The sequence below is a fragment of the Cibotium barometz genome, chromosome 1 (assembly GCF_041138505.1).
Source record: "Cibotium barometz isolate CiBa-2024 chromosome 1, ASM4113850v1, whole genome shotgun sequence".
NCBI classification, from domain to species: domain Eukaryota; kingdom Viridiplantae; phylum Streptophyta; class Polypodiopsida; order Cyatheales; family Cibotiaceae; genus Cibotium; species Cibotium barometz.
In genome coordinates, this window is record NC_141046.1 from 73,408,967 (window position 1) to 73,481,055 (window position 72,089).

General features: G+C 42.8%; 1 protein-coding gene across 2 annotated transcripts; it reads right to left on the bottom strand.

The window, feature by feature from the left end:
- Positions 1–15,440: 15,440 nt before the first annotated feature.
- Positions 15,441–59,513, bottom strand: HGPT (Hypoxanthine-guanine phosphoribosyltransferase). 2 transcript variants are annotated; one of them, XM_086805979.1, is made up of 5 exons: positions 59,272–59,513; positions 59,009–59,179; positions 25,871–26,035; positions 15,725–15,819; positions 15,441–15,597 (listed from the first exon to the last, which is right to left on the bottom strand). In XM_086805979.1, exons 1-5 carry the CDS (start codon positions 59,419–59,421, stop codon positions 15,579–15,581), a joined length of 600 nt encoding a protein of 199 aa, XP_086662105.1. In that variant the 5' UTR covers positions 59,422–59,513; the 3' UTR covers positions 15,441–15,578. The 2 variants fall into 2 exon arrangements, with proteins under 2 accessions (XP_086662105.1, XP_086662115.1); XM_086805989.1 differs by lacking the exon at positions 15,441–15,597 and having other exon boundaries at positions 15,721–15,819.
- Positions 59,514–72,089: the final 12,576 nt, after the last annotated feature.

The window sequence follows — 72,089 nt, forward strand, 5'->3', positions numbered from 1 at the left end:
CTGGACAGAACAAGAAAACACTACACATAGAGAATAGACCTACTTGGCTTCTGATGAATTCCTGGCTCAACTTCAGGCATACCTTATCTTTAACTTAATTACACAGATGTTGGTTAAGATAATCAGTGACACACTTTCTTTTGACGCAGCTCGCCTCAGCCTCCTCACTTCTTCGTTTCACCTCAGCCTTTGGATCCCAATCACCCCATCCAGTCGACCCTTCATCCTCACGAAGGAGCCAACTACAAGAAGCGACTGCCATGCAGGATGTGATACGCCGACCACCCGTCGACGTACACAAGACATGCAATCCCACGAGCTGATTAATACCACCACTTTCCCACTCGTGCTTCGCATGCGTGACACGTAGAAAATCTAATCGCACTTAAGCACCCCCCACCCCTCCCCCCCCCGGAACTACTTCTTTCTTAATTACTCTTTCTCTTAGCACACATTATGATTTCTTTTCCCAAAAGCAAAGGGAAAATGAATTGCGTGAACATTATATGTACAATAATGCCATCCTATGGCAAATAAAAAGATCTTCTTAATTCATTCATTTTCACAAAACCAATGAGAAAAATAGTACAATGATCCCTCTTGATCAAAATATTCATGGGGGAGTAAGAGGGCCTTATTCAAGGGAAATGTGCCCTTATGCCATACCATTCATAGTTGTATATCTTTTTGCATGGCTTGTTTATAGTTGTGCAATATTCAGAGTTAAGGTTGAATGTTACTACTACTATTGGAAGAAACACCATTGAAATTTCCCATCACTCTTGCTTTTTGACTTATTGAGAGTGCCTGATGTAAAAATTGCCATGGAAAGAATATTATCAACTGTACCTTTGGGTCAAAAAAGGTGCCCCATCTGGTATGGAGCTAAAAATGAAGACCAAGGTTATCAAGGGGAAGCTTGGCCATAGGAAGAAGAACATTTTGGTTAAGTCATCCATAGTCATTGGCCATAGGAAGGAGAATTGTGGATATCTTCTTATTCACAAGATTGCATTATCAAACCTCAAGAAAAGCTTGCTGTCCATGGGAGGTTTGTTAAATCCTAACAAGCTACAATAAATTTTTACTTTTGGTCAAGATACATTCGATCTCTACATTTGAAGAGCTCAGAAAGTTCCCCAAATGGTTATGTCTTTCCTATATAGCAAGTAATAATAGATGGGTTGCTTCATATATAAATGTAGAAACTTTACAAGTACACATGATAGAGCAAATGTAAGGTTTAAGTCAGTACAAGCAGGTTTGGATGGTGGAGAAGTCATTGATTGAAATGTTGAAATGATAGAGCAAATGTAAGGTTTGGGTTAGTAAAAGCAGGTTTGGATGGTGGAGAAGTCATTGATGAAATATTAGAGACTATTTGAGTTTGACTTGCATGATGAGAAGTTAATGGTTGCATGTGCATACACCTAAAGGTCACAATGTCAAGTTTCAAAATGGTGATGATAATGTTATTGAGGTTGTTCAAAGGAAAACTGTAGGGAAGACCACTTTCACTGAATAGTTTACATGCAATGCATGATATCCTAATGCAAATGACACACTATACACTAATTTCCCTCAACTTGATCATCCTTGAAGAAATGGACTAAAAGGAAGTGTGGAAACACCATTGGACGCATGTGTTTCGTAGTGCACTACTATGGATATCTAGTCCTATCTATGTGAAGGATGCAAGCCATCTGCAGATCTCCATTCATTAAGTGATTGTGTCTTCCCTACATTCAAGGTAGCATGTATTGCTAGAGAAATACGGGACATTTTTTTTGGCAAGCATTTTCAAGCGAGCGCTTTTTGGGAATCGGGCGAGCGGATTCCAAAAAGATTCCCCCCTCCACAAGATAGAGAGGGCCTACAAATGAGGTTATTGGTTTGAACTAAGAATAAAACCTAGTTTTTTAATGTACATCTTCCAATTACTGAAATTCGGCGAAGAAAGATAGAGAGAGGGGCGAAGCAAGTTAGAGAGAGCAACATGACATAATTACTTCGACGGCAGTGAACACATAAACACATGTCAACATCACATCCTCTACATTGGGGTTATTAGTTCAAACTGAAAATAAAACCAAGTTTGTTCACGTACACCTTCCAAATACAGAAATGCAAAAACCATTATCACATCCTCTACATTGGGGTTATTGGTTCAAACTGAAAATAAAACCAAGTTCATTCACATACACCATCTTTACTACTATGGGCCTCGCTTGTTCTCCGGGGTGTAGGCACAAAGTAAGCAAACGGTGTTCGTACCCTTCTGTACTTCCTCTAGCAAGACACACTCAGACGATTCATCAATAAAACCATGGACTTGCCAAATTGCAATTAAGCCCACCACTTTGCCCTTAACTTGAGAAAAATTTTCATCATTTTCAGGAAGTGGAAAGGATATGAGACCTTTCCATGCTTGTGCACCATCCATGGTCTTTTGCTTGATCTCCACATCGGCGGTGGCGTGCGCAGCAACAACTTCAATGCTAACATTTGATGAGGCCATCACAAACAAAAAGGAGGGATTGGGTTGTTTTACTCTTCTAAAAAGGCTTGGTGGCAATGCTATATAACAAATTGCTTTGGAGCTTGCCTTTATATTTATAGTAGTGGGAGAGGTTCAACACTCAAAATAAAAAACTATATTTATTTTTTTTTATCGTTATTTATAAAGGTTTCTTTCCTCGAATTTTGGCACCAAAATAAAAAATGCATATTTTGAACTTATTTACTACTATGGGCCTCGCTTGTTCTCCGGGGTGTAGGCACATACACCATCTTTACTACTATGGGCCTCGCTTGTTCTCCGGGGTGTAGGCACAAAGTAAGCAAACGGTGTTCGTACCCTTCCGTACTTCCTCTAGCAAGACACACTCAGACGATTCATCAATAAAACCATGGACTTGCCAAATTGCAATTAAGCCCACCACTTTGCCCTTAACTTGAGAAAAATTTTCATCATTTTCAGGAAGTGGAAAGGATATGAGACCTTTCCATGCTTGTGCACCATCCATGGTCTTTTGCTTGATCTCCACATCGGTGGCGTGCGCAGCAACAACTTCAATGCTAACATTTGATGAGGCCATCACAAACAAAAAGGAGGGATTGGGTTGTTTTACTCTTCTAACAAGGCTTGGTGGCAATGCTGTATAACAAATTGCTTTGGAGGTTGCCTTTATATTTATAGTAGTGGGAGAGGTTCAACACTCAAAATAAAAAACTATATTTATTTTTTTTTATCGTTATTTATAAAGGTTTCTTTCCTCGAATTTTGGCACCACAATAAAAAATGCATATTTTGAACTTATTTGGAAAAGAGCGAGCATGTATTTGAAGGAGATAGACATTGTACAATAGAACCCTCTACAATGAGGTGACATCCACAAAGGTTAAGCTCAACTCACTATCCTTGCATTCAAATTTCTAAACTAGGGTATGTTCTCTTACGAGACAAGGCATTGTAAAGCTCAAGGTCAGATAGGATAGGTTGGTGGATGAACATATTCTCACTCTGGCTTAAGCCTAGCACACGTAAATAAATGAAGTACAAGTTCTTGCATGCAAGGTATGGCTTCTTCTTGGCATCTCTATCTGCAAAATCTGGACATGTACAAGACGGTTCATCTTTCACATGCACATCATATTTTCCCACCTGTGCATCATCCCCATGCAATTCGATCTTGAAAACTTCATACTTGTGCTCCACTCTCTGCACTTCTTCTACCACCATAGCTTTCATTTTCAAAGCAGCCTTTATTTTCTTGGCTGCTTCCTCTGATATTGACGTGCGCGGTACTTGACTCTTATGCCATTTCGCATGCTTGACCCACCAACCTCTATGCTAGTAGTGGACCCATATGGTGGATCTTTTGAAGTTGTAGTTGTAAAGAACATTGAAGCCACGCGATGAGGTGGGCACAACAACTTCTGCATTCTTGCACTCCACCTGGTATCCACCTTCCCACAATGAATATACGTCCTCGTTTGTGAGGTTTGTTCCTATAGCAACTCGCCATATCTTGGGTGGTGGACTGGGCTTTGGGTCTATGTTGTTGTCCACTATATAGCAATGAAGCACGTGGTCAAGGCAGAACCACATCCATTGTTTAATGAGACCATTAGGGTGATTGCGATAGCCTTCAAAGGAAGGTACATCCACACCCTTAGCAGATCTAACTATGTGTTTCCCCCACCTCGTACCCCCACGAGGTGTTCGGCTGCATGTGACCTTGCTGCCAATGCATGTCCTTCGGATTGCCCACATTGCTTCATTCACCTTGCGCTCAATGACATTGCCCTCTGTGACTTTTATAGCTCTTTTTGGAGTTTTGCTTGTATCGTGTTCTTTGAAATTGATCTTCCGTGGCCTCCCAGAATACTTGCGATCTCTTACATGTGTGTTGTACTCTGGTCGATGCATGGCCTCATCATCAATATCAATTACCACCCTTGATGTTCTCTTGTGACGTGCACTCTCTTTGTCACCAGTGAGAGGGGTAGGCACCCTATACATGGGTGTTCCTTCAATTGCCTGATTAACTGTTTGGAGCACTTGGGGGCAGGGCTTGTAGAGCACCGTTCTTTTAGTTTCTCCATTGGGCCTCCCTATGTGCTTGCCTTGACTGTAAGAGACTGCCTTTGTGCTTTGTAAAATTGCATTCGCTAGCATGCTTCCAATAAAATGTGATGTATTTGACACCCTGTGGTTCCTTAAACCCGGGTAAAGTTCATTAACACACTTCAAACTACCTAGACAATGGCTTCGCCGATATACTCCAGGGAAGGCAATGTTAGAGGTTTGCTGCTTTGACCACCAGTGGGGATCATACTTATGCTCCATGGAGTCCATCATCCTGGGCGTGTTCCCATGGTTGCTGGGAACTCAAATGCAATATCACCATTGTATTGTTTAGGAATCTCCACAACCTTGATAACATCTTTAACATTTAGCTAAATCTTTGTTAATGTGTTTCCCTTCTTCATGCAAAAAAGGTATTGTGAAATTATATTACCTTGTAGATGAGCCTGATGCATCGGTATCCTCTGGGCGGCATAAATCTATCACATTCTTCAGAGTTGAAAAACCTTTGGGCGGCGGGCTGTCTAAGATGGCTATTGGTTCTGGGTTCGACGTTAATGAAGAATCAACTATTGCCGAGTAGTTGGCTGATAGAGAGTCCTCAAGTATGTAGAACTCCTCTCTCTCATGATTAGAGGTTGCCTTGAGAGGGATGTGCAACTCTTGGGTCCCAATACTTACTAAGACTGACTTGCAATATCCACAAAATGAGCGGGGAGCTACTTGCTCATGTAAAAACTTTGCAATGGTACAATAAGTAGGGAGTACATAAGTACTGAATGGTGATTAAAACCCTTAAGCAAGTTGATCGTTTTTAATCAGATCGTTATAATTTAATTATTTTTTTTATTATTTTAAAAAATATATTTTTTTTAAAAATCTAACAATAAATATATCTTAAATTTTTTTAATTTTTCCCAAAATTAGCATCCAATCATCTCTCTCTCGTCTCTCTCTTATTTCTCTCCGTACTCTCCTTCATCATGGTTTACAAGATGAGCATCAAAAAACATAACCATTTAAAAAACTCAACAAATACATTAAAAAAGTTGGCACTATGTTATGAAGTTTCTACATCAAAGAAGTTGCATTATGAAGTAATGCCAACATTATTACAAACCTCAAAACTTAGTAGGAAAGACACTCATAAGTTTCTACGACGGGCAACCATTGATTGGGCCGTATTCCTAATTAACTGCTCGTTCTCATCGTTAATAACTATGTATGTCCTCTAATAAGCAACTACACTTGATATTTTGAGCTCAAACATATCTATTGTTGCCAAGTCGTTCTCCTTTCCTTGGATTATTTGCTTCAATTCCAATAATAAACTCCCTGAAATCTCTCTAGCTTGTTATAAGTCGGGATTGATTGAGTCATTCTTGTACATATCATCAAGCGCCATGTATCCTTGCAAGATGATATACTTCATGGTAAGCTCCTCTAACGATGGTGCGGTCATGACACGTAAATAAACACTGAAGCTGAAGAGGCGCTTGAGAAAGAGGCGCTTGGGAGGAGCTGAAGAGGCGCTTGAGGAAGGCACTTGAGAAAGAGGCGCTCAAAAAGGGAACGCTTGATAGAGGTCCAAAGTGGAGGGGACACTGGGCGTGAGAGGAGGTGGAGTGCCAAGGAGGATGGCCCAATGCCATATTTACGAGTTGCTACTGCCCGCAGACCCAGAGTACCGGACTCTACTTCCTACATAGCAAAATGCATGTCCTCCACTATCCAACACCTACTTTCTGGAGTTGTCTACATCCTCTTCTTCGTCGAAGGCTTTGAGGTTGGCTTAGTTTGCAGGAGTCTTGGCTTTAACCCTCTTTGATCGAGGTCCAGTTTTAACCACCTTGGTCCTTGTTGAGGGTGCCATGTTCGTATATGTCCCAAAGAAACAAGAAATGAGTACATAAACAACAAGATTAGGGAACATAGCTATCCTGTATTAGGTGAGAGAAAGCATATGGAGCAAAGCTAGAGCAAATGGGCCTGATAACAAATGAGCAAATGGGCTTGATAACAAAGAACAAGGAACATAACTATCCTGGATTAGGGGAAAGAAAAAAAAAGGAGCAAAGCTAGAGCAAATGGGCTTGGATTAGGTGAAAGAAGCATACGGAGCAAAGCTAGAAGATGACTGTCTGCAAGAGAATGGGATGAGGGAAGAAAGTGGGATGAGTGACCCTACACAACACAGTTTAAGATACTCCACAACAGGAAGACGACCCTGCAAGAACAATGGGGAGGAAAAAGGAGCTGTGGTAGAGAAGGATGACAGCATGAGTGGAAGAGGTGTGTGGAGAAATAGGGGAGAAGTTGGACATATTTACTTGTGAAAGGAGGAACTCCCAAGCTCTGGCCAGAACATAGGATTTATGCACTGTGAAATGAGGTTTTTTATATCGTGGGTAGTCTGAGAGGGAGCTTCTCAAAAGTAGCGAGCCTTTTAAATTTGAAAAGCCCTCTAAATGTGGGGAAACATTCAAAATTTGGGGGGGGGGCTTTTGAAAAACAGGGCCTGTTTGAAATCATGCAGCACAGAATGCTGGTCCAACATCTATTTCTCACTTGATAGAAAGAAGTTGCTACACAAACAGCTTCCAGGGACTTGGCACCATGGGCCGAACAGCCAAGGGCAGTACACGAACACACCGGGCCATCACTCGAGCAGCAAGCCATGGATTCCCGAACAAGCACGCCTTGTAGACGAACAACTGCAACCCTTATCGAACATCCACAACCCGTAGACAAACAAAATTATCCAGAGCCCGTGCAGTTGGACACAAAACGCCCATCTACCCTGCCTGGACCTGATGTTGTTCCATTACCGCCTCTTGTGATCCGTTACACGTTCATGAAGCTCAAACATCTAGTTTCCTTCAGCTGGTAGTCGAACGCTTGGGCGCTAGAAGATAGCTCCATTCCTTTGATTTCGTCAAACTGTTTGTTTATTGGTTTCTTTTGTGCGGGAGAGTGTTCGGACCCAAAACCCTGTTCGACTATTGCACCCCCTACTCTTGCATGAAAATCATCTCTAATAAAAATGCAACGCTTGCAGAGGGCCCATCAAGAGACATAAATCCAACTCAAAGGGCATGCCACCAATCAATTGGCAAAAATGTGGAACCACCATGAGCACCAAGAGTCTCCTTTGAAATGATTGACCTAGAGTCGACTTCCTTTGAAATGACTGAATGTGCACAAAATCAAGAATTAGCTATAGATTTTCACTTGCAAGCACAAATTAATAAGCTCTTGGCCACTATGGGTCCCCCAAAGCATTGGATCCCCAGCACAAACTCATGAAAGTTTCTAGGTGCTCCATTTGTTGAACTTTGTCTTGACTCTTGCATTTGTTGAACTTTGTCTTGACTCTTGCATTTGGCGACTTTCATGAACTATTATTTATTAGCCATGAACAGATGATACATCTTCTTCAAGCCACAAGGACCTTGCTTGGAGCTTAATTAATTAGTCGTGAGATAATTATGCCTGCTTTGCTTGTGGGATGAGATGTGCATCAAAAATTGCTGCCACACGTGTGAACAATAAATATATTTATGAACTCCCTTCAAGGTTTTGTGCACCTTATTGTAGTGGTTTGATATATACTACTTCATTCTCCTTATATGTATATGTAATGCATCTTGACCTTTTTGATTGAGTCTTCATTCAAACTTCTTCCCCTCCAACTCCACTCAGTAGTGATGATTGTGAGCTTTGCACAAAACTACTATATTTTTATTGCAATCTTCTAGAGAGTAGACCACATAGAGGATTGAGGCTAGAGTTGGTCCGTAATGGCAAAAGCATTGTGAAATTCTTCCAAGAGTTGGTGCTCCTTATGAAGAGTTGTGAACTAGGTGTTGGAGAAAATATTTGTCAACTCCCTCCAAGAGTTTGTGCTCCTTATTTGCTACATACTTCTTCACTTCCCTTATATGTATATGTCATAAACCTTCTTTCAATCTTGTTTCCCTCCAATTCCACTAAGCAATGATGATTGCAAGCTTTGCATAAATCTAGTGCAATATTTATTGTGGTCTAGACCGAGCAGAGGATTGAGGCTGGACTTAGTTCATAATGGAAAAAGCATGATGATCTTCATCTTCAAAGTCCATAGAGTTAATGGGGTCCAAGAAATCTACGAGGACTTCTTGCCATGAAATTTGTTATTGGTGATAGCATTCAATAAGCCTAACTCAATGCCAAAGACCAATCAACTATGGAGTAATTCTTGCATAATAATTGGTTTAAGCATACTGGCATGCCTCCCTTGAGTCGTCATCATCATTATCAGACTATCATGGTGATGTGGGTGCATGATTATCATCACCTTCATTACCACCTTCCGTAAAATAAGTGAGCCTCCTCAATAATTAGGTGTATCCTCTATGGACCTATTGATCACTACATTGTAGAAGAGTGTCATTAGATATGGCTTGTGAGCATTGAGAAGTATGCTTGTGAGCACTTCCCACATTCACTTCATCTTTAGCCCCTCTTATGGCTTGACCCCAGTATTAAAAAGTATTTTTGTGAGCACTTCCCACATTCATTTGATCTTCAATCTCCTCCATAGTGTCCAAAGTTCCATGCTCATTCAACTCTTGGAAAAAAATCAAGAATCTTTACATAAACATGAAAATAATATTAAAATTGCTAGGATCAAAACCAAGAGCTCTGATACCAAATGAAATAGAGAATCACTTGTGCACATTAAAGCTAAGATAAGGGAAAATAGAGCAATCACCATGAAAGCTTGCATGTAATCAAGGTAGAAATCACATACAAATGCATGATGCCTAAGTGGTTTAGCCTCTCACACCAAGAGGATGGTAATAGCCTTCCATAGACTCCAAGATTGTCCAAAAGATACCTTTGATGGCCCATGAGCCCCCTTTTATACTTAAGCCCATGACCAGAATCCCTAGACCTAACTGATAAAATTGCTACTTCATTACAACCTCATAAACCATGCTATCAAATGTTCAATATCTACTCATATGGAGGGCCTTTTACTCGAGCTAATTTCTAACACAAACAACAATAGGCCTTAATTTCAGCTTGAAGTATTGTGGACTATATATCTTTGACCTTTTATCATAGAGACTCCTTGATCTAAAGGAAATTCCTTATTCTAAGCATGGAGCAAAATACGAAGGATAGAGTCTCAAATTCTTGAATTCTACCATTCTGTTGAAGAGCAACCACTCGAGTAGTTCTTGGCTAACCAAGATCAACAAGTGATCTCAAGATTTCCTTGAAAAGAAATTGAATTTTGTAGATGGGATCTTTCACCATGGTGAAAACCTTGTACATAATCAAAGCATCCAGTATCCTACACATATTGTGTTGCATGAGTACCAAGAGAGACAAGGGTTGTTCCTAAGATCATTAGCTTGCACCTACATAGGAAAGTTGGTTAAGTTCATTGGCTTGCAAGATCCAAAAATTTAAAATTTAAATTTCTTTATCTTTTTACCTTTAATTTCATAGATAAAAAACTATATTATTAGACACACGCTCCCTCCCTCCAAATATAGACAAGCCTTTCATTTAAATTTTGAGAGTGTCGCCATGCCCAACAGATTATTCAAAGCACAAAATAAAATTGGGCAACATGCAAGTTAAATCATTAATCTTGTACTTTTCCACGAGGCATTTTGATAATTAGAACCCAAAATGTTTTTTTTTTGCATTGATTAATTAATTTTCTTTTTTAGGGCTTGCTATACATGTGGCCGAGTTTTACTAACGTTGAGTTTTAGTAAGGCTCAACCATGCATTGCCGCGTGTTACTTGAATTGTTGTTGGCATTCGATACTCTTCCGTATATGCGATCGCTATGGCGGAGCCTGGCTGACGTCTGAGGCTTGTTTTCTATGTGCTCCATGTGTGTGTCCGATTACTGGGATTGAACGCTCGTCCGCGTGCGATTGCGATGGTGGAGGCTCGCACGTCTTCATGTGCTCCTCCATATCCATCTGTGAGTGCTATGGCGGATCGTGTTGTGTGGTTGAGCGATGTTGCTTTTCATTTCGTTTGTTGCAGAGGCACAAACGCAGCTTCTCCAAGCCTATCCATCCCATTCACGGGATGGATATCACGTGTTGAAAGGTGTCGTATATTTGCATGCGAGATTCTAGCACTTCCATGCAGTCGAACATTGAAGTTCCATGTAGAATCTATCCATCCCATGCAGGGGATGGGTATCACGTTTTCCGTGGCGGTTGTATGTTCACATGCTGGCGTCATTCCATGAATAACCTGGGAAGATGCATAAATTCATCTGCTAGAAGTGTGTTGGTTGACGTTACTGAGCATCAAGCGAGATAACAGGACATAGATAGGTATCACGTGCAAGATGGTCCTCTGAATGTATTTGCATGCGCTTGTAGTTTCTTATTCCGGTGTCAGATCATTTATAAATACTGGGTTCTTGTTTTTTTTTACGTACTATGCTTCTAAGCATGAAGCCTAAATAAATTCCACTATGAGATGTGATCAACTCGACGCCTGTTGGCTTAACCGCTGCTGCCCTTCTGTGTGACGAAGCACAAGCCACTGCTTCACCTCCAAATTCTATCCGAGGAAGGATTTTTACCCCACTCGAAGATCCCACTTGTGTTTGTAACGTTCTCTCAGTGAAAAGAAGAGCAAGATCGTAGGAAGGATTCTTACCCCACCCAAAGGTCCTACCTATGTTCGTAACGTTCTTGCAGTGAAAAGAAGAGCAAGATCACAAGGTTCGTTTTTTTTTTTTTGAACTTTGTTTGCAAGAAACATGCTTGTATGTTGATATTAAAAATAGTCCATATACACGCTTGCCATTCTTTGCACGGTGTTCACTAACAGTCTAGAAAAAAATTAGCTATTACGAATTTCCTGTTTAGAGGATCGATAGCTCTCTTCTTTGCTTTCGGATCCTTCGGTGTGTAACTGTCCAAAGTTCCCACTCCGAAAAAAATGAAATATATTGAGGCATCGATTAAAATAGGCATAGGCAATGGAAATATTGATGTATCCAACTCGGAACCTCTTGAAGAATTTGTACGTATGGAATGCCTCAAAGGCATGTTTGCATATTGGAGAAAGGGTTGTTTCTATGATGGCGCCCTCTCTTAGAAAAGTATTGGCAAACTCATAAAAAGATACATGTTCTTTAAGCCTGAAGGAGGATTAGTTATGTGTAAAGGCTTGCGTCAAATGCGCATAGATACTTTTGAGGGTATGGTTGGATATTGCATGAAGAATCTTCAAAAACCACTTCATTTTTTTGCCATAATATTTCATGTGAAGAAATAAGTCGTCGACATCAACTATACGCTCTATATGGTCAAGGAGATCTCAAAACAAGGTATGCCTATCACCAATCAATCTTTTCGAGCGTGCATATGTCTTCATGGAAAATTACATTCCAAATAAGCTTGGTGCAACACTTGAGAACACTACTTTGAACGGTACAAACCAACAAGTATTCTCCTCCATCATCATGGATTATACCAAAAACAAACAATGGCATGGATAGAAAAAGAGCTCCATCAATATGGAAGGTGATGAAAATATTGTACCTCACACAATGTTACCATATATAGACAATTTTCTACATGGATACACCAAGAAGGTATTTTTATTTGACAAACAGAGAAGAGGAAAACGATGTAGATATTAGACCAAATGAAGAAGGCAATCATGAAGGCAACCGTCAAAAGCCTACAATGAAAATTACTGAACTTTTCAAAAAAAACCTCAAAATTCAAAGAGAATAATAATTGGAGAAAATTATGTCCCCCTATCACCTCCTACAGGAAGGACTCCCTAAAGATGATGCTTGTGTAGTTTGCATAGCCAATCTTGTTTACAAGAGGGACTCCCTAAAGATGATGCTTGTGTGTGGTTTGCATAGCCAATCTTGTTGTGCTGAGTTTTATGCTGCTCTTTTACATATGAAAACGTCCACTGCGCGTCTCTCGTGTGCACTTGTCTCTTGTGTGCACTCTTTGTACAATCCAATGCGCATCAAAGCCCTTTATGTATATTCCCTTTTGCTATATAATTCTCGTTGTCTTTTGAATTCACCTCCATGGCAATTCTCTCTCTCTCTACTTTTTCATTTTTAACACAATTTATTATTAGTATATATATACTATCATGGAATTAATGTAGTCCGATCATATACTTAGGTGGAATTAAATTAAGGTAATGTCAGTCATACGCCAACGTTAAATCAATTTAATGCCACGTCTATGGCATTAAATTAATGTACACCAAACAAAATCGTGAATATGCACACCTAACAAAATAAAAAATTTGAGGTTGATGTTAGATCGACTTAAAGAACAATCTTACTTGATACTCTTCTCAAGACGGAACGCCTACGACTATAGCAAGGAAAAGTTTGTGCACCCATCTTGGATGAGATTTCAACCGATGATAAGACCTTACAAAGGCAGTAGTGATCAATTGAAACGGATATTGTGAAACCCCAGTTTGATTGGCATCTTGTGTGACATTGATTTGGGAAGGTTCTTGTGGCTTCCTAGTCACATATTTACTGGGCTTGACCTTGCGGTCAGATTTAGTGAGGTTAGGTTTTCGACTTGGTTTCTTTTTGGGCACCCACATCTTCTTTGTTACTTGTCTTGGGAGGGTGGACTTTCTAATAGGGATTCATTCTTGCCTTCCTTTTCCTTTCCAAACCTTCCTAGCTAAGCTTTGATGTGGTAGTTTGGGTAATTGGTTGATGGTAAGTGGCGTTACTTCACTGCTTTGTTGTTTGGGTATATACACCTTTTTGTTTCCTTCATAGTATCCATGTGCCCTTAGGAGTAGTTTAGAAGGAATACAACATTGATGTAAACATGAGACCTCTAGATTTAAAGGGTTCATTGTGAGGTGAGTTACGTCCACCGTCTGATTTTTCACGTGCACCACCATGTGCCATTGGAACTTCTGCTGTCAACAAAAAGGTCACACTACTTATTATTTTGATTATAAAGTCTCATTGTAAAGCGTAGTGGCAGATTGACTTAGACCTATTAATCTTTCCTAATAATCTTTCCTAATAATCTTTCCTAATAGTCATCTCAAAATAACAAGAATCAACTACAGCCATAACTAAGAAAATTTTGTGGGGCCAATTTGACTGACTTTCCCCCCTACGGTAAGACCTTAGAAATGGAAAAAATGAAAGCAATGCATCCAAAATGGAAGAAAAGATTATACTAACAGAACAGATTAAGTTAAACATCATGCAAGTTGCATCACTGCCTAAACTTCCATATGAGCTTATGGGTGGATTATGGAACTTTAGCACACAATCAGAAGGCCATGTGCATCTTAAACTTACGGTCCAGTAAATTTAATGGAAGACTGGCCAAAAAATACGTATAAATAAGAAAAGAGGTTGTTTAACCAACCAAACTTTCCAACATAAGAAGAAAAAGTTTGAAGCAATCATTTGGGTTGAGTTCTCACCAGTCGTTAGACCTTAACAAAAGCATGAAAGGCGCAAATATTGCCATGCATTTGCTTTAAGTATAGATAAAGAAAGGACAACATAAAGATAAACATTATGCAATTTAAATCCATAGTCATAGTCATGTGGCCTTGCACTGATGGTGTTGAATTTTCACACCTTTAGGAAAAGGTGATGCACATCTCAGTTTCAAGTAGCATTTGAAGACCGAACGGCCAACACAAAAGCTAGAAGGACATACTACAATCAAATTAGGTTAACATCCTAGCCAAATGACTCCTTAGCAGCAAGCTTGAGAATGAGTTCACCAACCATCCAACTCAAAGTGCAACAACTCAACAAATATGTCAAAAAATTGGCCTTCCACAATCCCACATGGAACCTAGCAACCAGAAAGCATGGTAGATCTATATGAGGGTTTCCTATACATGAATCACAGTGGGTGTGGTAATGTCGCCAAGGTGCCCAAATAAAACAACATCAAATCACTCAAAAATTAATAACCACCCAGCTTTCACATGAGGAGCTGGAAAGCTAGTCCACATGCCAATGACATTTCATAGTAACAAATTTACTCATATCCAAATCAGCATTGTCATATCAATCTTTTTTTTGTCAAAGCAGTATATGCTGCAACAAGCAAAGAATTTGGCATCATTGATGGTTTGACTTAAGAAAAATTTGGAATGAGTCCTTGCTTACCTCAATTACCCTTATGGCTTCTGTATCACTGTGCAGAACAACAGATGCACATTAATCCACTTCAGAGACAGAGACCAAGAAACATGTGCTCTTTTAATTGTCCAGCATACAACCCCCTCTTTGGTTAAGCTTCAGAGATAAAGACCAAGGTCCATGTGCTCTTTTAATTGTCCAGCCTACAAACCCCTCTTTGGTTAAGGATACCCATAAACACGAGCAGAATGCACCAAGGATCCGATCCCCACACTTAATACTCAAGTTCCAAATAGTTAAAGGATCCACAACAAATACAAAACAAACTAGTTACAGCTTACAAACCCCTCTAAATCACAGAGCTAACTAACTACACATCCAATATAAAATAAGCTACTCACTCAGCACACGGATTCACGTTAAGGGAGCTTGAGCAAGGTCTAGTGTTTTCTAAAACCACCACATTGATATTGAACTTCATTACACCCTTAGCTCAAGAGGCACAAGAAGTCTATTCTAATGGTGTAAGAATGCATGTGCATCTGAGTCAACTCTTTAAAGACTTGGGAACGTGTAATGGGAGATAATAATGTTGCTTCATGCACATCATCCAGATTCCCAACCTCTCCAGCAAAGAACTGGGTTACGCCTTTAGCTGTGCCAATCCTCCAGGCCATGTGAAAAAAACGCTCATCAACCCCAATGCAACCAACTAAGCATCAGCCAAAATCTCTCCTCTTAAACACTGCTCACAGTGGTAGTAGGAAGTTTGCTTTCTAGTAAAATCTTTTGAACAAGAACCCTTGAGAGAACTATCATGTGCTTGATACTTTACTGATCAGATTCCAAGCTGCAGGCTCAAAATAAAGGTTGTGAGTGATTTTTATAAAAGCAGCAAGCACCATCAGTAAAAGGGAAGTGTTTCAAAGCCAGATACTTTTATGCAAGAGATCAGCTGAATCCATGAGTTTTCTTACTTATACTTTAAGGGCTTCAAGACTCCAATATAAGGCAGGCTGCGGTAGTGTTCCGCAAAATCCATTCCATATCCCACAACAAAGTCATCAGGGCACTGCAACAAACAGGTGTGATTTAATTCCTATTCTTTGTTGTGAAACTAACTTGACAATTATTTAGGCCATGTCCAGATAAACCAACGGGTATGTTGATACACTGATTTAATTGCAAAATGCTAAGCGTCACTTAATGACAGAAAAACTTTAACGATAACTTGTGCTTTGAAATTTAATGTTTTTTGCAGGTATTGGATGCACACGCGTGAAGGATAATGGGTCAGAAAAGAAAAAAGTACTGAGTGCTGCTGTCCAAGCTTTCGGAGGGCTGTATGGAAGGGAAACAAGCAGAGTACAAAAGAAGTGCAGCTACGTACTAGGCCATGCAGGTTATGTTGCTGCTGTACGGGCAGCTTCCAGACAATAAAAAAGGTTGTACAGGCAGTGGGTTAAGCTCAAGGTAGCACTTAGTTTGAAATCTCATTAGCATATCCCTGAGAAGTTACGAAGGGCCATGTCAATGCTCAACATATCTTTGGCAATACCTTGCAAGATGGACCTACAGAGAGGGTAAAGGGTCATTTGACAAGATAAATTGAAGCAGCAGTAAACACAGGGAAGCACAGCATGTATACAGCAAGCTTGATGTGACAATTACCCCAACAGAATGATTATGTGACACACCTATGAGTATTCACGGCACAACCCCCAAGCATGGACTAGCCGGACATTAGATAGCAAGCCTTGGGAGCAGTCGGACAGCACATGTGCCACATGGCAGCGATGACATGTGGCAGGTCGTGGACAGCAGGCTGACAGCATATACTGGCCGACCACTAGCATTGGTGCATATCTATATATGGGTAGCCAAATCGTCATAATCATCTGCTTTCCTCAGCGCTGGACTTCACAAAGCGTTTCTCTATAGGCTAAGTGCTAGCCAAGAGTGTAAAGTAGATCACAGGGCTGCAGTTTTGACGTTTTCACTCAGCCACATCCATTGTACTAGAGATTCAGTTGTATAGCTTCTTTCTTGTATTAATTCAGATGGTAGTTTTAAACATGTGTGTGTTTCCGCTGCACTCCCTTAAAACCCTAGCACATAAACCATCAGGTTTGCACACATCTGGATACCACCAGGTTTGCATACATCCAGATGATATTCAGAAGAAGGCTTTCAAGACTTCATTTGGTTTGTTCGAATACATCCGGATACCATCAGGTTTGCATACATCCGGATGATATTGAAAAGGCATCTTTCCGGACTTTGTTCAATTTGTTCGAGCTTCTTGTGATGCCATTTGTTAATCAATGCCCCAGCTACCTTCGGCATGATGATGCCCAAGATCTTCTAGCCTTTCGTTGGGATATTCATCTTGGATGATATCTTGGTCTTTAGCAAGACTAAAGATGAGCATGGGAAGCATGTGGAGACAGCCTTGAGGTTGATTGATGCCTATACTTTGCGGCTTCACCTTCGAAGGAGAGTTTTTCATGGTCAAATTTCTATTTTGGGACATATCATCTCTGAGAATGGAATCTCGATGGTTCTGGAGAAGATTGAGGCCATTGTTTTGTGGCCCATATCAAAAATGTAACAAGCTTTCGGTCTTCAGACAAAACCAAAGGGCTGTGCAAAAACAAACTTGCACGCAAAACACTTCAAAACCTTTGAGGACCAAGAAAAGGAAAACAAACAAGGGGAGCTAGAGTGCTTCTGCAAACAGTGCACGGACCCAAAATGCAGTGGCGCCCCTTGTGGTATTTCTTTACTTGATTATAAGAGCTTTGATTACAGTAACGCTGGAAACTCAGCCGTCACAGTAGAATTCCTTAAGCCTGCAAAGACCCTACATCATGGCTTCCTGTTCACTCGGCATCCACAAACAATTCCAAATATTGTTCACATCAAAAGACTCTTTCACATTGAGTTCGGCATACATAAGCTTTCTCCCATGATCAAGGCTGCCAGAACCATCCATAGCCTCTCACCCTATGAACAGCATCACACCCTGACACATCTAGTGCTCCTGCATCACAACAAAGACTCCAAATTGTTTCCCAAAAGAGAACTCGCATCACAGCACAACATACCATAAAGTCGACACACCTGTATCAACCCTGTCTGCCTTCCAAGGGTACTATCCATCTCAACCATGGATTTCCAGACCCCTATCCAATCAGCAGTAAGGCTGTACCAAACATGTGTCAATCCTTGTATCCACTGCTTGCATGTGACCTATCTCCTGGAGAAACCAAAAACATGCTTCCTCGAGAAACCTACGACATGTTTCCACATGAAACCCTTAGGCTTGTTTCCCCTTGAAACCTTCGTCCTGTTTCCACACAGTACCATACAAAGCACCTCCCAAATACAGTGCCAACAACAGCATACATCAAGTGACCTGTTTCCTCATGAAACATCTGGAAACATAGATATGCTTACACTTGCAGGTCCCTCTGTTCCTTTCAAGGAGGAAGAAAACAATTTGCTCCATGAACATGCACCCATGCGAGCTTGCATCACGTCCATGCCAAGAAACACATCCAGGTGACCCTATACTTGTAGCCAGAAACCCAAGCATGTAGCTAAACTTGCAGCCAACCAAAAGAGCCCATAAACAGTTTCAAAAACACTCCTCTAGTCCTCCTGCAGTTCTGCCCACCCCCTTCCAAATGAGAGAGAGAGAGAGAGAGAGAGAGAGAGAGAAAAGCCTGTTCAACTCTGTGCGCTGGCCTGCAGTCTGCCCGTCCCCCCTTCCAAAGGAGAGAGAAAACGCAGTTCAGCCCTGCCTCCCTGTTGACCAGCCCGCCGGCCTGTTGCAAAGAGGGAGAAAGCACGTGTGCCCTGTTCAGTCCCACCTCCTGCCGTACTGCACCTCTTGCAGCCACCAACCACGAGAGAGAGGGAGAGCACCATCCAGCCTAGCGCTTCTTGCCCCTGCAATCTTGCGTTTTTCTGCAGCCCACCAGCCTGTTGCAAAGAGGGGGGGAGAGAGAGAGTGCTGCACAGCCCTACTTCTCAGTTCAGCCAACGTGCAGTCCAACCCACGATTGCCCTTAGAGAAAGCTAGAAAGCACACACGCCTGAAGCTGCAGCTGGACTCCCTCCAAAAGAAGCATAGGCCCCAATAATGGCATAAGGGCCACAATTATCCCCTAAAAGAGGTTCTTTTATTTTTAAAGGCTTTTAAACCTTTGTCCCTTCCAAACCCCTTTGTCCCCATGGGTTATGAGAAAGGACTTTAATCACTTGGCCCCAAACTGGTGCCATTCACACTGTCCACCATGTCCCCGTGCACACTTGCATACTTTCAAGAGAAAAACACAAGGTCGTAACATACCCCCCTCTTGAAAAATGGCAAGCGTCCTCGATTGCACTCAATGGCAAAGTAAGGCATCATGAGCAAAGACGCCCCATATGGCCCTCAAGTGCATCTGGGTGATGAAACAATCATCTTGCACAATATGGCCACACCGTCACATCAAAGTGATGAAACAATCATCTTGCACAATATGGCCACACCGTCACATCAAAGTGACAAACAACTCTTGTTTGTTCCTTCAGAACCTACAACAAAAGTCTAAAACCAAGTGGAAACACGTAACCTGTGTTAGCCAAAAACAAAACCATGCATCATTCTACATATGACACACATATGCATGACACATATATGCATTCACAAAACAATATGCTCCCCAAGATTCTCTACCTACTCTAAAGTAACAGTCTAAGGGTTGCTCGCAAGCCTTACACCCATGGACATCCCGCGGGATCCACGACTGGTGATACATCATGAGCATATGAAAGCACTCAATGCATCCAAACAATACATCCACTAGATACTTTCCATATATATCCCTGGTGATGCTTTACCCACTCCTCGTATGGCTATCCCTCAAGACCCACAACTAGTGGTACACCATGGACATAGTAAAGTACCTGATGTACCATACCAACATACATGCCTCACACCACACAATCCAGAGTATTACCCATGTATTTCCAAGGGTACCAGGATCCAATGGCACCAGAATACAATAATACCTCAGAAAGTGTATGAATACATGCACAAATAGAGTTCGATACATATATGATATATCTATGAACCAAACCAACTCTAGGACCACTCGCAAGACTTATGCCCTCCATAGAGTCTCTAAGTGTTAGCTCAAGTTGCCGCAGACTTTGAGCTCAACCAAACCATGCCATTCCAAAGGAGACCAGCTCCACAAATAGCATAATCTCAATATCCAATTGACCAATCCTGTGGTCAAAAACAACGAGAACCATATGACAAAGATCAATGTCCAATCTTCCTCAGTCATACCTTAGTTCCAAAGGCAAAAACCATCTCTGTTAACCATTGATGTAGACAGAGTTGTCCTTAGTTGCAGTTATAGTTCATGGTGCGGCCGACTGTGAACCATACACAACTTTACCCATCAAAAGCTGCACCAAGTGGCCTCTAGATGACACTGAGCCTATCTGTAACAAGGGTGCGGAGATGCTACCCCCCTATTGAGTATCAGGCAATGCTCCAGACCCCAGCTCTGCTGCTGAACCTTAATGAACCATAGCAAGAGTCGGCTCTAACTCGAAGGCATCAAGATAAAGCTGCAATACCTGAGGTGAATCTGCTAAGTCACCCTCCTCCATCCACTTCGCATCCATGGGTGAATAGTTCTTGAACTTCACAAGATAGCAACGGAAAACTTTACCTTGTACCTTTCTTTCCTTGTGTGCCAGTATCTACTCAGGAATAAGAACCTCGTTAAGTTCCTCCACTTCCGACTGAGCCTCATGTGATGAGGCTCAGCCGGAAGTGGAGGTGCTACCTCCCTATTGAGCATCAGGCAATGCTCCAGACCCCAGCTCTGCTGAACCTGAATGAGCCATAGCAAGAGTCGACTCTAACTCGAAGGCATCGAGATAAAGCTACAATACTCGAGGTGAATCTGCTAAGTCACCCTCCTCCATCCACTTCGCATCCATGGGTGAATAGTTCTTGAACTTCACAAGATAGCGACGGAAAACTTTACCTTGTACCTTTCTTTCCTTGTGTGCCAGTATCTGCTCGGAAATAAGAACCTCATAAGTTCCTCCACTTCTAGCTGAGCCTCATGTGATACATCCTTAGGCACATCCCCTTAGAAAGGTCTAAATAGACTCACATAAAATGCATTGTGAATCCTCCAGTGATCTGGTAGCTTCTAGCGATAGGCCACCTCACCGATCTTTTCCAAAACCTTCTTGCACCCTACCGCAAATGGTAAGAGCAAGTCCTTGATGAAGCATAGTAGACCACCATGCAAAACATAGAAAGAAACTGCCTTCCGAACCCATGAAGCTTCCATGAAGATACCACCGGTGAAAGACTCTTCAAAGGCATAGCCTTCAACCCATATTTTGCACCATAACACTTCAATTGCTTCTTGTTCCTGGTTGACTACTTCTTGTCCTTGGTGTCTTTTCTCTTGAGCTTCATCCTTAGCTTTTACTCTTCACCTCATACACGCAAAGAGACATAGTCCTGCACTACCTCCTGCACTTCCTTTTCACTTTGCACATATTGAAACTTTTGATGTGATTCTCATGAGACAACCATGAGCTCGCCCCCTTAAGAAGCCGGAAACCCAAGCACACAGCTGAACTTGCAGCCAACCAAAAGAGCCCATAAACAGTTTCAAAAACAGTCCTCTAGTCCTCCCGCAGTTCTGCCCGCCCCCTTCCAAACAAGAGAGAGAGAGAGAGAGAGAGAGAGAGAAAAGCCTGTTCAACTCTGTGCGCTGGCCTGCAGTCTACCCGTCCCCACTTCCAAAGGAGAGAGAGAAAACGCAGTTCAGCCCTGCCCCCCTGCTGACCAGCCCGCCGGCCTGTTGCAAAGAGGGAGAAAGCACGTGTGCCCTGTTCAGTCCCACCTCCTGCCGTACTGCACCTCCTGCAGCCGGCGACCACGAGAGAGGGAGAGCACCATCCAGCCTTGCGCTTCTTGCCCTTGCAATCCTGCGTTTTTCTGCAGCCCACCAGCCTGCTGCTGCAAACAGGGAGAGAGAGAGAGAGAGAGAGAGAGAGAGAGAGAGTGTTGCACAGCCCTGCTTCTCAGTTCAGCCCACGTGCAGTCCAACCCACGATTGCCCTTAGAGAAAGCTAGAAAGCACACACACCTGAAGCTGCAGCTCGACTCCCTCCAAAAGAAGCATAGGCCCCAATAATAGCAAGGGCCACAATTATCCCCTAAAAGGGGTTCTTTTATTTTTAAAGGCTTTTAAACCTTTGTTCCCTCCAAACCCCTTTGTCCCCATGGGTTATGAGAAAGGACTTTAATCACTTGGCCCCAAACTGGTGCCATTCACACTATCCACCATGTCCCCGTGCACACTTGCATACTGTCAAGAAAAAACACAAGGTCGTAACACTTTGTGGATTTCTCGGCCTTACAGTCTTTTATTGGCATTTTGTGCAGCATTATGCCCAGGAGACCAATCCTCTAGCAGATGTTTTACAAAGGAGGATCGTGTACTTTGTTGACTTCCGATTGAGCACCCATGTTTTGAGAAGCTCAAAGTTATTATGTAATATGCTCCCATTCTCTAGTTGCCGGATTTGGTTGAAGCGACGCTAGTGGAGGAGGCCTCGGAGCAATGTTGCAACAGGATGGGCACCCTGTTGCCTATGAGAGCCGAAAGCTCCGTGGTGCGGAGCATAGTTGCAAGCATTCTTTGCATTCGTTCATCCGCATTCGAGTTTGCAAAGTTTGCTAAAGAATGCTTTAAGCCGTGGCGGGGATGCATTCGTGACCGTATGTATGCATAAAAAATCATGAAACTTATGCCCAAATTGCTAATAATGGGAGAAGAAAGGAGAACACAAAACAAAGATTTAGAAATTAGACTTAAAACTAACAAGCTGAAATTTTAAACTTCAATTGAGACTCAAGAGTCAAGAGTGGAAGGCTGAAGCAACATCTTTAAATTTTAATTGAAAGTTGAAACATGAAACTTAAAACAAGCGCACGTCTTGAAGGTTGAAGCATACTCGGTAATCCGCTCAACTCTCAAGAGAGTGGAGACAACATAGCAAGAGATGAATAACTACTAACAATGACAAACAATACTTCATCTTCATCAAATGAAGATGAAGTATCTTCCTCATTTATATCACAACCGTCATTGGTAATTTCTTATGCATGCATGTTCTCTATACCCACATCCTCCAATCCGTTGAGTCGAAGGCCACATCCGCTGCATACCATGTGGAGAGATGCCATAGTGATTATTTCATGCTGATGAAAGCTATGTATGCTAAGGACCCAAACTTCAAGGAGCCATGGAGCAAATGCATGCATAGCACTTCTTCAGAGTACAACATTTGGGATGGGTGGTTGTACTACAAGAATCGATTTTGTGTCATCAAGGGCAGTGATTTCCGCCAAGTGCTCCTCTACACGAGCCGCATGATGTTCCCGTTTCAAGACACTGTGGCGAGGGCCCAACATTGGAGAAGTTAATCCCATCTTTCTTTTGACCTCACATAAAGCACAATGTTCATCAGTATGCATGGTTCTGCCAGGTCTATCAAAAGTCAAAGCCAAACACTAGGAATCCAGCCGGTTAGCTTCAACCATTTCCAGTTCCAAAGTTGCCATGGAAGGACATTTCTACAGACTTTGTGGTTGGATTGCTGAAGAGCTGGAGGTTCCAAAATGATTGTATTCTTACAACTATTGATCAGTTGAGTAAGCAGACCCACCTTATTCCTTGCAAGTCAAATGGAGATGCTCAGGAGGTGGCTAGGCTTTTCATCCAGGAGGTGTTCCATCGGTCCCTCTCTAATATCCATGAATGTCACCCTCATCTTCCCTTGAAGTGTTTGGACACCATCCATAGGTGATGCTCCTTCATCTATGTCTAATACCCTTATGTTGAGGCCCGAGAGCTCTCTCTTCCCTTCATCGTTCTTCCTTAAATGTAGCTGTAATTGTTTTATCCATGGGAACTGGACTCTCCTTTTTCATAACTTTTTTTGTCTTAGTTTCAACAAAATGAATTTCATACCAAATGAAACTGTACAAAACCTATATGGAATCTTTCATCATTTGAAACATGTTTTCTTCAAACATCAAATTCTTGTCAGAAATTAGGCCCAAAATTCACTTCTATGACTTGGAACATAGTTTTGAACAATTATTTTTAGTCTCAGCTTATTGATTTTAAAATAATGTTCATTTGTTGGCAGCCCAACCACCATTCTCGAACACCTTCTCCAAGCTGAACTCCACCCAAACGAGCTGATTGGACCATGTCTTTAGGTTAACCAAGATGTGCATCATATTATCAACCTCTGCCTTCATTGACCCCCAACTGCCATCCTGCTATTCATTCCCTATGGAGGCCTTGGCAATCGCCACTTCTAGTTAGTTCCTCACCCAAGGCCTGGAGTTCCACACCACCAAAGCCCAGCCTCTGGGCATAAGCTTGATCATAGAAATAGCCTAATCTGGGTCCTTGATTCCTTGGGCTACCACCCGTGGGAACACCCATTGATGAGCCTTTGTTTCACTTGCGTAGACTTTACTTAAGGTCACTTTACACTAACTCATTAACTAATAACTCATGAGACATGTTCAATCTTTAAGCATTAGCCTGACCTCATCATTAAATGCCACCTTGATCAGCCTCTGTTGCACTTACGCAGACTTTACTGAAGGTCGCTTTACACTAACTCATTAGCTAATAACTCTTGAGACATGTTCAATCTTCAAGCATTAGCCTGACCTCATCATTAAATGCCATCTTTTGGAAACATAACAGGCTGCAAGGTAGGGTTACACGCTGCATAAGTTACCGTGTAGCAGGATTAGGATTACACACTGCATAAAGATTTAGATTAGGGTTAGTGGCTGTGGGATTTTAGGGTTAGGGTTAACAGGCTTATAAGGTTTAGGGTTACAGGTTTCAGAATCTTAGGTGGAGCATGACAGAAAAAACTACTGACTTTACTTTTGCGCAGTGGAAACTTAAGTTTTTCTACACAAGCTCCCACCCTTGCACAGCACATGGGACTTTTGCAAGTTACATGTGTCAGGGAAGACCCAAAGAAGGACCCATCCCTGTTCAGGATGGTATGATATGATGCAATGGATGCACCATTTTACCCTGAAAACAGACTTGGATTGTTCAGGTCTCCTCATACAGTACCATCGCCTTCTAGCCATCGTTGACAAAACACTATGAACAGTAGTGACTTGCATGTGAGGCTGCCAAGATCCTTCAGCACACGTCAGGCTCTTCATGCAAAATTGTGCTTTTTTGGTCAATCTGGATTTCCAATGGGACACACTTCCCGCCAGCAAACAAAAGAAACACTACACAATGGAAGCTTCTACATAGGTGGCCACCCTCAAGTAAACCACAATCATGGGGCATAAATTTATGTGATCAAACATCCAGAGTTTGTAAGGAACAGCCTGTGAACCAGATTAGTTGAGGGCGGCACAATGCAGCTGCATGAGTGGTCATGGATAGGAGCCCCGCTGCTATAAGCAATCCCAGGGAGTATTTTGCTCAATGGTGGCACAGCTGACCCCCAGGCACATGTACCACTAACAAATGCTTACATCATGCATGCAGCACGCCTGCCCAAAATCCAAAGGGTGCTTGCGTTCTGCTGATAAAATTGAAGAGTACAATGCAGGCAAAAATTATTCACACCCTGCACATGCAATGCAAAAGGCTCCAAGAGAGCTTTAAAGCGACCATGAGCAACTGCTATGGACTTCGCATTCTTAAGGCCTCAGCTGGCAGCTGGGTAACTGTCAGGTGCATTCAGTGAGGTTTATATTGTGTTGGCATCTTGCAAAGCAACAAAGAAGCTTGGGGGCTAGTGTGGATTTTGCACTCTCCTATCCAACACCAGTAGTCATTTATCTTTACCAGTGAAACTTTTCCAATTCTATATGGAAGCTGAGGGCAGCTTACTGCTTAGCAAGCAAACTGCCCAAAATGCTCTATCCAAACACACCACCTCAACATCTTTTTTTCCCTCATCCTACTCACCAGAATACCAACTTTTACTTGAAATGACAGTTATTTGCTTAAAAAATGCACCTCAAAACCCCTATAAAATTTGCTGCCAGTGGGAAGTTGTAGTTGAAACTTTCGCCGAGATACTTTGTCAAGAAAAGCACAGACAGATACAGAAACTGCCCCCTTTTCACTTAGATAGGGCACCAAGCGAGCTAACGTAGTTCCAGTATCAATAATATCCTCCACCTGATAAGGGACAGAAAACAGTTCATAAGTTGAATTGACTGTTTATGCACTTCAACAACTTGAAGATTTTAGAAAAATAATCCTAGAGTAACATTTCTTTCATTTTAGTTTGTTAAAATGTTTTTCACTATTGCATCTTTTACAGAATGCTCTCAATAAAGCTTGGACATTATGGAGGTCTATATGTCTTCAAGTGCATACAAGTGTAAAAACAGCTCAACCAAAAACTTAAGATCGAGTGTGCCTCCTTGGCCATGTTGATCTATCATACAAAATATGCTATGGTAAAGGTGGGTCTGTCAAGGATATGCCTGGTCCAACCTCACCCCTAATCTCCATATCTCCTAAACTGTAGAACACTTGCACCTATGTGCTAGGGTTTTCTAGAGATAGAAAGAAGAGTACAGCAGAATCACACTTACATCACACACAAGACTTGTAATGGATATTCACTTGTGCAAAAACATAAAAGCTGAGATAAGGGAAAGTAGAGCAATCACCATGAAAGCTTGCACGTAATCAAAGTAGTAATTGCACACAAATCCATGATGCCTAAGTGGTTTAGCCTCTCACCATGAGGATGGAAATAGCCTTCCATAAGCCAAATGTGTGCAAGACAAAGGGTCCAGTAGCAAGTACAGAGCAGGTACAACACACGTGTGATTTGCAGCAATAGGTACAGCACGTGTGATCTGCAGCAGCAGGTGTCATGGCCCTGTGAAAATGGAGCAGGACAAGTGTGGGCATGGTGGTTGCAGAGTCAGAATATTTTATGATTCACATGGGGGGTGCCCGGACAGTGTTTAAGATGTGTGGACATCCCTAGGTCTGAAGGGGGAACATTAAAACATTAAGTTTGAATGTTTATTGAAGTTTGCCCCTAGGCCTTAGTGGCCCTAGGAACTTATTAAGTTGGGGCCCTAGGGATTAAAGTGAGAAGGAGTTTTCTCTCTCTTCTCTCTCTCTCTTCCCTTTTTGGGGAATCGTGTAGCAAAAGGAGAACTCCCCTCATGCGCATGATGAACTAGCGTGGAAAAGCACAGGAAGAGAGGAGGCGACTGTTGAAGACCAGTTTTGGCTGCTGTTTTTCTGAGTGAAACCAGCCGTACAGCACTGTACGGCCAGTACTGGACACTCTCTCTCTCTCTCTTTCTCCTCTGTTGCTGGCGGCGCACAGGACAGCTGCTGGATTGGCTGCGCAGAAGACCAGTACAGGCTGTGTAGTGTGTTTTCCAGCAAGTACACCCTGTACGACTGCCGTACAGTGTACGGGCAGTCAGATACAGCACATACAGGTGCAGGCGGCGCTTTTCTGGGTGCTGGACAGACCTGTGTATGCTGATTCAGGCTGGTACAGAAGTGGACAGCAGGCTGTTTATGCTAGTACAACGCCTGGCACGTATCCCGAGGCGGTACAGACGGGTACTGTGCTGATTTTCAGATCTGTATTTTTCAAGGACAGCATAGGAGTGAGCATCAGGAGGAGGATACAGGCAAGTGCAAGCACACGTGTGAAGCAGGATTGTGGATTCAAGTGCCTGCAGGCACAGATTGGTGCTGTTGCTTCCTCCAGTGTTGTTTCACGAGCTGAACTTGGTAAGCCTTGACTCTGTTCATCTATCTCTCTTTCTATTGCTTGATGTCTGCTACAGGTATGTACTATCTGGCTCCTTGTGAGAGGAGGAGTATGGCAGATTGACAAGGGATTAAGACAGGGATTGAACAGCATATGTATGTTGAGCTGAGAAGATGTATCATGCTTTTGAGTTATGCCAGATGTATGCCCATGGCTGGCCTGCTTTGTGAACTTGGCTGATCAGAGGGAGGCACAGTGTGTTGCTTGAGGACACAGATCTGTGTGCATAGATCCTCTGTGCTGAGAAGGATTTGTGGGCAGTCAGATTGGACTTACAGGTGTAAACTCTTGGCTGGTTTTTATGTTGTACTCAGCCATACATATTATTTTAATGGAATAAAGAAATACCGCAAGGGGCGCCAAGCTTTGGGGCCAACAGGTGTCGCTGTGTTTTCAGATTTGGGCACTCTAGTCCCAATCTGTGTTTTGTTTTTCAAATAGACTACAAGTGGACGGGTGATTGCTCCTACCGCACTCTGGTTTTCTATCAGAGGCCGGTTTCAAGGTTCCGTTGCCGGGACCAATCATCAACTTTCTGAAGGGGGTGAGCTCGTGGTTGCTTTGAAGAAAGCCATCGCTGAAAATTCAGCAATCATGTCTGATACAGAGGAAGAGTACTTCTATCAAGAAGAAGAAGAGCAAGAGTTTTCTCCTGAAAGAGATGTATCTGAGGATATTTTTGCAGGAGAACAGGCTGCAGATGTTGAGCCTTATGAGGATGTAACACAGCCAGAAGATGTGCATGGTAAAGAGGATGATGATGCTCGGTTCAAAGATCGCTTGGCTAGTGTTATGGATACTTTTATGCAGCTCACTCAGAGTGAGAGATTTGCTGAATTTTTGAGATCTCGCACAGAGCCCCGCACAGAGCCCCAGAAAAAGAAGAAGAAGGTTCGTTCAAAGAATCTTTCTCAGGGTCATAGTGGTACCACTCCACAGGATCCATCTCCTGCACAGTTTCCGAATATGCAGCATGCTTTTGGTGCTAACCCACAGAGTTCCTTCTATGGACAGCCACCTATTCCTCAGCAGAACATGCATCCAGGGTACTTTGGTGGTGGCTCGGTGTTTCAATCCATGACTGGGGGTTATCCTCAGGGAGGCATGGGTATGTATGGGCCTTTTGGAGCCAATTTTCAGCCTGGCATGCAAGGGAATATGTATGGTGGTATGCAGTCCGGTATGCAAGGAAATGTGTTTGGAAGCATGCAACCTGGGATGCAAGGCAATATGTTTGGTGGCATGCAGCCAGGTATGCATAGTGGCATGTATGGAAACATGGCTGGGATGTATGGTATGCCTGGTGTTGGAATGGGAAATGTTGACCCAATGATGGGTATGAATGTTGGGGGCAGCAATCTCACGAAACCACTTCCATATGATAATCTAACGCCTATGGGAAAGGCGAAGGATTACAAGGAAGGGGGAGCTGCAGTGAAGTTTGACACTTTCAGTGGGGCCAAGGATAAATTGAAGGCACTTACCTTTTTACAGCAGTTTGATGCTGCTTTTTCTGGTGGGATAGTTTGGAGGATTATAACAAGAAGTTTTGGGAAGCTCTACTCCCAGTGACTTCTTATCGTGCCGTGCCATTATCTGAGCAGGTAGAGAAGTATTGTTGTGGGCTGCCCAAGGAGGTACGAGATTATTGTATAAAGACAAGAGTAACGAACATGTCACAGATGATTGAAAATGCTATGACAGCTAATGCGTTACTCACAGGTGGTTCATCTGGATTTAAAGGCAGTAAGAAGTTGGGCAAGAAAGCTGAAAAATTTGGGCATGCTTCTCGTGATGCTAAAGGGTCTTCAGAGACAAAGTATAAGAAGTTGCCAATGCCCAAAAGGACTTCTGAGGAAAGACAGGCTTTGAGAGATGCTCAAAAGTGTTTTTACTGTACTGAAGAGGGGCATATGTCATTCAATTGTCCCAAGAGAACGTCCAAGAAGGACCCTGACAATAAAGGAGAGCCCAAGCCAAAGAAACCAAAGCCTTCTGCAGGCTTAGTTCCTGATCTTGTGGGAGAGCAGCTAAGTGGTGAAGCTACAGAGTTGTGCAGGGCATGGGGCAAAGTGAGAGATCAGAATGCTTTGATCTTCTTTGACACAGGTGCTAGAGCCAACTTCATTTCACCAGATTTGGCTGGCCGATTGGGGATTCGCGCAGAGGAGATGGGGCCGTTACATGAGGCTAATATGGCTTGTCCAGGGTATGCAGAACCCGTTACTCCTATCATTGGGAAGCTTCGGCTTCATTTGCAGGGATATGTGGACAGTGAGGAGTTCTTCATCATGCCTTTGGATGGCTGTGATGTTTTGTTGGGGATGCCATGGTGCCACAGGGTACATGCGGTGGTGGATACTTACAATAGGAAAATTACTCTGACTCATAGAGGGAAAGAGCATGTATTGGATGTAAAACTCAAAGGGGAATCTGTTCCTATTGTATCCGCTTCGGCGATTTCATCAGTAATGAAAAAGCATCTTTCCGCGTACTTGATTTATGTAAAGGATGCACAGGATGATGAGTCTAAGTCTAATTTGTCAATGTTAGATAAGGACAGGGCTGATTTCTTAAGTGGGTTTCAAGACTGTTTTTCCGAGTCATTGCCAGGAGAATTACCTCCTGAGAGGCCAGAAGATCATGCCATAGATCTGATTCCTGGTAGTACTCCACCGAATAGACCGCCGTATCGTGTTAGTGCAGCCCAACAGGAAGAGATTATGAGTCAGGTGCAGGAGCTATTGAATAAGGGGTTGATTCAGCCTAGCTCATCACCCTTTTGCTCACCTGTGCTCTTAGTGCAGAAGAAGGATGGTTCTTGGCGCATGTGTATAGATTACAGGGCGCTGAATAAGAATACCATCAAGAATCGATTCCCCATACCGAGGATCGATGACATCTTGGACCGCTTACAGGGCTCCACAGTTTTTAGTCGTATTGACTTGAAAAGCGGGTATCATCAGATACGCATTAGACCCGAGGATGTGCATAAGACAGCATTCCGAACCACATTTGGGTTGTATGAGTTCTTGGTTATGCCCTTTGGTTTGACAAATGCGCCTGCCACATTTAACAGAATGATGGACAGGATTTTCAGGCCTCATAGAGAGTTTGTGGGCACATTCTTTGACGATATGATTGTGCATTCACGAACTGAGGAAGAGCATAGAAGGCATTTGGCCATTGTGTTTGCAGAACTCAGAAACCATAGATTGGTGGTTAATGGCAAGAAGAGTGAGTTTTTCTTGCAGGAGACACATTTCTTGGGGCATATTGTGTCTGGTCATGGAGTCCGTATGGATCCAGCAAAGGTGGAAGCAATACTTAATTGGCCAGCTTTGAGGACCGTGCATGATGTACGCAGCTTTCTAGGATTGTGTTCCTATTACAGGCGTTACATACGGCACTTTGCTGAAATTGCTTCGCCTCTTCATGCTTTGACGAAGAAAGCAACTCCGTTTAGATGGGCTGATCGGGAAATTACAGCATTCAAAAAGCTCAAAGAAAAGCTCACTTCGGACCCAGTATTGGTGTTACCGGATCTCCGAAAGGCTTTTGTTGTCCAGTGTGATGCATGTGGAAATAGCATTGGTGCAGTTCTCATGCAAGAGGGACATGTGATAGCCTATGAGAGTAGAGTTTTGCAAGATGCCGAGAAGCATTTACAAGTGTATGAGAAAGAGATGTTGGCTGTAATTCACGCTCTTTCTACATGGAAACACTACTTGCTTGGGGCTGATTTCACTGTGCAGACAGATCATCAGACCTTGCGATATTTCCTCACGCAGACTAAGCTTTCAGAGAAGCATATGCGTTGGGCAAACTTTTTGTCAATGTTTCACTTCCAGATTGTGCATGTGGAAGGCAAAAAGAATGTAGTGGCAGATGCTTTGTCACGCAAGCCACAGGTTTCTGCTGTTTCACTTGCTTATCATCATGAGCTTGATGAAATGAAAGAGCAGTATGCCCATGATGAGGATTTTGAAAGGTTGTACGATCAGATGTCTGAGGGTCAGCGGCATGAGCATTACACTCTCAGAGATGGGTTTTTATTGATGCATGGCAGACTGTGTGTTACCAGGCCATTGCGACTCAAGGTTATGATTGAAAGTCATGCTCCACCGTATGCAGGTCATAGAGGTATTGACGCCACGGTCAAAGCAGTGGAGACTTTCTTTTATTGGCCAACCTTGAGAAGAGATGTTGATGCCTTTGTGAGGCAATGCATCGTATGTCAGAAGGTAAAGTTTGACCGTCAGAAGACACCAGGGTTATTACAGCCTTTACCTATTCCGGATAGACCTTGGGAGAGCATTGCCATGGATTTTGTATTTGATCTTCCACGGACACAAACGGGAAATGATGGCATCTGGACTATCATATGCAGGTTCAGTAAGCAGGCACATTTCATTCCCGTGAGGAAGACAATTAAAGTGGATCATATGGTGAAGTTGTTCATGGCGAACATCTTCAAGTATCATGGCTTGCCTACGTCTATCATTAGTGACCGTGATCCACGGATGACGAGTTTGTTTTGGAGAGGGTTGTTTGACAACATGGGTACAACTCTCAAGTTTTCATCGTCGTTTCATCCACAGACAGATGGTCAGTCAGAAGAGGCTAACTCTACAGTGTTAGATCTTCTCAAGTGTTATGTGTCAGAGCACAAGCAACAATGGGAAAAGTATCTTCCTTTAGTGGAGTTTGCATATAACAACACTGTACATAGCTCGACAGGCAAGGCGCCTTTTGAGATTGTAGAAGGAGGGAAGAAGGTACCACCCATTTTGCATACAAAGGATAAGATCTTTGAGGCTGATCAGTATGTGGAGAGCTTGGATGAAGCTTATCGGAGAGTTAAGTTGGCCCTCCAAAAAACTCAGCAGAAGCAAAAGAAAGCCGCAGACCGTCACAGACGTGATTTACAGTTTGCATTGGGTGATTGGGTTCTTTTGCGCTTTGAAAAGGCTAGACTCAAGAAGATGAAGGGTAAAGAGCGCTTATTCCCTAAGTTGAGTATGCGATATTATGGGCCTTTTCAGGTTTTGGAAAAGATTGGTGAGGTAACCTATCGTTTGAAGTTACCAGATCACTGGAGGATTCACAATGCTTTTCACGTGAGTCTTCTTAGACCTTTTCGTGGGGATGTGCCTGAGGATGTATCAGATGAGGCTCAGCCGGAAGTTGAGGAACTTGATGAGGTTCTGATTCCAGAGCAGATACTGGCACATAAAGAAAGGAAGGTACGAGGTAAAGTTTCCCGTCGCTATCTTGTGAAGTTCAAGAACTATTCACCGATGGATGCGAAGTGGATGGAGGAAGGTGACTTAACAGATTCACCTCAGGTTTTGCAGCTTTATCTTGATGCCTTTGAGTTAGAGCCGACTCTTATTGTGGCTCATTCAGGTTCAGCAGAGCATGGGTCTGGAGCATTACCTGATGCTCAAGAGGGGGGGTAGCACCTCCACTCCCTTGATACAGACAGGCTCAGATGACATCTAGAGGTCGCTTGGTGCAGATTTTATCTCATCCGAAGGTACTGAGGCTGACAGTACATCTGTTTATGGGACTTCTATGATATATGTGTACTAGTCACATGGAGATTTTTGTGGATATGTATGGTTCACAGTGGTATACAACTTGGACTATTACTATGCCATTGCTTTGCAGTGAATGATGATACATGTGTATGGCTCAGAGAGATTGGGACGCTGATCTTGCCATATTGTATATTTCACTTTTGATATTTTGATGCAACACCAGAATGCAATCGAGGACGCTTGCCATCTTTCAAGAGGGGGGTATGTCATGGCCCTGTGAAAATGGAGCAGGACAAGTGTGGGCATGGTGGTTGCAGAGTCAGAATATTTTATGATTCACATGGGGGGTGCCCGGACAGTGTTTAAGATGTGTGGACATCCCTAGGTGTGAAGGGGGAACATTAAAACATTAAGTTTGAATGTTTATTGAAGTTTGCCCCTAGGCCTTAGTGGCCCTAGGAACTTATTAAGTTGGGGCCCTAGGGATTAAAGTGAGAAGGAGTTTTCTCTCTCTTCTCTCTCTCTCTTCCCTTTTTGGGGAATCGTGTAGCAAAAGGAGAACTCCCCTCATGCGCATGATGAACTAGCGTGGAAAAGCACAGGAAGAGAGGAGGCGACTGTTGAAGACCAGTTTTGGCTGCTGTTTTTCTGAGTGAAACCAGCCGTACAGCACTGTACGGCCAGTACTGGACACTCTCTCTCTCTCTCTTTCTCCTCTGTTGCTGGCGGCGCACAGGACAGCTGCTGGATTGGCTGCGCAGAAGACCAGTACAGGCTGTGTAGTGTGTTTTCCAGCAAGTACACCCTGTACGACTGCCGTACAGTGTACGGGCAGTCAGATACAGCACATACAGGTGCAGGCGGCGCTTTTCTGGGTGCTGGACAGACCTGTGTATGCTGATTCAGGCTGGTACAGAAGTGGACAGCAGGCTGTTTATGCTAGTACAACGCCTGGCACGTATCCCGAGGCGGTACAGACGGGTACTGTGCTGATTTTCAGATCTGTATTTTTCAAGGACAGCATAGGAGTGAGCATCAGGAGGAGGATACAGGCAAGTGCAAGCACACGTGTGAAGCAGGATTGTGGATTCAAGTGCCTGCAGGCACAGATTGGTGCTGTTGCTTCCTCCAGTGTTGTTTCACGAGCTGAACTTGGTAAGCCTTGACTCTGTTCATCTATCTCTCTTTCTATTGCTTGATGTCTGCTACAGGTATGTACTATCTGGCTCCTTGTGAGAGGAGGAGTATGGCAGATTGACAAGGGATTAAGACAGGGATTGAACAGCATATGTATGTTGAGCTGAGAAGATGTATCATGCTTTTGAGTTATGCCAGATGTATGCCCATGGCTGGCCTGCTTTGTGAACTTGGCTGATCAGAGGGAGGCACAGTGTGTTGCTTGAGGACACAGATCTGTGTGCATAGATCCTCTGTGCTGAGAAGGATTTGTGGGCAGTCAGATTGGACTTACAGGTGTAAACTCTTGGCTGGTTTTTATGTTGTACTCAGCCATACATATTATTTTAATGGAATAAAGAAATACCGCAAGGGGCGCCAAGCTTTGGGGCCAACAGGTGTCGCTGTGTTTTCAGATTTGGGCACTCTAGTCCCAATCTGTGTTTTGTTTTTCAAATAGACTACAAGTGGACGGGTGATTGCTCCTACCGCACTCTGGTTTTCTATCAGAGGCCGGTTTCAGCAGGTACAGGGTAGGTACAATCAGTAGATTCAGCACATGGACAGCAGCAAGTATAGGCAGTTACAGGTGAATTACAACAGGCGGGCAGCAGGTGGGAGGCGGGTACAACAGCACGTACAGGTTTTACGGCCGTTCAGAGCACACGGGTGCAGTTGGAGGCGGATACAGATCAGAATGCCACCATGGGCAACAGGCGATGGAGAGAGAGAGTAGGCCACCACCCACGTGGGAAAAAGTACTAAGGCTCCATGCAATAGTTGCTTTTAGCATTATTAAATTCTAATCAAAGGTTAGTTTATGGACACCCACACTAGAAAATAAATGTCCAGTCCAAATTTAAGTGTGTGAACACATTAGCTTATAAACATTAAGGTTAACCATAACTTGTGAATTTTACAATTTAAAAGGACCAAAATGGTAATACTACCACCTGTTCACACGCCACACCAATGTGTCAGCAAGTAGCACTCCCACGGTACACTAGGGACGTCCCTGTATAGTGTACTGGCATGGCAAAACAGGCAAAACAAATCATGTGAAAACAAGTTTATGCATGCAGTAATAAATGCATGTGCACATGTAGTGGACGAAATCTCCCTTTCATGAAACTTGTACAAAGAAGTTCCTGTCGGGCACAAAACTGGTGCGACAGAAATATGAATATATGTCTTGGTCTTCCTATGGAGTGACAACCCCATAGGTAAGATGCCATCTTGGCCATACACGGGTGGCACCAATAGGCTCCGGTCCATACAGCACGAAGCAGGTCACACACGCGTTGTACAAAACTGGTTTCCGTCAATGTGACGCAGTACTGGTCACACGGGTGGCACGAATCTGGCTCCCATCCATGTGACACTAAAAGAGTGGTCCGTAGGTAAAATACCTCTATGACTAGCATAAGGTGGAGCGTGACATTCCTCCATAACCTTTGGACGCATATCCTTCACCACACACAAGCAGTTATCCTTTATAAGATAACCCTCTTTGATCACATAAGAGGCATGCGAGTGACCAGTCATCAAATTAGTCCATATATGGGAAAAATCAGCATCCAAATGATACAAATCACGCATGACAGATAAGTCCCCGTGAGAGGCCACTGAAACTGCAGCTATATAAGGCTTCTTGGACAATGCATCTCCCACTACATTCTTCTTTCCTGGAGTATGTATAATTTGAAAATGAAACATGGAAAGAAAGTTTGCCATCCTCATTTGCTTCTGTGAGAGCTTAGTTTGAGATAAAAGATACCTCAAGCTTCGATGATCTGTCTTGACTATAAATTCAGTCCCAAGAAGATAATGCTTCCATATCTTTAAGGCATGAATTACAGCCAAGAGCTCTTTTTCATAAATGTCCAAATGGATCTCGGCATCATGCAATCGGCGGCTCTCATAAGCAACTGTATGATCCTCTTGATTTAGGACAGCCCCTATACAATTCCCACATGCATCACATTCCACAGTGAATGGCTTTTGCAAATCGGGAACAATCAACACGGGCCCACAAATGATAGTATTTTTGAGTTGCAAGAAGGCATCCTGCCCATGCGAAGTCCATTTGAAGGTGGCTTTCTTCTTTGTATGATCATGCACTTTCAGGCAAAAAGTCCATGGAAATCATGCCACGTGGCCTTTATATATAGACCTTTTTGTTGCACATAGAAAAGTGGTTGCGTAAGCGCAACAAAGTGTGCTGTGACAGAATCCACCATGTATCCAAGAGAGAGAAAATAGAGAGGGAAGATAGATAGAGGGAGAGAGAGAAGGTAGGAAACTTTACACATGACCTACATGCTAAGCGGGGAACAATCCACCCCTTTTAGGAATTTAGTCATCAAGAATAATCCACAGGCTCGCAAGCTAGGATCAATACATCAATGAATACAAAAGCAAACAAATATGCCAATGTAGAAACCCAAGTCGATGTCGATCTCAAGGCACGAGATCTTGATACCCAGCACATCACGAGAATGACCAACAAGATCTCTCACCAGGTTAGTACCAAATCCAACACACTCCAAGCTTGTAAACGAGGTTCACAAAGACAAGTGTAGATGATGAAGCTTATGATGATCAACTATAGTTTTGTCGCCCAAATTGAAGTAGAAACAGCCCACAAAAGAAAAGATGCACAAGGGTGTGCAGATAGGACCCAGTTCACGTGGCAGTAGGCGTATGGCGGCCAGATCAATACGGCAGTTGGCGATGATGGGAAACTTCTACGCTTCAACGACGATGCTCAAGAGAGGCTCATGCTAGTTTTATAATAGAGGGGGGAGGGGGAGGGGGAGGTCCTGCTTTTTGCCAAAAAGTTAGACAAGCTTTTGCTTTGCTTTTTTCTTTTTACTTTTTACAATAATTTATAACTCAAATATAGCCAACTTTTCCAAATTTCTTTGTGCTTTCCTTTTCCGTCTTTAGGACCTTGCTTTTTGGCCTTGGAGCTGCTTTTTGAAAAGCAGCTTTTTGCTTTTTGGTCCTGTTGAGTTCCCTCTTGCTGGTGATGCTCTTGGCTCGTGATCAACTCAATTTGACTTTTTGCTTTTCTCTACTTTTTGACCAAAACTAGCGCTTTTCCATATGCAAACCTGATGGTCCCTGTCTCCATGCCTTCTTCCACTAGTCTAGTGTCCGAGAAAGGGTTCACTCATGTGAATAGAGCTAGGAAGGCCAAATAGTTACATTCCCTCTCTCTTATATTGCAGTTGTCCTCAACTGTGGAGTACAAGTGTACCAAGCATATTCATATGCTAGCCCCATCTAGTGAGCTTGTGCATGTGGTGATTGGTCATCCCCATATCTATGATGTCATCTGCTCATCTCGCAACATCTCAATGCTCTATCTTTGACCCATGGCTTGTCTTTGATGGTTCTTCTTCATGACTTGTTACATGTGTTAGATAAAAGAAATCCATACTTACCTCCTGCAAAAACTAGACACAATATAGTCAACAGACAGGTAGACAGGTACGCATCATTCACGTCTACTGGGTATTCCAGGTATTGGCCAAGTAGTCTGGAGCCCAGTGGACTATCACATGCCATAAATCCAAGCATTGTCCACGCATCAAAAACAACACACAAAGTCAAAGAAATTCAAGCATACATCAGTATGCAATCCACATGTAAAGATCCTCCTGTTAATGGATTGTCGTGTTTGGTCTCATCGGATACCACTTCTGAGCTATCTGGATCCCGAAGGAAACCGCGCTCAGTCAATCATCAAGGCCATCTGGTCACTATGTAAGACACAGTTCTAGGCACGAACCTCCCTATGGTGTGACAGTCCCATAGGTAAGACACGGTACAAATACTGACTCTTCCATGGCGTGCCGCGTGACAATCCCATGGGTCGAACACAGTCTAGGTCATACACGGGTGGCACCAGTCTGGCTCCCGTCCATGTCAGCAAAATACTGGCCTCTTCACATGAGACACTGGCCTGGCCTCAAGTGAACGAGACAAAATCTGGAGATGGACCAAATGGTCGGCCAATTGGTGACATCCCCTCGGGCTTCTAAAGAGTTGTCCTCAACTCAAAAGCCTCAAGATATGCCTGCAACAACTGTGGGTAATCAACAAAATAATCCTCATTTACCCACTTGGCATCAATAGGCAAATAATTCTTAAACTTCACAAGGTATCTCCGGGAAAGCTTTCCGGCAAGTAGCTTTCGCTCCTTGTGAAAAACAATCTGTTCCGGCTGGAGGATCTCCTCAACTTCTGAATCACCTTGAAGGGTCCATAATAGCGAGGAGAAAGCTTAGGATATGATCCTTCTCGTCCTGGCCTCTTCCGAAGCCTGGCTTTCTCAAATTTCAGCAAAACCCAATCACCTTCTTTGACTTCCATGTCCCTTCTATGCTTGTCAGCAGCCATTTTATGCTTATCATAAGATCTTGCAATGGCTGTCCGTACCTGACCAAAGGCTACATCCAAGTCACGAACATATTCATCAGCTGCAAAAATCTCATTCTTTGTACGAAGGATGGGTGGCAATACCACTCTGCCCCATAAATAATCTCAAACGGAGCCTTTCCCGTGGAGGCATGGATCGTATTGTTATAGGCAAACTCAACAAGTGGAAGATACTTCTCCCATGCAGTCTTTTGATCTGCCACATAACACTTCAATAAATCCAACGCGGCTGAATTTGCAGCTTCACTTTGGCCATCCGTTTGGAGATGATACGCTGATGAAAACTCAAGTTTAGTACCAATATTATCAAATAAAGCCCTCCAAAAGAGGCTTGTAGTCTTGGGATCTCTATCCCCAACAATGGATTTAGGCATACCATGATGCTTGAAAATATTAGCAGCCATCAAATCAATCCATATATGGCAAAAATCAGCATCCAAATGATACAAATCTCTCATAGCAGATAAGTCTCCATGAGAGGCCACTGAGACTGCAGCTACATAAGGCCTCCTGGATAGTGCATCGGGCACCACATTTTTCTTTCCTGGAGTATGCACAATCTGAAAATGAAACATGGAAAGAAAATTTGCCATTCTCATCTGCTTCTCTGAAAGCTTTGTTTGAGATAGAAAGTATCTCAAGCTTTGATGATCTGTCTTGACTACAAATTCAGCCCCAAGAAGATAATGTTTCCATATCTTTAAGGCGTGAATTACAGCCAAGAGCTCTTTCTCATAGATATCCATATGAAGCTCGGCATCATGCAAACAACGGCTCTCATATGCAACTGCATGCCCTTCTTGATTTAGGACAGCTCCTATGCAATCACCACAAGCATCACATTCAACTACGAATGACTTGTGCAAGTCAAGAACAATCAATACTGGATCACATATAATAGCATGCTTGAGCTGCAAGAAAGCATCCTGTTCCTTTGAAGTCCATTTGAAAGTGATTTTCTTCTTTGTGAGATCATGTAGAGGAGTGGCAATCATGGTGAAATGCCTTATGAAACGCCTGTAATACGAACATAATCCCAGAAAACTACGTACTTGATGTACGTTTTGCAATTCGGGCCAATTCCGAATGGTCTCTATCTTTGCAGGATCCATTGTAACTCCATCTTTAGATACAATATGACCCAGATAATGAATCTCTGAAAGGAAAAACTCACTTTTCTTCGCATTAATGAACAGTTTATGCCGCCGCAACTCTTCGAACACTGTGACCAAATGAGTTCTGTGTTCCTGCTCAGTCTTAGAAAAAACCAAGATATCATCAAAGAATACTCTTGTAAATTTGTGATGGGGTCGGAATATCCTATCCATCATACGATTAAATGTAGCAGGAGCATTGGTGAGACCAAAAGGCATTACCAAAAATTCATATAGTCCAAAGGCATTACCAAAAATTAATATAGTCCAAAGGCTGTCCTGAATGTAGTTTTATGGACATCTTGTGGCACCACTCGTATCTGGTGATAACCACTTTTCAAATCAAGTCGGCTAAAGCAAGCCGAACCATCAAGCTTATCCAAAATATCATCAATTCGCGGAATCAAGAATCTGTTCTTGATGGTAAGCTTGTTCAAAGCTCTATAGTCCACGCACATGCGGAATGAACCATCCTTCTTTTGAACAAGAAGCACAGGAGAGAGCAGTAAGGTGAGGAATTGGGCTGAACCAAACCTTTCTCTAAAAGCTCGTTTACCTGCTTCATGATCTCTTCTTGTTGTGCAGCACTCACTCGGTATGCGGGTTTGTTGGATGAAGAACTACTTGGCACAAGATCTATACGATGATGTTCGGGCCTTTGGGGAGGTAATTCTCCTGGCAAAGTATCAGCAAAACAGTCATTGAATGCATAAAGAAAATTCAGCCTATCATTAGATATAGCATCCACATTTTGATGATTTGGCACAAGGCTATCTCGCACAAAAACCAAGTACGCTGAAAGACTCTTTTTCATTGTTTTATTAATTTGGATGTGTGATACAAGTGGGATGGAATCCCCTTCTTTGCCAGCATCAATAAAATGCATGCGGCCTTTATGCATAAAAGAAATCATATTAGACTTGTAGTCTTTGCGGGGCTCAAGCCTATGGTGCCACGGCTTGCCCAACAATACATCACATCCATTTAGTGGAGCAACTAGGAAATGTTCATTATCAAGGTAGCCCTGGATATGGATGCGCAACTTCCCTATCAAAGGGGTAACCTGCACCTCTTTACCAATAAATGCAGCTTCGGCTTCAATCTGAGGTCCCATGTTCTCAACCTCAATACTCAATGCAGCTGCGGTTTGCATAGAGATGAAGTTATCGGTCACAGAGTCATCAAACATGAATAGTGCGAGCTGATCCTTGATTTGTCCCCAAGCCTTGCAAACCATTCGCTCTTTTGCATCATGACTTGTATTTCCTTGCACATCAGGAACTGCATGTACATTAGCCTTGGTCTGCTTGTTCTCGTGCTTTGGTTTACGATCTGGGCATTGTCGAAACATGTGGTCTTTGCTACCACAAGAAAAGCATTTTCCATCCTTGGCATATTGCTCTCTTTGCTCCGGGGTTAAGCCGAATTTGTTCTTCCTTGGGCCCTGATCTTTAGATGTGTTATTTTCAGCTTTACCACCCTTGTAGGTGTCCCGGAAGTTCTTTTTAGGTGGCTGTCCACCCTTTTGCTGATTTGGGACAGCCTTGTCTTTCCCCTTTGAACCTCCTTGATCCTGTTTAATCTTGAGCACCAATTGCTCCGTAGCAAGAGCAGAAGCTGTGAGCTGTTGCAAAGTATGTTTTGGGTGCAATTCAATGCCCGAACGATATGCGGGTTGCAGTCCAGAACGAAACTTCCTCTTTCTTTCATCCTCAGTGATTTGCATAAAGGGAGTTACTTGCAGCAACACTTTCCAAAATTTGTTAACATACTGTTGCACGCTTTCATTATCTCTTTGCTCCAGCTTGTCCCACTTTTGAGTGAGAGTTTGCTCCGCATTTGGTGGCAAAAACTGAGCATAGAATCTATCTTTAAATTCCTTCCAGGCGCAAATGGGATCCTTGGTGATCTTTTCAGTGATCCACCAATGAGCAGCGATCCCTTTCAAAAACATGCTAGCATGGCGTACTTTTGACTTTTCAGTAAAGTCCTCATCACTAAAAGCAATGTCGAACTGTGCCACAAATGCTAACACTTTAGAAGCATCATGTTCACCATGAAAGACATCAAATTTAACAGATTTGTCACCTGCTTTGAATTCCTTGAGCTTTCTGGCATGAGGCTCATGGTCTTCTCTTTTTCTTTTCCCCTTATCCAACGGGGCAGCCCTATCTGCATGGGCTTCTTGAAACTCAGATGCATGTAACTTACCTGCATATGGCATTGTCTCTCCATGAGACAACTCAGAAGGCAAAATTTTTCTAGAAGCAGACCTGTCACCCTTACCATGGGATACCTGTCTTGCATGCATGTGACTTTCATGCCCTCCGTGAGCACTGGCATACATATATCTGTCAGGCTTTGTGCCTTGTGGAGAAGATGCATGTCGAGAGGTGATTGTCACCTCTTCCTTTTGAATAAAAGATTTCAGCCTTTGAGATGTGGGATCTCCATGCTTCAAACGAGGTGGATTTCTGAATTTCAGCTCTCTGTCGTCCCCCTCTTTGATATCACCTTTGCGGAGGAGGTAGGCAAGTGCCAACTCCCTTGGCTTCTTGCCCACTTCCCATGCCATAGACTCAAAAGTTACATCTACCATTGCATCAGCCTTTCTAGCTTCAATGGCACTTTGCACATGGGGATCTTCATGCAAAAACTTTAACTCTTGCTCTTGAGCCTACAGAAGTTTTCTCATATGTTCCATTTCAGCCCTCATTGCATCAGGCTCTTGTTCAAGCATGGCTGTCTTTCCTGGAGACAGTTGACCCTTTGATTCACTATCATTAACCCTTTCAAGGGGCTTGTGTCTACCTCGCAAGGCATCAGACCCACGAGAGGCACTAGATGGACCCCTCGAATTTTGTAAGTGTGCTAAAAGCGAGATGTCCAGTACACAGGTTCGTTTCCGCACTAGGGAGAGGGAAACAACCGTGCTCTGATACCAATGAAACCAATCCCGTCAAGTGGGAAGACTCCATTGGACACCCACACGCGTAGTAGCACAACTTTAAAACCACAATTTGAAATGGACAACTTAATTCAACTTGAAATTGAAATGAAATGGAAAGATGGACACCAGCACTGGGGCCGGAACGGGCTGAACTCCCCCTCAATATATGATATATTTATTGGGAGTATTTAACAAATACAATGCTCCATGGGTTCCAAGAACCAGATGATGTCCATGTACATATGAATACAGTACCAAACAAATAGATTCGTAGTAGATGTTTGAAGTAGAAGTTTGAAGCAGAACGACCACTAGCGTGGTCCAATCTCTACGGTCCTGTGCTTTCACCTGGACTCCGCGGAGAGCGCCTCACTGGTGTTCCGAGACCACGCACAAACAGGCGCTCTCGTACTAATGCCTGGCTCTCTCGATCTCAGCACCTTTGGACCGAGGTTCTCCAATAGAGCTTGGGCTACCCGACACCGAACGGGTGTTACCGTGGGGAATGAATCCCTTATCAGATTTAACACAAAGTACTTTATTTAAATCTGAAAATTCACTTACTTGTGGATGGCAGAAGGAAATCCAATACCCATGAGTGTAGTTACTTGAGAGAAACACCAGTCATAGCCACTTGAAGACCAAAGATGCCGCCTATGGAAAGGAAGTGCAACCATCTGTTGTGCACGACACAACCTTTTGCCAAAAAAGAAGTTGGAGTAGCCGCCTTAGGAGAGGAATGCCTTGCTGACTGCAGTGGAGAAAAGGCAGCTTGATGGAGGAGATGGAGGCGCACAATCACCTGCAGCCTGCTGGACAGAAGGAACAACCACCTTGTTGAGATGGCACAACTGCCTGCAGGAGAGGAGGTGAAGTATGCGCAGCTGTTTGCTGTAGATGGAGCACCCAGTTGCAAGGGAGGAGATGCCTGGCTGCAGCGTGGAGGAACCGGCTGATTTGAAGGAGCAGCCGCCTGTAGATAGTGGGGTAGTCCTGCTGGAAGACAGGCGCAGCACGTATAGTTTGCAGCCGCCAGTAGATGGTGGGCAGCCGCCCGTAGGTAGTGGGCAGCCTTGCTGAAAGACAGGCGCAGCACGTGAAGTTTGCAGCCGCCAGTAGATGGTCACGCAGCCTGCGCTTGCTTGCAGATGGAGCGCATAGCCTCCTGGAAGAGCATGCGCAACCAGCTCAGCCGCCGGGGAGCAGAAGCGTAAGAGAGGGTCGCCGGTTTTTGTCCTCGAAGATGGTGGAAGCGAATCGCCGGGTTGGTTTTACGCTGGAGGTGAAAGCCTTTTTTTTTATATAAAAATTAAGGTGGAGTTAACACATTGATTTGGTTGACTCCCCACGATTGCATGTGGGCGGCCAGTTCTTTGGAGGTGTGGGTAGGTGACCATGCACCCACCCCCACACACACACTTAAGTGGGGCTCCCCACCTTGGCCCCTAAGTGGGTGCCCAAAGGGAGTGCCCACTTTTAAGTGTGTGAACATTTGACCTTATAAAACAAAGGGTTAAAATTCAAGTATTAAAACAACATGTGCGATATACTTACCACCTGTTCACATGCACCAAAACTTGTCAGAAGACAGAGCAGACTTCACGACTCACTGGCAGGTGTCCCCGCTCAGTAAGTAACACGTCAAGCAAGCAAACACAAAAATACATGTCATGCGAAAACAGTTTCAAACATGCAAATCATGTGTGCATGTGCAAATAGTAACATGGACATATCTCTCGTTCATGGAACAGGTACAAAATATCTGTCGGCACAAAAATGGCACGACGTAAAACATAAAAACCTGGTCTTCCTATGGAGTGACAGTCCCATAGGTAAGACACAGTTCCAGGCACGAACCTCCCTATGGTGTGACAGTCCCATAGGTAAGACACGGCACGAATACTGGCTCTTCCATGGCATGACAATCCCATGGGTCGAACACAGTCCAGGTCATACACGGGTGGCACCAGTTTGGCTCCCGTCCATACGACACCATCCTACTAACACACGGGTGGCACCAGTCTGGCTCCCGTCCATGTCAACAAAATACTGGCCTCTTCACATGAGACACTGGCCTGGCCTCAAGTGAACGAGAAACAAAATCTGGAGATGGACCAAATGGTCGGCCAATTGGTGACAAAATCTCTTCTTGCTCTTCCACCGTAGGTGGATCCACCAAAATGGGCTCCTCTGGGGGTGGTCCCGTATATGGCTTCCATAAACTGACATGGAAGGCACTATGCATCCTCCAATGATCTGGAAGGTCCAACCGATAACATACATCATTGATCTTCATTGTAATCTAAGAAGGTCCATAATACCTAGAAGCAAGCTTTGGGTACTTGTGCTTCTTGGTTTTAGACTTCCTAAGTCTTGCTTTCTCGAATCTCAACAAGACCCAATTCCCTTCTTCAAATGAGACCTTCCTTCTATGCTTTATCCGCAGCTTTCTTTTGCTTGGCTTAAGATGTCTCAATAGCCTTTCGAACCTATGCAAAAAGCTGTATCCAAGTCTGTCAAAACCCGAGATCTCTCCGAGAAGGAAACTAGCAAAACAGCCATGAAAAGCAAGACAAAGCAACAAACCCTAATCCTATAAGACAAAGCGGAAGAAACATATATGGATGCAGGCATACTCGCCACCCAACCATGACAGCCGTGAGCAAGGCTCACAAACTTGATCGTCCCCACCGAGCCACGAACTAGAGCGTCATGCTCTCATGAGTGCCCTGCCATCGTCCTCAATTGGTGTACTCTACCACCCGGGGTTGTCCCCAAAGGACGACGGCCTCCTGCGCGCGATGGTGCTCCTGCTCCATGCGCTCTGCACTCCTGTGCTCCATCCGTCGGTGTGTGCCCAACTGGTACCCCTCCCCCCAATAAATAGGGAAGGAACACCCAAAAAGCACACACTATCAATAGCGGACCAAAAAGCACATGTCCGCCCACAACATATCATACTCTAGCTCGTCAATCTGCCTACCTCTAGCATGCACATGACATACTCCCCTTCCTCAAAAGAGCTCACTCTTGAGCTCCAGAAAAAGAACTCGAGGAGATATTGGTCGAAACCAATAGTCTCAAGGACAATCCGACTAAGAGATCGACCTGCTCAAGTAACATGACATGAACGTCAATTCCTAGTCACAAAAGCCGAATCCGGAGCAAATGGATCATCTGGGTAACTCGAAGCTGACAATGCTACCAGTACTAGAGGTAAGCAACCACTGTCCTAAAGAGTTATCCCGAAACCAGAAGTATCTTCCATTTGACTACCATGCTTTCATCTTGATGTCCTCTATAAATCTGGTCTGGAAAAAACCACAAAACTAGGAAAACCCAGATCCTACTACTTAAGCCTGAACCAAGTGGAACAAAACAGTAGTCTCTTCCCAAACAAGAGAAGAACCGATCTTCTAGAAAAGATCATCAATCTGTCCTTCATCACCTCGGAAGTCTAACTTCCCAAACAGACCTCAAAAAGTCTGAGTACCTTGGACATGAAAGGAACAAGTGTTCCAATAGACCTGGTTATGACACAAGCTAGCATCTATCATAACTGTCTGTATCAAAAGTAAAGTATCTATCCCTTAAAAATGTTGAGATAGCCTTGTGTTTGTAGGCGCAGAGTCTGAATGAAGTCTTGACAATCTGGCTCCTTTTTTTTTTTTTACATCATGCTTTTTTCTTGTCGAGACTATCGAGCCATTCTTGGATCCACCAATGTGTGTGCAGATTTGTACGCGAATCCCACGTATCACGAGCCTCTTGGAACCACTTGACAACTCCACAATCATCGTTTGGTAAAGGTACGGAGCACCCATCAACTTTGGGTCTGACATCATCCGTAACGTGGGTAATGCACTCCCGAGTATGTTTCAGCTTTTGGACTAGTAGTGGATAAAACCCAAGCCATCCCGGCGGTTTCACATGCTCGAAGTCATCTTTGTCGACCGACTCGACGTCGTTACTGCCAACAGACTCCATGTAAACTCTGTCTTCTAAATCCATATGTTCAAAGTGAACATCATCAACCGACTCCATGTCGTTACTGCCAATGGATTCCATATAAACACTATCATCTGAATCCATGAAGTTCCACTTAAACTTGGGTACTTTTTTGGAAAAAGTGATAGTTTAAAGAAAAACTGTAAAAGCTGATTGGAGAGATGACAAAGGTGAGGTAAGAGAGCTCGCAGGTTGTGTCAATGTAGAGTGGTAGAAGCCTTGCAAGCTTCTTCTCCTCCTCTCACAAGAGAAAGACTTGTCCATTTTTAGGGGCCTCGAGTGCAAAAAAAAAAAAGCAAAAAAGCATGATTTTCGTAAAAACTTAGGTTTATGTGCTTTTTTTTATAATACCCCCTTTTTTAGATTAAAAAAAAGCTTGCTGATCTTTTAATATCAAAAGCAAGGTTTTATCTTTAAAAAACACATTACATGCTTTTTACTTTGCTCTTTCTCTCTCTCTAAAAAAAACTTACTTATTTCTTTTTCTCTCTCTCTCTAGCAGGTGGACTCCAATTCGGCCATTCTTCTCTCTCCCTTGCCATACGTGAAGCAGACACACATTTTCTCTCTTCACCCAAACCCGTGCGCACAGCCTGCTGCCTTCAGCCTGCCTACTGTACGACGGCTGCCCAACTTGCTTGCCCGACCTGCTGTCCATGTGCTCCCTGACCTGCTGCTTGGCCTCCCGCGTTGCCTGGCTGCCCGGCTCCTTTTGCCTGGCCTGCTGCTTGTTGCCCGCACTGCCTAGCTGCCCTTTGCACCTTGGGCTGGCCACCCACAGGCCTGAACAGGGCCACCTTGTGGGTTGGCCTTGCAGCCCAGCCACACAGCCGTGGGCTGGCTGCTGGCCACACAAGGCTGGCTGGCCACATCTAGGTCGGCCATCATGCCACCAAACCGCCCACAGTTGGGCAAGTTCACACGAGCAAAAGCAACGCAAAAAACAACGCTAAAGGCAACGCAGCAGCAAATCGAAGACAGCCCAAATCACACGAATCCCGAGGCGCTCTACACGCAGCCATCACGGGCATACAAACATGGCACTTTTTCTCACAGCAATCATGGTATAAAAACCACGTGCATCCATGGTGCTTTTTCTTGCACACCCGCCAGCTCTCTCTCTCTCTCTCTCTCTCTCTCTCTCTCTCTCTCTCTCTCTCTCTCTCCATCTTGCAATAACCTACACGTGTACGCTGCAAGAAACATAGAAAGAACTCACCCGAAGGTGTCCTGCTCCCATCTTCCTCCCAGATCTGATACCATTGTCAAAACCCGAGATCTCTCCGAGAAGGAAACCTGCAAAACAGCCATGAAAAGCAAGACAAAGAACCAAACCCTAACCCTAGAAGGCAAAGCAAAAGAAACATATCTGGGTGCAGGCATACTCGCCACCCAACCATGACAGCCGTGAGCAAGGCTCACAAACTTGGCTGTCCCCACCGAACCACGAACTAGAGCGTCATGCTCTCATGAGTGCCCTGCCATCGTCCTCAACCAGTGTACTCTACCACCCGGGGTTGTCCCCAAGGATGACGGCCTCCTGCTCGCGATGGTGCTCCTGCTCCATGCGCTCTGCACTCCTGTGCTCCATCCGTCGGTGTGTGCCCAACTGGTACCCCTCCCCCCAATAAATAGGAAAGGAACACCCAAAAAAGCGCACACTATCAATAGCGGACCAAAAAGCACATGTCCGCCCACAACATATCATACTCTAGCTCGTCAATCTGCCTACCCCTAGCATGCACATGACAAAGTCTCAAACAAGCTCATCTGCATGGAAGATCTCTTCCTTGGTTCTAAGCACGGGCAACAACAATGGTTTGCTATAGATAATCTCAAAAGGAGCTTTGCTTGTAGATGAATGAACGGTGTTGTTGTAAGAGATGAATGAACGGTGTTGTTGTGAGCATACTCAACCAAAGGCAAATACTTCTCACATTGATCCATTGCTTTGAGAGCATAACGTTTTAGGATATCCAAGAGAGTGAGGTTTGCAATCTCACTTTGTCCATCAGTTTGAGCATGATAAGCCGAAGAGAAATTCCGCTTTGTCTCCATATTGTCAAAAAGAGCTCTCCAAAAGAAACTAGTAGTCCGAGGATCTTTATCCCCCACAATGGACTTGGGCAATCCATGGTGCTTGAAAATCTGCTGAATAAACAATGTCACCATGCGAATGGGCCTCCTTACAAGGTAAGCGCTACTGAGTTTGTACTCTCCTCTCTCATCCGCAAGGGTGATCTCAAGGAAGGAGAGGATAGAGAGCTAGTATTCAAGAATCCACCTCATTTGAAGCAGGGGGACCCAGCATCTCAACAATTGAGATCTTTTATACACAAGGAGGAGGTATCAATCACTTCTAGCCATGCATCTACTCCTCATGGGACAGGAGGCAACAAGTATGTGCATGTTGGAGCGGCTCGTACAGAATGTGTGTTGATTAGAGGGCCCTTAACAAGATAACCATCAAGAACAGGTTTCTGATTCCTAGAATCGATTACGTCCTTGATAAGCTTAAGGGAGCTACATGTTTCAATCACATTGATTGTAAGAGTGGGTACCATCAAATTAGAGTGGTACCTCAGGATGTACACAAAACTGCTTTCAAGACATCATTTGGGCTCTATTAATATTTGGTGGTGCCATTTGATCTTACAAATGCTCGCGTCACTTTCAACAAAATGATAGATAGAATTTTTAGGCCTCACCGCCGCAAGTTACGGGAACTTTCTTTGATGATATTATTATCTTTTCAAAGAGTGAAGTAGAGCATAAGGAACTCCTCGCTATTGTGTTTGAAGAGCTTAGGAAACACAAGCTTTTTATCAATGGAAAGAAGAGTGAATTCTTTTTCCATTATTTCGGGCATATTGTTTCGAAAGAGGGTGTACGCATGGATCCTGCAAAGATTCAAGCTATTAAGGACTGGCCAAAACTTCAAAATGTTTATCAAGGCAGGACCTATGTTCTTCCTATCGTCGATTTATTCGGCACTTTGCTTTCTTGGCTTCTCCGTTGCATGATTTAACGAAGAAGAAAGCTATATTCCGTTGGTCTGATTCAAACAGAGCAGCTTTCCAATAGTTGAAGGACGCCATTATCTCAAGGCCTATTCTTATTATTCCAAATTTGCAAAGACCCATTGTGGTCGAGTGTGATGCATGTGGAGATTGTTTGGGGGTTGTTTTGAATCAAGAGGGACATAGAGTGGCTTTTGCAAGCCGCCGCCTAAAACATGCAGAATTGTACTTGCAGGTTTACGAGAAAGAGTTATTAGCCGTCATTCATGCCCTACAAACATGGAAACATTACCTTTTGGGGGCTGAGTTTATGGTTAAACCAGATCATCAACACTTCATCACACAACCTAAACTCTCAAAAAAGCATCTAAGGTGTCCATGTCTCATTCTCACATTTTACATAGTCCAAGCAAGAAGAATTTAGTTGCAGATGCTTTGTCACCCAAGCCTCAAGTGCATGCATTGACTACCCCCTACCATTAGGGCTTGTCAGGGATGCCAGATATGTACTCTTTGGACACAGATTTTCAGCTTACGTGGGCTGATTTGAATGGTGGTCCTGTTGTCCCATCTTATTCGATACGAGATGGTTTTCTAATGATACAAAACCGCATGTGTGGTCCAAGATTTGCACCAAAAGGTTATGGAAGAGTGTCATGCTCCTCTGTATGCACGTCATCATGGCATTCTGTGTAAACCGGCCTTCAGAAACCAAAGGGCGGTGGAACAAACACTCGCACATAAAACACTTCAACACCATTGAGGACCAAGAAAAGGAAAACAAATAGGGGGAGCTAGAATGCTCCTGCAAAAAGTACACGGACACCGATTGGCCCCAAATCGCAGTGGCGCCCCTTGCGGTATTTCTTTAATTGATTAAAAGAGCTTTGATTACAATATAAGGCTGGTAACTCAGCCGTCCCAGTAGAACTCCTGAAGCCTGCAAAGAACCTGCATCTAGCTTCTTGTCCACACGGCATCCACAAACAAGTCCAGCCATTGTTCATATCGAAAGACTCTTCTCACATTGAGCCTGCATACAGAAGCTTTCTCCCATGATCAAGGCTGCCACAACCATCCATAGCCTCTCACACTATGAACAGCATCACACCCTGACACATCCAGTGCTTCTGCATCTCAACACAGACTCCCAAATTGTCTCTCAAAAGAGAACTCGCATCACAGCACAGCATACCATACAGTTGACACACCTGTACAAACCCTCTCTACCTTCCAAGGGTACTATCCATCTCTGTCATGGATTCCCTGTCCCCTGTCTTGTCAGTAGCAAGGCTGTACCAAACATGTGTCCATTCCTGTACTTTCTGCCTGCATGTGACCTATCTCCTGGAGAAACCCAAAAACATGTCTCTTCGAGAAAACCTACGACCTGTTTCCACGTGAAACCCTTAGGCTTGTTTCCCTTTGAAACTTCTGTCATGTTTCCCATACATCTAGTTACCTGTTCCCTCATGAAACATCTGGCAACATAGAGATTCCCATAACTGTAGGTCCCACTGTTCCTTTCTAGCAGGAAGAAAACAATCTGCTCCATGAGCACGCAGCCATGCGAGCTTGCATCACTCCCATGCCAAGAAACATAACCAAAAGACCTGTACTTGAAGTCCAAAACCCAAGCACATAGCTGAATTTGCAGCCAAACAAAAACAACCCATAAACTGTCCTCAAAACAGTCCCGAACCCAAAGCAAAGAGAAGCTGAAAGTTCCATCAGTTGAACGCCATCAACATGATGTCTATGTTCATGGAAAACCAGCTCCCTGTTCAGTCCAGTCCTCCGCTTTTGCACTAAGAAAAAGATAGAAAAGCGCCTGCAGCCATGCGCTTTTTCTCCTATCAAAAGGTGCCCTGAAAACTGCCCAAGCAACACACAGTCCAGCCTCCTGTATGCTGCGCCTGAAATCCAGCCCACCTGTTGGCAAGGAAAAGAGAGAGAGAGCATGCCCAGCTCTGTGCACCTGCTGTCGCCTATAGCCTCTGTATCTCCTGCCCCACCCTCAACACGAGCATGAGAGAGGATGTTCAGCGTGCAGCTCTGTGCGCCCAGCCAAGCAGCCCGTTTCCAACGAAAAAGCCAGCCCATGGGTCTCCAGGCGACCAGCCCTTCTTAGCGAAAAAGCACACCACCCAACAAGAGTTAGGCGCCTCTCCTCCTGGCAGCCCCTCCTTTTTCCTAAAAAGCACACGTGGCCCCAAAATAACATAAGGGCCACGATTATCTTTGATGAAGGGCTTTTTAATAATTTTTATAGGTTTTTAAACCTTTTAAACTAAAATCTCTTTGCCCCCTTTCACACATGGGGTTATCCACACATGGGCTTCCATCTTCACTCCCACCTGATGCCATTCACACTGTCCACCATGTCCCCGTGCACATCTACATCTTGTCCAGAGAAAAACACAGGGTCATGACATACCCCCCTCTTGAAAAATGGCAAGCGTCCTCGATTGCACTCAATGGCACAGTAAAGCATCTTATGAGCAAAGACACCCCGTATGGCAAAATGGCCTTCCAATGCATCTGGATGATAGAACAATCATCCTGCACAATAAGCCACACTGTCCTCTTGCTTGTTCCTTCAGAACCTACAGCAAAAGTCTAAAACCAAATGGAAACATGTTACCTGTGGTAGCCAAAAACAAAACCATGCATCATTCTACATATGGCACACATATGCATTCGCAAACAATATGCTCCTCAAAATGCTCTACCTACTCCAAAGTAACAGTCTAAGGGCTGCTCGCAAGCCTTACGCCCATGGGCATCCCGCAGGACCCACGACTGATGGTAAAACATGAGCATATGCAAGCACTCAATGCATCCAAACACTACATCTACCAAGTACTTTCCCACATATGTTCTCATGGCCATCCCGCAGGAGTCACATCCATGAACATAATAAAGCACTTGATGTATCATACCAACATACATGCAGCACATGACACAATGCAGAGTATTTCCCAATGTATTCTCAATGGTACCAGGATCCAATGGCACCAGAATACAAAAATACCTCTACGTCAAAAAGTGTATGCATACATGCACAAACAGAGTTCGATCCATATTTCCATGAACCAAACCAACTCTAGGACTGCTCGCAAGACTTATGTCCTCCATAGAGTTATCCATAGTTGCAGTTAGAGTTCCAGGTTCGCGCGACTGTGAACCATACTCAACCACCATCTCATGTGACTAGTACACAATATCATAGAAGTCCCATAAGCAGACGTACAGTCAGCCTCAGTACCTTCGGGTGAATACAAAGATGTCACCAAGCGACTCCTAGATAACAAATGCACCTGTCTGTAACAAGGGAGCGGAGGTGCTACCCCCCTCTTGAGCATCAGGTAATGCTCCAGACCCATGCTCTGCTGAACCTGAATGAGCCGTAACAAGAGTCGACTCCAACTCATAGGCATCAAGATAAAGCTGCAACTCCTGAGGTGAATCTGCTAAGTCACCCTCCTCCATCCACTTCGCATCCATCAGTGAACCTCCTCCATCCACTTCGTATCCATCAGTGAACAGCTCTTGAACTTCACAGGATAGCGACGGGAAACCTTACCCTGTACCTTTCTTTCCTTATGTGCCAGTATATGCTCAGGAATAAGAACCTCGTCAAGTTCCTCCACTTCCATCTGAGATCTGATACATCCTCAGGCACCCAAAACCTGCTTGCACTCCACCCAAGTGATAAGCACAAGTCCTCGATGAAGCATAGTAGATCACCACTAACATAGAAAGAAACTGTCTTCCGAACCCATGAAGCCTCTATGAAGATACCATCGGTGACAAACTGTCGAAAGCCATAGCCTTTAACGCATCTCCTGCACCATAACACTTCAACTGCTTCTTGTTCCTGGCCGACTACTTCTTGTCCTTGGTGTCTTTTCTCCTGAACTTCATCTTCTGCTCTTGCTCTTCACCTCATATAGGCAAAGACACAATCCTGCACTGTGTCCTGCACTTCCTTTTCACTTTCCTCATGTTGAAGCTTTGGATGTGACTCTCATGAGACAACCACGAGCTCGCCCCCTTAGGAAAGTTGGCGATTGTCCCAACCAAAGCAACCACGGACTTGCCTCCTTGAGAAAGTCGACGATGTGTCCCGGCAAACGGAACCTTGTAAACCGGCCTTCAGAAACCAAAGGGCGGTGGAACAAACACTCGCACATAAAACACTTCAACACCATTGAGGACCAAGAAAAGGAAAACAAACAGGGGGAGCTAGAATGCTCCTGCAAAAAGTACACGGACACCGATTGGCCCCAAATCGCAGTGGCGCCCCTTGCGGTATTTCTTTAATTGATTAAAAGAGCTTTGATTACAATATAAGGCTGGTAACTCAGCCGTCCCAGTAGAACTCCTGAAGCCTGCAAAGAACCTGCATCTAGCTTCTTGTCCACACGGCATCCACAAACAAGTCCAGCCATTGTTCATATCGAAAGACTCTTCTCACATTGAGCCTGCATACAGAAGCTTTCTCCCATGATCAAGGCTGCCACAACCATCCATAGCCTCTCACACTATGAACAGCATCACACCCTGACACATCCAGTGCTTCTGCATCTCAACACAGACTCCCAAATTGTCTCTCAAAAGAGAACTCGCATCACAGCACAGCATACCATACAGTTGACACACCTGTACAAACCCTCTCTACCTTCCAAGGGTACTATCCATCTCTGTCATGGATTCCCTGTCCCCTGTCTTGTCAGTAGCAAGGCTATACCAAACATGTGTCCATTCCTGTACCTTCTGCCTGCATGTGACCTATCTCCTGGAGAAACCCAAAAACATGTCTCTTCGAGAAAACCTACGACCTGTTTCCACGTGACACCCTTAGGCTTGTTTCCCTTTGAAACTTCTATCATGTTTCCCATACATCTAGTTACCTGTTCCCTCATGAAACATCTGGCAACATAGAGATTCCCATAACTGTAGGTCCCACTGTTCCTTTCTAGCAGGAAGAAAACAATCTGCTCCATGAGCACGCAGCCATGCGAGCTTGCATCACTCCCATGCCAAGAAACATAACCAAAAGACCTGTACTTGAAGTCAAAAACCCAAGCACATAGCTGAATTTGCAGCCAAACAAAAACAACCCATAAACTGTCCTCAAAACAGTCCCGAACCCGAAGCAAAGAGAAGCTGAAAGTTCCATCAGTTGAACGCCATCAACATGATGTCTATGTTCATGGAAAACCAGCTCCCTGTTCAGTCCAGTCCTCCGCTTTTGCACTAAGAAAAAGATAGAAAAGCGCCTGCAGCCATGCGCTTTTTCTCCTATCAAAAGGTGCCCTGAAAACTGCCCAAGCAACACACAGTCCAGCCTCCTGTATGCTGCGCCTGAAATCCAGCCCACCTGTTGGCAAGGAAAAGAGAGAGAGAGCACGCCCAGCTCTGTGCGCCTGCTGTCCTGCAGCCGCCTGTAGCCTCTGTATCTCCTGCCCCACCCTCAACACGAGCATGAGAGAGGATGTTCAGCGTGCAACTCTGTGCACCCAGCCAAGCAGCCCGCTTTCCAACGAAAAAGCCAGCCCATGGGTCTCCAGGCGACCAGCCCTTCTCAACGAAAAAGCACACCACCCAACAAGAGTTAGGCGCCTCTCCTCCTGGCAGCCCCTCCTTTTTCCTAAAAAGCACACGTGGCCCCAAAATAGCATAAGGGCCACGATTATCTTTAATGAAGGGCTTTTTAATAATTTTTATAGGTTTTTAAACCTTTTAAACTAAAATCTCTTTGCCCCCTTTCACACATGGGGTTATCCACACATGGGCTTCCATCTTCACTCCCACTTGATGCCATTCACACTGTCCACCATGTCCCCGTGCACATCTACATCTTGTCCAGAGAAAAACACATGGTCATGACATTCTGGCTACTACACAAGCTTTGGAATGATATTTCTTTTGGCCAGCTTTATGCAGGAATATTGAAACTTATGTTCGTGAGTGCATGGTGTGTCAAAAAGTCAAATTTGACAAACACAAAACCCCTAGTTTGCTTCAACCTTTACCCATTCCACATGAACCATGGGAAAGCATTGGAATGGATTTCATTATGGATTTGCCGAGTTCCACGCATGGTAATGATGCTATATGGACTATCATTGATCGTTTTAGCAAACAGGCACATTTTATTCCTGTGAGGAAGACAATTAAGCCAGAGCACATGGCAAAGCTATTCTTGGCTCAGATTTTCAAACATCATGGCATGTCCAATTCTATTGTGGGGGATAGAGATCCTTGGATCACTAGTTTATTCTAGCGGGCATTGTTTGATAAAATGGGCACAAAGCTGAATTTTTCATCAACTTATCGCTAAATTTATCATCAGCTTATCATCCTCAAACAGACGGTCAGAGTGAAATCGCAAATTCAACCATACTTGATTTGCTCAAATGTTATGTATTTGAGCAGGAAAATATTGGAAGAAATACTTTTCCTTGGTTGAGTTTGCATACAACAATACTCTGCCTTCTTCAACTAAGAAGAGTTGGACTCACACACTCACACACACAAACCTGCACATTAGGGTTAGGTGCAGGATAGAGAAGCTCACACAGAAATTGGAGAGAGAGAGAGAGAGAGAGAGAGAGCCAAAAGTGTGGTATCCACAAAATGCAAGTCAACACTTGCATGTGTGCCACATCCATATAATATAGAAGTACAAAATATTATATGTTAGAGTGTCCTTTCACACTTGATGTCCGAGGGAAAAAACCACATGGGAAAAAGTGCCCTTGGTTAAGCCCTGTTCACACATAGCACTACCATAAGTGAGCATATGCCTACAGCCAAATCACCAACCCTTTTGAGTACTAGGTATGTACCATAGTACCTATGAGCAAACTTGGGATTAGAGGAACCCTTGAGAGTATTGTGGCAGCTCGTTGGTAGCTTCAACAGTACAAAATCTCCTTCTTGAAACTTCACATCACGCCTATGCTCATCCACAATAGCCTTCAGAACCTCTTGGGCTCTCTTCATACTGTCCTTGCATAGTTGAAGAAGTTGCCGCATTCTCTTCAACTCTTCTTTAGCCAATGTATTGGCCACCTTGTCTTATTGGAAGGGCACATGCACTTGAAACTCGACGCAGGCTAGCATATCCCCAAAGCCGCATGGGTCTTGGATATGAATCCCAACCGTCACATGCACCTATCCTTTATGGAATTCACGTCCTCGTCAATTGTTTTTGAAACTAGGGTGAGTGTATTTACCCTTTCATGATCTATGTGCCTACGTGTGGCCAAGGTAAATAAGCGCAAGGTCTTAACCTTGCTTTATAGCCATGAGCAAAGTCAGTATCAAACCTGTTACAACAATACACATAAAGAGCCTCAAAGTGAGACATCCCAATGCTCAAATGCTTACTAGAATTATGGCAAAATTCAACAAGATGTAACCATTCATCCCATGAAGATTATATGTTATGACAATAATGTCTTAAATACACCTCAAGCCACTTGTTGGTACACCCCGCTATGGAAGGCACATGTACTTGATATCCATAAAGAGCCCCAAAGGGTTACATCCCAATGTTCAAATGCCTACTAGAATTATGACAACAGATGTAGCCATTCATCCCATGAAGATTATATATCATGACAATAATGCCTTAAACACACCTCAAGCCACATGTTGATACACTCTGTTTGCCCATCCGTTTGAGGATGATAGACTATAGATGAAGTGATTTGTGTGCCCATGTTCTCATAAAAATATCTCCAAAAATTCCCTAAGAATTTGATGTCTCTATCACACACTACGTTAAGTGTTAAGCCATGTACCATTGAATACATGCTCTATGAATTGTTTGGCAATTTAAGATGCTCCATATGTGACCTTGAAAGCAATGAAATGGACTGATTTGGTAAGTCTATCAACCACCATAAATATTTGATCCCATCCATGCTTAGTTTTGGGAAGACTTGTAATGAAATCCATAGAGATGTGGATCTACTTCCAATCCAAAATGGGTAGATGATAAAGTAAACCACCAGGTAGTTGAGGACTATCCTTGTTCCTTTGACATGAAGAACATTCCATCACAAACTTCATGATATCTCTCCACATGCCTTTCCAAAAGAAATTCTTGATCACTTTGTCATAGGTCTTTAGCACACCAAGATGACCCGCAAGTGGAGAAGAATGCATCTCATGAAGCATCTTAGGTATGTACGTATCCCCCTCCTTACCACTTTTCCAAGGTACTCATGGCAAGAAAGGTTCAAACAAACACTCCCCTTGGCCTCTCCTACAATTGTCAAGGTACCTCTTACACATTCATCTAGATTCTAATTGGCTTGAATCAAAGGAATGAATGGCAAGAGTATGATAGAACGACTCACCAATTAGACATGACTCATACCAATTTTACAACTTATCATCATATATTCTCCACTTTTCAATCACCTCATTGCCACGAGTGATCAAAACCACCAAAGCTGCATGTCCACATTAGCATTAGAGTGTAATGGAAGCATCCAATGTATCTTCTCATAAGTTGTCTCATTTATTTTTGGCAATTTGCCTTGCATAAAAACAGCACAGTAAATGATAGCAAAATAATATATTCAATCAAATTCTTTCTTAATTGGACCATAAATGGGACCAAAATTCATCCATGAACCAAAGAGATGACATGTCAAGTCTAAGCCATGTCCCAAAAAGGCAATGACATAACCATAATCCAGGAGAATAGAGATCCGAGAAAACCAATCCACAGCACTAATCATTGCAAAAAGTGCCATTGCTAATTTCCCAAAATCACTCACTTGGCTAATCATTAATCAGGGAAGGTGCCCTTAAACTTGCTCTTGTAACCTGGTACACGTACATCTGGGACGGAGCTATGCAAGAGGCTTCTGAAATAAGGAAAATATGTGCGCTTATTGTGTAAGGGATAAAATGTGATGTGGCAATTGAACATTGAGATAGGTTCTTGCCAGCATAAGTAGACGGACTTGCTTTTAAATCATCCTTGTAGATGACTAGAGAAGAAAGGGCGTACCACAAGAACATGCTTGCCGTTGATGTCTATCTTGATGTCATCAGAGATAACGGCAACTCCACTGGATTCCGTCTTGTTGCCGTACGATTGGATCCGTACGAACTCCACGGAAATTGGTAGAGTGATGTTACGGACAAGATCAGCCACAAACATGAATGCACCAGTGGCCACCTGAAAGTACAAAAGGAGGAGAGAGAGCCTCAAACAAAAGAGGAAGACATGATCACATGAAGTCTGTGTGCCTCCCAGGGCTAACAACGTACCCCTATGACAAGGAGGGGTAGGGAGTCCGCAAAGTCGCGGGAGATGGAGCGGCCCAGCTCTCCCACGCGCTCCTCGATCTGCGAAGGACTCCACAACACCCTCTGCATGTCCTCCGCCTGCTGCAGACCAATCTCCTCCTCCTGCGTCATACTCACTGCTGTTATGTCCGATCAAACATGGACCGTCAAAGTGCAGTGCTAGCTAGAACGGTACCCTACGATCTCAAACAGCCACCACCACACATATGTATGTGTGTATGCAAGTGTGGCAGTGTGTGCGTGTATATGTAGTATCTATGGATGTATGTGTGTGCGTGTGACTGAGTGTGTGTATTTTTGTGCACATGTGTATATATGTGTGCATGTATGCATGTGTCTATGTGTGACTCCCTCAAATAGACGCATATCTGTGTCTCTTTTTCACATGCATTTTCTCTACGTATGTCTCGTGCATATACACAACCCTCTCTCACACACAATTGCATATACACTCTCTTCTCACACCCGTCTCGCATACACACTCTCTCACATAGAAACTCTCTCTCTCTCTCTCTCTCTCTCTCTCTCTCTCACACACACACACAACCTCCTTTCACACGCACGTGTGACTCTATGTACGCATATGTGTAAATGTGTTTATATATAATAGTATTAATATAATATTACTATATTTACTATATGTATATTGATTCATATAACATTATTATATTGTATTACTATATGGTTTTATATTTTATTTATTGATTATATATTTATAATATATTTGCTATATAGATATGTCTTTATTTTTTATTTATACTTATGTATTATTATTATTATTATTATTATTATACATTAGTATAGATTTAATATATATTTTTTATTTAATATCACTACTTATTATATGTTTACATATTGTTATTATATATTTTTTATGTTTTATTATTTATTTAAAATTTCTTCTCTCAGCATACCCCTACACTCCTCTCTCTCCTTCCTGATTCCTCTCTCCTTCCTGATTCCTCTCTCTCCTCCTTGATTCCTCTCTCTCCTTCCTGATTCCTCTCTCTCCCCCTTGATTCCTCTCTCCTTCCTGATTCCTCTCTCTCCTCCTTGATTCCTCTCTCTCCCCCCCAGCTTGTGCTCACATCTCTCTCTCTCTCTCTCTCTCTCTCTCTCTCTCTCTCTCTCTCTTAAACACATATACACATGCACATGCACCCTCTCTCTTTTACACGTGCATGTATACACACACATACATGTATTTATTTATTTATATTTATATTTTATTAAAATCTACATATATATTCTCTCTCTCTCTCTCTCTCTCTCTCTCTCTCTCCCCCCAAGGCTTGCTCACATCTCACTCCCTCTTTGTCTCTCTCGCTCTCTCTCTCTCTCTCTCTCTCTCTCTCAAAAACACACACACACACACACATACGCATGCACCCTCTCTCTCACACACACACATACACATACACCCCCTCTCTTTCTCACACACACACACACACACACACTTTCTCAAATGTTGAAACTCTCTCTCTCTCTCTCTCTCTCTCACACACACACACACATGTACACACTCGCACATGCACTAATGCAAACACGCACTCTCTCTCTCTCTCTCTCTCTCTCTCTCTCTCTCTCACACACACACACACATGTATACACACTAATGCAAACACGCACTCTCTCTCTCTCTCTCTCTCTCTCACACACACACACACACACGTACACACTCGCACATGCACTAATGCAAACACGCACTCTCTTCCCCCACAGACACTCATACACTCTCTTTTACCAAGTACACTCTCTCACATATATAAATTCTATGTCCTCTCTCTCTCTCTCTCTCTCTCTCACACACACACACACCCAAACATACACTCCCCATCTCTTCACACACACACTGTCCCTGAATCCTCTCTCTCTCTCTCTCTCTCTCTCTCTCTCTCTCTCTCTCTCTCACACACACACACACACACACACACATACGCCCACACTCCCTGTCTCTTCTCATACACACTCTCCCACACATACACTCCATGTCTCTTGTCACACACACTCTCCCACACATACACTTTATGTTTTCGACCAGAGATTGAGTAGTCAGGTCAGCAGGCATTGCAGCTAGCCCCAGAGTACAGCCGCACCAGAGGTACACTGATTGATCGGGCTATAGAGCTGGGGCGGTCCAGGCGCCCCAAGATGAGAGGTCCATCTCGACACCAGCGGAGACTACAACAGAGGATCAGGACCATACTAGCACGGCATGGGAGACGTCCAGCTCACCATGGAGGACATTGAGGATATCCGCCATCGACCGATGAGAGACATCTTTGGATAGTGATGTGTATGATGCTTACCTTTGTTGCTGGAGTTTTCCTCCCATATGTTATCCATTAGGAGCTCCTGGTACCGTACTTTTCCTCATAGTTGTTTCAGTTTCAGTTAGTTGTTTAATTGTTTTTAGCTTTCCTTACACAGACATTGTATCAGATCCACCAATTGTTGTAACCTTTTTGGTCTCATAGGTCATTTTGGCCTTTTGAAGACGTTAATATATCATTTCATTTCTCTCTCTCTCTCTATCTCTCTCTCTCTCTCTCACACACAAAAATATACATTTGTTATAATATTGTGTTTTATTATATTTAGACACATATACTTATACATACATACATATGTGTATCTATACCCAATGTTTAGAAGTGCTTACTCCAAAACAAGGCTTGTATCCCCATAATGCACCCTCACAAAAAGGTTAAGTTGATTCTCATGTTATCTCCTTCTCATTCTGGAGATCAAGAAAATATCTCCAAAGATCAAGCTCCATAAACCTCGAGTTAAGGTGTTTCACCACCATGAGTAGTCAGATGCTCCTTTTATAATCTCAACCAACTCCTCCAAATTCTTTAATTGACTACCTATTTGTTGACTAGTCCAACCACTCTACACAATCCAAGGACAAAAGTTGACTTTTATCAAAAGAATCACACATGCAAACCATCATTAACTCTCTTTATAAATAAAGAAAGTTCACATAGTCTCTAGAGAATTTACAACAATTCCTCGATAAGTATTCACTTTAAAGAAAAAACAACACAAGTCCCTTGTGAGACAACTTTAAGTATAAACACCCAAAGAAAAATCTAGAAATAGAAGCTCTTACTCCAAACTAAGGTGTAAATCCCCTTGTTGATGCACACTAGCCCTAAAACACTAAGTTGATTATGTAATGAAGAGTTATTTTAATACCCAAAGTTGTAAAAATTTAGAAAAATGTGCAATATTAGGTAGCACATATAAATAGGGCTTAGGGCTCATGTGGAGGAATGAAACTTTTATATCATTTGTATTTTAGACCTTGGTCATTTCTTTGAGTACCTTAATACTACCATTTGAGAGCTGGCTCATGATCCTTTATGAGAAGCTCCCATTTGGGCTTTAATGGGAGCTGGCTCATGATCCGTCATGTGTAGATTAACACATGGCTTCCTTGAGTATGGTTTAGACTCATTTCACTTGCTACTATCATCTTCATGTTTTCTTTTGATGTATGTTCCTGCTATGGCTATGGAGTTCTCGCATATTTTCCATCATATCATGAGTTTTTTTTTGTATTTTCTTTTATTATCATGATCACCTTGCTTGCATTGGTATCAGAGCCTTGATTTTGATCATGGACAATAAGAAATTTTGATCATGGACAATAAGAAATTATGTGTGTATACACATATTTCTTGGATTTCTTGGATTTGTGAGGCAGTTGTTTGGTTAGCTTCATCATTGATGGGAGTCCATCATCCTTTTCGTTTTATCCAGGCGGTTGATTGGTTAGCTCGGGAATCCATCATCCTTTCCATTTGACCCCAAGGGCTTTGCGACTTTTCCGATTCATGTTCAACATCTACTTGCCCTCCGTTCTCGACATTGACACTATGATTGTGCGAGATTTTGGCTTTTGTATATGTTTGAATTTTGCACGACCACCTTTGATTTCAAGGATGAAATCATTATAGAGGGGATGGTTTGTAATGAAGCAACAACTTTATAAGATTAGTTTTAGGACCATCGTCATGGGCTTAAGTATATAAGGGGCTCATGGGCCATCAATTGTACCCATTTATGACCATTATGATCTTTTAAAGGTTTATTCCATCCTCTTGGTGTGAGGTTAAACCACTTAGGCATCATGGTTAGCAAGCTTGATTACAAGCTTCCATGGTGATTTTTCCCATATCTCACCTTACGTGTCACTCCATTACATTTGGGCATACATCAATCTATCTTGAAAAGAATTTATGTTGTGTGAATGTAGAGACATGTCTCCTTGGTTATGGAATATAATCAGAATTGAAGCTTTGTAGGGTATTTGGACTTCAAGGAATAAAATGTTATTATAAATACTATAATTGATTCCATTCCCACTTTTAGACTAGATTTATTTTTTGCAAAAGAAGGAACTATAAGATGTGGTTGCTATTACAAGGATAAGGAGAATCTAGAATAAGTTGAAAGCTCAAACAATGAACTTGGTCAATATCAATAGCCAGCCTACTTTTCTCGGTGATAACTAGATTTACAACCACTAGAGGCATTAATAACTCTATTTTGAATGAGTCAAGGAAGTGTAGGATAGAACTATGAACTACTTAGCTACATGGCTAAAACCATTATAGCCAATAATTATTTAGAAGGGGTTACTCAAGTTGGGGAATGCCTTTGACTCCCCTCTTATATGTATAAAACCCAAGAAAGTCACATATGTTCTTTTGTTTAGTAGTTTGAATTATATCTCTCTTCTCTCTTTTTTGAACAGTCCTTTATAGACTTGTAGCTTGTAAAGAAATCTTATGTTTTAAAAAAAACATTTTCTTAAAATAAAAATAATTGACCACTAACCCTCGATCAAGCTGAATATGATGCATATATGAACCATAAGGATGGTATTTCAATATCAACAAAGCAAGCAAATCATGAAAGAGATGTATAATAATAGAATGTTCTTATTGGGTGAAGTGGGATCCTTGAGACCAAAAAACAAACTCTTGTATTAATATATTTATACGTTATTGGATTTGGGACCGTGTGCTTGACTTTGATCTAGTGTAAATGGACAGTTCACGCACAATGATAACTTAAGGAAAGGATTTGGTCCCTCATATGATGCTCAACTTATATCATAGTTATTACATGTGGATGCATATATTTGAATGAATGCATATGTAATTGTGTATTTATTTATTTTCTTTCATTGTTGAAGAAAATAATTTGGTCTTTAGGAGGGAATGGTCTATTAGTTATAGGAACATAATGAGAATCCGCAATGTTTATTCCAAGGACAACTTTCATTCCTCCTTTGAATCTATCATTCCAAATTAGAAGTTTAATTTAGCCTAACAAAACATATTCCCATATCCCTTGACTTTTTGAAAAGCCATCTAATACTTGATCCTCCTCACTAATTTCATTTACAAAATTAATCCTTACATGTAGTCAATCACACATCCTAAATTGTACTGCTTGTATAATGAGCGTTGCTAAAAGAAAAAGGAATATCTTTGGAGAATTCGCCCAACCATGATTGAGTTCTTCATCTCATGTATGTTAATCATAGTCTCCTTTAGTATAAATTTAGAAACAACTTATCCTCCATGCATTGCCCCATTGTATCCCTAGCCTAATCTCTACAAAGTGACCGTTCTTTATGCTAATCTTCACACCCCTTCAGTGCACCTCTTAATTAACATCTTTTGTGCCTAGCCGTGAGGCACTTTCTGATTCAAATTAGTCCACTTGCTCACACATTGGTGAGCCCTCTAGCTAGCCTAGATACACAATGCTTTGAGGATCTCATCATTGCTAGATATACAACACCCCCTCTCCTAAGAAACTTTTACATTCTCATAATTATAATCATAATCAGGATACCTTTTCTATATTTTATAACGTTGTTTCAATCTAAAACTTCCTCAATAGGCATATACTATCACCTCACTAGATATTTTAAATACTCACTATGCCAAATACATCTTTCTCTTTTATCCTAGAAGTACTTCTAGGTCATCATGAATGAGTTTGGACATAGCAGGAAAGTATTCCTAGAGTTCTTCTGGTCTTGTGTGTCTTCAACATTTATGAGTGCTTTCATGTGAAGCAATATGGAGCAAAGGCTTCAAAAGAAAAATATCGAGATGTGAATTAGCCTCAAGAGGGTGGCATTTTATGGGCATGAGACGAGGATGTGATGGATATATATACTATGATTATTCCATAAGATATCAAAATTTATAGCCTTTTTTCCTCTTGTCTAGAGATCTTTTTGAATAATAACCCATATTAAACAACTTTTTTTTCTAGGTATAGCTAGGTGTTAGATTCTCAAAAATTCGTCAAACCATTGTTGAGGATCTAAGAGGAAGTGTTGTTGAGGATAACATGGACTCCATGGTTTTCAAGAAGGGCCCTTATACTAGGGAAAAGATTTTTCTATGTTGATTTTGTTGAATTCTTTCATATGGATAGGGCCATCTTGAAATGATGAAAATAAAAAAAAATCAAGAGAGGAATTTTATTTTCTTCTCTCTCTCTTCAAAAGTAGAGAGGTTATACTCGGAATGAATTTATGGCCGTAGCAACCTTATTAGCTCAATCTAATATATACTTTGTTATTTTTTCAATTGTAATTTTTGCAACATAATTCAAGTTGGACAAGACACTTTTATTATAAGATTGCTAAGATGTAAATACCTTCTTTACCCTTAATACATGTTTTTTTAATTCTTTAAAAAATTTCTATGGAATACTAGGACATTACATAAAAGAATATTAGCAGTGGAAAAGTGGGTCAATCAAATTATGCATCAATATCTCATGCCGATGTATATTTTTTTAAAAAAAGATCACTCATTTGTCATAAAACTCATGTGATAAGAGCAGCACGGTGGATAGTTGTCAAATACAAATATCATACACCAAATCTAGAGATTCTAGTCAAATACATATATCATACACCAAATCTAGAGATTCTAGTCATATCATGTGATAAATAGAGTTTCTCTTGCATAGAAGCCATCAAATCTCCATCTTTGGTCATTACACGTGACAACACATGTCACTCTTATAGAATGTAGCATTATATGGTAGAGTGATGTATGTGAACACACTTAGGACCGCCGGGGTACTTTTTCCCTCACTAGGAGGTTTTTTCTCCCGTGCGTATGTACACCCTCTTATCTACTCATTTTGGGGTGTGTACTTATCTTTTGTATCTGGCACATATTTGTTCATTCTAATCTAGTGAGTTTGTGTGCTCTCAAGCTTCTCTATCTTGTGTATGTGCATTGTTGCAACCCTAATCCTAATTCCAATAATTGGTATCAAAGCTAGCTTCCTTGACACTTGATCTAGTAGTATGCCTCCCTCCTCACACGACCCTATTTTTCTATCTCTGATTGAGATACCCTCTTAGGAGAAGAACGTATATACTGTAGTGTGTTGTATATAACGTATATAGCATTTTCATGGTCCATGGCGTGATTCGGGCACGTTTTGGGCACCACAAGGTTTCTACAGACGTTCTGGAGAGGAGTCATTTCGGATTGGTTCTGCTCAATTTTGGGTGTCGGGCTGTGTAACGGCGGCAAAGATTTAGTGTGCAATAGCATCTATAGTGTCTTCAACAACATCGACCATCATATTTTCACCAGTAACACTCTATTCGCTACTTTGTGTTATTTTTCATACACTTTACAGGTGATTCTGTCAGTTGGCAACCATCCAGGATTACATTCAATGAATACTGATGAGTACTTGCAGTGTGTTGAAAGATTTTACATTTGGTAGAAAGTCATGGCTGTAGTGATGCATTCAACATGTTGTCTGCTGAGGACAAACTTGATGGGACTAACTACCCATTGTGGTCCTATATGATGAGGCATGTACTGGTTACTAACGGCCTTTGGAATGTGGTCAACTGGTAGTGAAACTTGTCCTGTTTCACAACTACCAGTGCAACTAGGTACTACAGGTACATCAGAAGTAGAATCTGATACAAATGTGGCTCCTCCACATGCACCACCAATACCTCCCCCAACGAGATGGGATGGAAGAGATGCATAGGCACATGCATTGCTTGCACTTTCTGTGAAGCGAAGCATTGTTCCTCGTATATCGTCATATAAGACTTCAAAATAGGCATAAGATGCACTTGTTGCATTATACCAGGTGCGCAATGAAGCACATGTTGCATATCTGTGTGTAAACAATTGGAGTCTGAGCACATGAATGAGGGAGACTCAATGGACAACTTCTTGAACAAGATCAAAGATTTTAAGGAGCATCTTGCTAGTATGGATGAGATATATCCTAATAGTACATTGGTTCCCACAATTCTCAATGCATTGCCGAATTCTTATCATAATTTAGCCTCTACCCTTAGACTTATGATGAAGGGAAATCCAAATGCCCTTACATTTGATGAGCTAGTTTCAGTACTCTTGCAAGAAGAGCAGTTTAGGCAAAACAGATTTGTTATGTGAGTTGGTGACCAAACTTTTATTGCTGATCAGAAAGGCAAAGGTAAAGCTTCTTTTCGCATGGTGGCTATAAGCCAAAATTAGAATCCTCAGGTAAGGATGCAGAGAAGGTGATAAGCCTAAAAAGAAGGGCAAGTGTCACTATTGCAGGAAACTAGGACACTACATAAATGAGTGCAAGAAAAGGCTAGAGAAGGAGAAAAAGAAAGAATTGGGCATGGCTGTGGTGGTTGATGCATTTCCAAGTGCAGAGAAGAAGGAATCTACAAGTTTTGTTTAAGATGATTGGACAGCATGGATAATACATTGCAGTTATGACCCTTCTGTTCATGATGTATGCATGTCAAGGGCAGAATCAGATGCTTAGTACTTTGACAGTGGTACTACTAAGCACATTACTTCACAAAAAAATTAGTTCTCATCTCTGGAATCTGTCCTAAGTGCAGGAACTGTCACATGTGCAAATGGTTCCTCATATCTAATTAAAGGAGTTGGTAAAGTTGTGCTTACTGTTGCAAATGGGGACGCATTTACTCTTTCTAAAGTTTTATATGTGCAAGGCATTAAGAAGAACTTACTGTTAGTTTTAGCCTTAGCGTTATCAAGCTTGACGGTGAAATTTGTGGATGACAAATGTATAGTTCAGGATAGAAATGATGGTTATTCTATCATTGCTTCAGGTACCTTATTTCATGGCCTATATAAGATGGACGTATTTGAGAAGTTGCAGCATGATGCTTGCTCAGTCTACAACTCGTGCTATGAGTGATGTAGAATTATGGCATGCATGATTTGGCCATCTGAATTATGGCAGCTTTTTACAACTTCAAAGGCATGATATGGTGTTTGAGTTGCCAACTCTTGAGACCCCTAATAGACATGTATGTGAGGGGTGTATTCTTGGTAAAATGCAACGAGCATCATTTCCAAAGGATGGATCTGTGAGAGCTGTTAAGAAATTACACCTTATACACATAGTGATGTATGTGGTCCTATGAGGACACCATCTATTGGGGAATATCTCTACTTCATCACTTTTATTGATGATTACTCCAAATGTAGCTGGGTGTATCCATTAAAACAGAAGTTAGAGGTTTTTATATGCTTTATGCACTTCGTATCCATGGTTAAAAATGCATGTGAACGTAAAGTTGGCACCCTTCGTTCAGATTGAGGGGAGGAGTATATGTCCAAGGAATTTCATGCATATATGACTAGAAAAAGCATAAGGCATCAATGTACAATGCCATATACACCTCAGCAAAATGGTGTGGCTGAGAGGAAGAATAGGTCTCTCATGGACATGGCACAATGTATGGTGAAAGCCCAAGATTTACCTCATAGTTTTTGGTTAGAGACAACTATGTGCGCAAACTATGTGTTGAACAAATGCCCTACCGAGGCCTTGTAGTCTAAAACTCCTTATGAAGCTTGGCATGGCAAGAAGCCTTCTGTGGCTCATTTGCGTGTTTTTGGTTGTCTTGCTTATGCTCTTGTGCCTGAGCAACAATACAGTAAGCTTGATGATAAGGCAGTTAAATACATATTTGTGGGATACAATTCAGAAAAAAGCAAGGAATATAGACTCTACCATCCAGCCTCAAAGCAGATTTTGGTAAGTAGAGATGTTTTTGTCGAAAACTTAGTTCAGCCCATGCTTTCATGTAAAAAACAGCAGAATGTATGCTCACATGACATGTTTGATTTGCTCCTACCTTTGTGCTTAATGGAAGGCAGCCATATGTAAAGCAATTGAATGCTCAACCAAGTGTTGAAATTCAACCTTTGCAGGCATAAAATTAGCCTTTTGTTGAGGCAATTATTGAGGATGTAGTGGATGAGGAGAGAGCAGCCATAGAAGAATCTAGGCATATGCCAAAATGGCTTGTGCAGACATTGAGGGATAGCAAGTTGGCAGCTCCTTTACCTAGCAGAACTCGTGTAGGTTCTCATCATATAGATTATTCTCATGTGGATCATGTTCTCATTTCTACTTTATATAATCAAGAGGAACCTGTTTCCTTTGAGGAAGCATAGGATGATGATCATTGGATGCATGCTAGGCAGGATGAGTATAACTCTATACTCAAGAATGACACCTGGTATTTGACAGATCTACCTCATGGCAAGAAGGCCATTGGTACTAAGTGGGTTTACAAGTTAAAATGCAAAGCATGGTGGCATTGATCGCTACAAGGCCAGACTTGTTGCAAAGGGGTATGCCCAGCAAAAGGGCATTGATTGATGAGACCTTTGCACCCACATCTCGTATGATTACCATTAGGTGTCTCGTATGATTACCATTAGGTGTCTCATTGCTTTGGTAGCACATCATGGGTGAAATGTACATCAGTTGGACATTAAGACTGCATTCTTGAATGGTGATTTACACGAGGAGCTATATGTATCGCAGCCTCTTGGTTTTGTTGTGAAAGGAGAAGAGTCTAAAGTATGTAGGTTGAAAAAGGCTCTTTATGGCCTTAAGCAGGCTCCTAGAGTGTGGTATGAGAAGATTCATACATAGTTGCAAATGATTTTTGTAACAGTCCAACAGAGAGTACCCTCTATGTGAAGAGGAGTAAGGACACATTTTTGGTCATCATTCAATACGTTGATGACATCCTGTTCACGGGACCCGATATAGATCAGATTTCAGCCTTTAAGACCGATTTGCAGTCATCGTTTGAGATGTCAAATTTGGGACCATTGCATTACTATTTGGGGATTCAGTTTATGCAGCACAATGATGGCATTGTTATACTGTAGTCTAAATATATACAGAAGCTATTGAAGAGGTTTAATCTTGAATACTGTAAACCTGTGGCTACACCTATGGAGACAGGTACTCTACTTAGTCTTCAAGATGCAGGAGACTCTTTGTATCAGCAGGTTGTTGGATCCCTTCTTTATTTATGCAACGCGAGGCCAGATATACACTATGTGTTTTCATGCATAGCCCAGGTACAAAGCACTGATAGGCTATTGAGCGAGTTTTTTCGCTATTTACAGGGCACTCAATATTTTGGATTGTTTTATCCAAAAGGGAGTGAGTCACAGCTGCATGCTTTTAGTGATTTAGATTGGGCTGGATGTTGTGACACACACTAGTGGGTTTTGCTTTTGCCTTGGTGATTCATGTATATCATGGCTCAGCAAGAAGCAGCCTACAGTGGCCACTTCCAACTATGAAGCTGAGTACAGGAGGGTAACTTTTACTATAGTTGAGTGTGTGTGACTCATACGTCTTATGGCTGATTTGGGTGTGTTGGACAATCGTCTAGCATCACGATTTTCATTGACAGTAGCCAGAGCGCATTAGCAGTTGCGAGGAACCCAATGTTTCATGCTTGTGAGACCCCCGTCCCCCTTCGAGGAGGGCGCTAGCGGCGTTAGCCTCTCGCGCGGGGCAGGGATCCAAACTCGGAGCCTCGCCCACGGATATCTGGACAAAAGACTAGCCCAGTGGTTCCTTCGAAACCGAACTCAGAAAAACTTCCCTTGCCCGGAAGGCATGGGCGATTCCACTAGGAAAATCATCTAACGGGAGAATTGATCTAATGAGTCAAAGTCTTAACTATCCAAGCTGATCCGATCGAACCCGAAAGTCACATGGTCAGATCAAGAAGAGAATTGCACTTGGTCCATAGAATCAGTGCTTTTTTCCTCCTTTAGTGAGGCACAACCGTTGATTCCCTCCCAGAGAACAAGGGTCTTCCTAGGACTTAATCTAACTAACGTAACTTAATCATAACTAATTGTATCGTAGGAATCCCCCGATCCAGCCTATCGGCCCATAGGTTAGCCAACCACCCAACCACTGTATTGGTGGGATTTCTTTATAAAAATTTGGTTATGTTTTATCCGGGTACCGAGGAAAAGAGTTCCCAGGTCCCCTAGCCGGCGCTTCAAGCAAAATTCAAGGTAGGTATACCACTTACATACCTAATATGAAATTGCCATTATAACAGATTCGGCTATCTTTAAAACAATCTTTCAATAAAAATTATATGAAATTGCCATTATAACAGATTCGGCTGTCTTTAAAACAATCTTTCAATAAAAATTATAGTATTACTGATCATAATCCTCCAAAATATTGAGTCCCTTGTTTTACAAAATATATTGACGACTGGACTCTCCATTGAAGACCAACTGGTCAACCAACGAGATCCAATATCAAAATTGAGTTCACAAACGTCATTCTTTTCAGTTCATCTGTATTTTCCTCGACATACGCATGGGTGTCCTTATAGTCGTCGTCGCGAGCCCGTGTAGCATCACTTGGTCAGAACCCTC

Coding starts and splice junctions, on each gene's coding strand:
- HGPT (XM_086805979.1), bottom strand. CDS start 59,421: ATGACGCAGGAGGAGGAGATTGGTCTGCAGCAGGCGGAGGACATGCAG. Junction 59,180..59,271: donor TACCCCTCCTTGTCATAGGG/GTACGTTGTTAG, acceptor TTGTACTTTCAG/GTGGCCACTGGTGCATTCAT. Junction 26,036..59,008: donor ACGGCAAGCATGTTCTTGTG/GTACGCCCTTTC, acceptor GTCCCTTATCAG/GTGGAGGATATTATTGATAC.